We start from the raw sequence: 63,037 nt of genomic DNA, 5'->3' as shown, positions 1-63,037 counted from the left end.
CGCCGCGGCCCGGCCGGCGCGCCACGAGCGCCTCCGTTTCATTGAAAAGAAATAAATAACAACAATTAACCAATTAACCCCCCCGGGAGGCGGGCCCGGGCCGGCGGCGCTCAGCGGCGCGGCCACGCTGCACGAACCGAAAGCGAAATGCTCCGGGCGGGGGGTCCGGCTCCAGCCCCGGCCCGAGCCCCCGGGGCCCATCAAACCCCGCCGGGCGGGCTCGGGACTCTGGGCCGGGGCAGCGCCGCTGCTGCAGCTCCGCTCCGGCACCCACGGAATTACCTAACGAGACCTAATTGGTGTATTGGTTATGCCCCTAATTAACGCTTACGCCGTTAAATTCGCGTTAGTCGAGAGGCGGCCAGGTGGGAGCAGCAGAAAGAGGTGTTGGGTTTTTTTTTAATATAAGCAAATTAGATCTCGGTAGGCAAATATCAGAGGCCCCTCGTTTTACTGCCTTTAGGCATGAGTAAAATTAAGTTAGGAGCTGAGAGAGAATAGTAATCGGTAAATATCTTCTAATTTATTTGTTATAAGCATAATTACTTTTTCTCTTAAGCATAATTTGCTTTCGCATACTGAATTTCATGCAGTTCTCCAGAACTGAGGGGCAAAATTCAAATAATTTTCCTTTAAGGCATTCTGAAGGTGAGCTGGGTTCAGTGGAGACATAAATGGGTTTTTTTGGCAGTGGAGTTGTTGCTAAACTACCTGGTCCAGAAAATATGAACTTTCTTTAATTGTGCCATCTGGTCTCAAAAAGCAGAAATAAAATGAAAGGGGAAAACTACAAAGCCTTTGTGTATCTTTCATTATTTTTACTGATCACAGAGGACGGGGGCTTAGGGAGCCACTTGCCCTGGGGGACATCAGAGCTTCAGTGGCCTCAGCAGGGAGGACAAGGCTGGGCCAGCTCTGTGGCCATCCTGCTTGGGAGCAGCCTCCCAGAGGTTGATCCCAAGAGATGCCACCTCAATTCCCGAGTGGGAACTGTGCTCTGGTGGTTTTTTCCTCACTGGAACAAGGCACCAACACTCCTCAGCTCTGGGTTCTGTGAGATGTTCAAATAGCATTTGGAGCTGGAAGGTTTGGCTCCCTGGACTTTCAAAAGCCCCCACTTCTTTGTGGTTTTGCTCTCCCGTTTTAGTCTCTCCTCTTTGCAGCCAGGTTTTATCAGGAGGAAGCAAATGGGATTTTTGCTGGTGAGTGTTGTATCCTCCACTGGCTGGAGCTGGGAAATGTGCTAATCCAATTATCAGTGGGGTTAGTAGGAGTTTTAGTACGTAGTAGGAGGTTTTAGAAATACACTTCTGTCTCTTTCATAAGAAATGGATAAATATAATTGAATAAGAACTACAATTAATTCCGTAGTTTCCAGGAGAAAATGGTGCTCTGTACAATGTAGTTGGTAGTTGAATTTAACCTTAGTGGAGGCTTGCACAGGATCACTTGTGCTTGAGTGGAGATGTTTCCCTAAAATCATTGAAAATCATTCCTAAATGTGGAAGTGGAGGTTTTGCCTTCTGGTGTGGTGCAGAAGGGGAGATTCTCCAGGAGATTTGTTTGAATCCGCAGGGCAGAAGCTGTTTGGGTTGAGTTCCCTGTTGGGGATTTCTGTGTGACCTGGAAACATGGGAGTCAGTGCTGTGGGAGACATCCCAAACCTGGGATCATCCCTGCCTGGCAGACTCCGGCGGATGCTGCTCTCTCTAAGAGTGTTCCACATTCCTAAAAGCATAAGTTTTATACCTCTCTTGGATCAGGGAGATGGGGTTTGGTGCACTTTTGCTCAATCACTTCCCTCCAGTGCCAGGGATGAATCTGTAGTAAATATAGAAGCAAATGTGTGATGTGAAAGTTCTGAGGAGCAAATACACCTTAATTCTGAGGGGCTGATTGCTGTGAGGTAATGTGTCAACATGTTAATTGTATGTACGTTTCAGAACATGCTGCTCTAGCATGTTCTCATCCTCAACTGTGCCTTCCCTGGATAGATCATTTGTATTTATTTAAAGGAAAATCAGTCATGGAAATAATACTGTTCTATTTTTAAGGCTGGAATCTCAGAGAAATATTTTAAGGTTTCAGAGTGACAACTTTGATTTGCTGTGTGAAGTTCTAGTGAGTGTTCCCAAGCCGCTGTGTCCCTCAGGACAGCTGAAGGCTTCCTGTGCCGTGGATCCTGTCATTCCCAAGGGCATGAGCATTGAGTGATGCCATTCCATTGCTTCCATGTGTGGGTGGTGCCCACCTGTAGGGGTGAGATTCCCCCAGGTTCACTGGGACTGACTGGTATGCCCAGGCTGAGGCTCACAGTGTCTGGCAGGGTTGGGGCTGGTCCAGTCGTGGCTCAGGGAAATGCTGGATGTGAGCAGGCAGCTGAGGAGTGAGGAAGTAATCCAGAACAGATGGAGGGCCAGCCACAGTCACTGAAAGGGCTCTTTCTGCCCCTGGTTTTGGTTTTCTCTGTGAAATTAGATAACTGTGACCTTTTTGCTCTTTTAAAACAGCAGTGCTTTGTGAGTAAGTTTTGTTACCTGCAGATCCAAGTTGTGTATAAAATCTGTGTTTGCTTGCATCAACCCTGTGGTTTGTGTTTATCTTCAATACCTGCTAAAAGCCTTGCGTTCTTCATTTTCCCAGGAAGCTTCCCATAATTGTTATTTAGTGTTACCAGCAGCTTTCACAGTGTGGGGGGTTAGCTGCGTAGGTTGTGCTGAGGTGGTTGTAACAGAATGCATCAGGGTGGCAAGTAGTTTGGGGGGCTTTTTATACATTATGGGGAGGACTTTGTGCAGCTTGAGATGTGGATGGCTTAACAAAATAAACCTGCTGCTCTCAGATTCCTGTACCCACCAGCCACCTACAGAAGACTCCCGAGCAGGAATCCAGGTGTGTGGGAACCCTGCCCCTCACTGAGCTTCTGACCCTCATGTTTCACTGTGGCCTTGCTGCCCAAGCTGCTCTCCAAACACAGATCCCTGTGCTGGCAGGCTAAATTCAGCATTCTCTGCTCTGTGGTAGGAGTATGAAAACGTTTGGGACAGGCCATGTCTGGGAATAAAATGGGCAAGCAAGTGTTTACACTGCCATCATTTGTATCTTGAAGTTATATACATGGAAATAATCTTCCTAACACACAGCCCTCAGCATCTAGAATACCTCTCTCTGGCTCTTATAAAAGCATCTAGTGTTTAAGTACCTTGGTAAATAATAAATGAAGAATTATAATTGAATATCTTGGCAAAAATCTTTCTGTTTCTCCTGGCAGGACTTTGATGTGAGGTGGAGGTGTTCAATTCGGAGGTACCAGTCTGAGAAAGAAGCGTTTCACATAGGCCTGCCTGAGCAGCAGCAGCTCCTGCTGTAAATCACTCCAGGGGTTCCTGAACTTCCTTGGGTTACTGCTGCTGGAGATGGTTGTGCCCCCAAACTATTTAAAACTTAAAGTGCAAAATAAATCCCAATATTCTGCTGTATGTATATCTGAGTAGGGCTGTAGTGCTCTGGTTTTTTTCTTCTCTGTCATTGCAAGCCAAGCAGGCAGTTGGATTTGTGGGATTTTTTTTTCCCACATATTCTTAGAGGAATCCTTCAAAGAGTTGACTTTTGTAGTGACACAGATAGAGGCAATGATCATCTTTGCAGCTGAAACAAAGGAGGTACTGTTCTAGCTGAAATGTCACTGGTTCTTAACTGAAGCCTGGGAGTAGATGGAGTGTTAGTAAGGCAGTTGTAAACCTTTGTGTAACCTAGATGTGCTTTCTTCAGCAGGATAACGATCTGTTTGCCTTGCTGGTGTCTTTTTTTAATGTTCAGTAGATAAATGAGCAGAGTTGAGAGCTGCATGTTGGACATGCAGGGTTTCATGGGGAAGGCAGCTGCTGAGCCAGTGGCTGAAGAGGTGGTGGTGGGATGGAAGTGAGGAGGGCACAGCCTTGGGATGAGCCTTGGGGCAGGGAATGTGAGGTCTGTGCTTCTGCCAGGCTCTCAGAGCGACAGTCCTGTTTCAGAGAGTGCCTCGAAGAGGGAGGATGCAGATCTGAAGAGATTTCTGTGACTTTGGCTGCAGTGCAGAAAATGGGAAGGAAGAGCTTAAGAACGTGAATTAGAGCAAGGCAACCGCACTCAGAGCCAGCAGAGTGGTGAAAGATGTGTGGAAAGCTTTATCTTTTGGGAGGGTTTAGCTGGAGCAATGGCCTGTCTGGGGAAACGAGATGGCACAGGGAAGTAGGCTATAAAGATGCAGAAGTGTGTAAAGAAAAGTTATCTAAGGTTTGTGTTGATGGTGGCAGTAGCCATCAGATTACTCAGGTGAAGGAAAGCTGCAGATGTGCCAGTTGTGGGGGAACTTCTGAAGCTAAATTGCTTTTGGTTCTTAATAAAAGGAAGTTACCAATTCTTGGGGAGACTAAGCCCTGGTATTTCACCTGAGGCTTTTTTTCATTCCAGACTCAGAGATTTATCTCCTCACGATGCACTTAGATTTTCTAACATGACAAAATTCCCTGAGCTCTGCCTGCTGCTGAGCTAGTGGGGTGCAGCAGAGGGAGTTCCCTGCAGCCTGGAGCACGTGCAGGGCTCCTCTGTGTGAGTGTGACCGGGAGCCTTGGGCTCTATGGGCTGCCCCAGAGCTTGGCCTCGGGCCGGGAGCTCCCGAGTAAATCCCTGCCCAGGTGTGCTACCAGATCCTGTCTCTGCAGGCAGCTGCTGTGGGTGCAGCTGCCCTCTCTGAAGTGCTCTGGGGCTGCTGCTTTGAAAAGTCTGCCTTTGCTGCATGTCAGACTGTGTCCCTCAGGATACAGAGCTTTGAGTGCTGCTAAGATTTGGGTCACTGAGGAGTGTTGTGAACAGCATCGCAGCAAAACAACCTGCTTTGTTACAAGCTGTACCCTCAGCGAGACCTGGGAACGTTCTTTCAAGGATGGATGTACCTTTCCATTTCATTTCATGTTTTCTAAACCACCTCTGCTGCTTGTTAAATCAGCTTGCCGTGTGTCTGGGTGCGCTGGGTTTATTGCTGCACGGTTTCGAGGTCGCTGGTGCTTTGGCATTTCCAGTTGCCCATCCCTGGGCAGCTCGGTGTGCTCGTGCAGCAGCGTGCTCAGGGAGATTGCTGATGGCTTTCAGATGGAGTGGATGTTGCAGCAAATGTGCCAATGCGAGAGGAATGATGTGTGGGAGAGAACAAGAGACTGTGCTTATGAGAGGGCTGCTCCGTGACAAGGAATTTTTTTGTTGCAGGGCAGAAAATGAATCGAAGGAAAATGAGAATATTGACTGAGTTGTTTAAATTAATGCTGATGGGTAACAATCCTTTCCTTCCAGCTTTTTCCTTGGGTGACGTCTTCTTTATACGAATGCCACTGTTGATGTTACATAATCTGATTTCCTGGTTTGATTTTTATGGCATCATTATTCACAGAAAATCCACTTTTTCTGGAAAATCCCTTCCTTCCCCAGTTTATTGATGTATTTATGAGCTCAGTGGTGTGACATCTGACAACCTACTCTGTTTTCCTGTGCAACTTCCACACATTTCCCAATATGAACAATGCATGACTGAGAGCAGATAATGCAAAAATAAGGCAATGCCATTGGTGTTTTAACAACCAAAAGCACTGACTCTTTCTGAAAACTTAATTTGCTTTTCATGCAGGCTAAATTAACAACGGGAACGTTTGAAGGCATGTTGTTTCTTTGGTGCTTTGTTAATCCACATCCCCGCAGGACTTGCATCCTTGTACTTCCACCCCAGGAAATTAACAGTTTTGTTTGGGATCAAAGAGTAGTTGAGCTTCCTGGGCTCGTTTGTAGGATGAATACAGATGGAAATTTGTAAGATGTAGGTAGGGACCTACTTGCTAGGAATAGGGAGTGATGTGTTTTCTGGGTAAAATGGCAAAAAAAGCTTTTTGGGTCAACTTCAAGCTGTTGGCAACACTACAGAATTTTGGTTTACTCATTGACTTAGAGGAGAAGAGAAGAACCACTATATATATATATGTATGTGTGTATATATATATATATATATATATATTCAGTGTTGCAAGTTTGCTCTGAGTTTCAGCTCCTGTTGAGGAGTTCTTGAATGTGGAGTTTGGTACAAAAGTTGTGCCAATGTGCACTGTTTGCCTTTTTGAGAGGTGTGAGGTTTTATTTCAGCATGGTTTGCACAATGGGGCTGTTTTCAAGTCTTCCAACCTTTGCAGTAAAGCAAATTTTTGGTTTTCAGACAAAAATGCCTAAAGCTCTTTGAAAATCTATACTCAGAATCTGCAAAACTTAGTAAGTTCCAGCTTGGACTTGATAGTGAATCTCTGTTGGCAATTCTCTTAGGACAAGGGAGGACTAGCCAGGGAAACTTGTTATTCAGGCTGTGTGCAGCACACCAGTCCTTCTAGAGACAAAAATCAGACCTGTGCTGTTACACTTGCAAATAATGTTAAGGTTTGGCTTCCTGGAGAAGTGCCTCTCCTTCCAGCACCCTGCTGGCTCTGCAGTGACTTAGCAAATCGGTACATTTATATAATTTGATAGCTGGCTTCTTGCTGAGCTATATTGTACTCTGAAAATTCTGAGTCATATGCCTTGACATCCTAGCACTTTCCTTGGCAGCCTTAGAAATCATGCATTGGACATGGTACTGGGCCTGCAGCGCCGCTTTGTCCTTGAGACGCTGCCCTGGGAGTGACCGCCTTTGCCAGAAGCTGGCAAGGCAGGAATCACCCCAGCATGGAGATGCTCCTGTCTTTGGGGATCAGTGGACAGCCAGGGACAGTCCTGTCCTCATGAGACAGTCTTGGCACAGCTGGGGACAGTTTCTTCACCCTTCTGTGAGTTGCTGGAGCCTGAGACGTGGGGCACAGCAGTGGAGGCTGAGTTTCAGCTCTCTGGAGGGGCTGCAGAGCAGAGGTGAGATGAGGTGGTGGTGATGCTGTCCCTCTGGGAATCCTGCAGCATTTTGTTCTCACTGCTGGTAAGGGAAGCTCTGCAGGCCACAGCCCAAAGTTTTGAAGCTCTTGGTGGAGGTTGCACAGTTTGATCTCTGTAGGCTGAGCTTTCTGTTGCACGTGGAGTGTGAGTTGATTGCAGACCCCATCTTCTCTGAGGTATCACTGTTCCAGCTGCTTTAAAGTAGTCACACTCACTGTGCTGCTGGCAGGACTGGCTGAAGGCCTTCTGTCTCCCTGCTTAGCAAAAGGTGACTGTTTCTTGTCTCAGGAGTGGTGTACAGTGCCTTACTCTCTTCTGGTTCTAGATTCCAGAGACACAGCAGTACTGCACATGTACTGAATTCAGTGCTGCCGTTCAGATCAGGAGTATCCTGACAACTCCATCTTTGTGCTGCAGACATGTAAGGCAAACGAGGTCATTTTGAACCTGGAAACAGGGAAATAATCATTGCAATAAAGTGCTTTAGAGGATGTTTGTTGCAGACCAGGAGAACTGCATTGAGCTGTTGTACGAACCTGTGCTCCTGGAGCAGGCCTGCGAGGTGTGAGCTGGTGGTTGAAGCTTTAGGACTTGCTTTGTTATTTGCTTTGTAGCTTCTTCTCATCTTCCTTAATCTTAGCAAAGTGAGCTGTACCCCAAAACACTTGTTTGGGTGAGCCAGGGTAAGGGAAGGAGGAATTTCTTGTCTGTAAATGCGTTTCTCTGTCTTAGATCCACCAATCCGACGACCCCACTAACGTAGTCGGTCCCGGGCTGGGCAGGTGCCTGGGCTGCCTTGTCTCTAACAGCATTAGCAGTAATTGGGATTTCATTCAAGCAAGAATTAGATACACCAAGCTGAAGATGATTGGCTGCTCTCTTTTAACAGACAAGTCTGAGAAGGAAAACCCATTCGAATCCCCTTTCATTCTGGATTGGTGGATCTGAAGCCCAGAAACAAAGTTTCAGGTAAGAAGTCACCCTGTACTATATCTTGCTGCTTCTGCTTAGATGAGTTTGTCCGCACATTCAGTCCCTCGCTTTAACTGCTTCGTGTCCCCTGAGTGTTAGGGCACAGGGAATCAGCTGCTGAGCTTACAGCCAGACAGGGCATGGCCAGGAGGTACAGGAGCAGTACTGCAGGGAATTGCCAGTCTGCTGTGGAGCACAGGCCTGGGAGCACGAGGTGAACTTGTGTGTGTGCAGGAGCCGTTGGCTGCCGCATCCTGCTTCTGGAATGAGAGAGCAGCCTCGCCAGTGACTGCCTTGGGCTCCCCGTGGAGTTCAGGGAGTCCCAGCTCTGAGTTCTGTCCCTGTCCTCAGAGCCCTGTCTTCTGTCCATCAGAACTGGAGAGAACTCTGGTTCTTCCTTGGACAGTTTCCTTTAGCTTTTCGTGCTGAAATGCCATTTGAAATTCTGTTGTGGGCAGCACTTGGAGTCAGTGTCCTGAACCCTTCCTGAGATAGCAGTGTGAAGGGCTGGCCCCAGCTGTTTTGGGGCAGGGGTAGGGCAGGGGTGGCAGGAGGAACCTCACAGTGGGTTTATTTCAGTGAGGGAGAGCAATTGTACCTGCAGCCACATTGCTCTGAGATTTGGGATGCCTACAAAAGGCAACAACAGGTTCTCTTGGAGATGGGTTTGGAAGGTGTCTGTGTGCCTCAGGAAGGCAAGCTGGGTCCCTGGCTGGCAGGAAAATAAAGTTATGTGAGTTCAATATCATATCTGGTGTGAATGGGGGAGCTGCACCTCCCAGTGCCCAGCTTTACTTTAAATTGGTGCTTTGATGGACTTGGCAGCTTATTTGCAAAGTCATATGAAACAATGTGCCTGGATTCCTGTGGACAGTAACAGCAGTAAGGCTCGGCCTTGTGTGTTCTCCTTTGTAGGCAGTTATTGCAGTGAGTGCTGAGGCCTCGGTATTTAACCTCTTGTAGCAGAAACTCCTGTGGGTGCTCTTGATCTCATGCATGGTTTTAGTTCTGCGTTTGTTTTGCTGGTGTGGTATTTTGTGCCAAAATTATATTTGAATTTAATTGATAAGTACGTTTGTAATGAATTACTTGTGCAAACGGTGCTGTTGTTTCCTGGTTTGATTTTTCAAGTAGTTGAATTGTATTTGGTTAGGGTGGAGAAGTCTGTTTTAGTGTGACTCTTTAAACCAGAGGGAGAATCTAAGGGAAATACTTACACTAACCTTAAACTGACACACTTCTTGCATTCTCATCTAGTATCAAATTGAATTTGTTCTACACACCCATCAGACTCACTTTGGAGTTAAAACTGTAAAATAACATCTTCCTGTAGAATATTTGCTGTTCAGGGAGTGCCTTTTTCTAAAATGAGAGACCAGGGAGGCAGAAGTGAACTTGGCATCTTCAGTGATGAAACTGAAAAGAGGAAATAATTTAAAATACCCTGAGCAGGAAAAAAAAGAGGAAGCATAAATGAGTGCTCCTGCTGATCGAGATCCTTAATGTTATTTAATATTGCTTAACTCTGGAAACATCAGCCAGCCCTATGAAGGCAGCAGTAGAGCTGGGCAGGATGGAGGCTTTGCTCTTTCCTGTGTTTGAATGTTACATTCCAGAGAGTGTGGTATGGGGCAGCTCTCAGAGCTGTGTCAGTGTTCATGTGCAGCCCCTGCCTGGCAATCCTGGGCTTGTTCCTGGCAGCCCAGGCTCCACAGGTATCAGAACTTGTCGAGTGCTTCTACCCTGACTTGGCTGTTATGGGATTTATTGTTAGCTCTGTTAGGCCTCAGCCTCAAAAACCTAATGCAGAAAGGTCTGAGAGAGCTTTTAATGTGTTAGCCACACTTTTTGCTGTGTTTGACACCCTGCAAGTTTCTCCTGTGGGATTGGCAGTGCTCCTGTGTCAGTGTTCCTCAGTCAGGATTTGCCCTGAGCTGCTGGCTGTGTGCTGGAGATGTGTGTAAGCCCCTGTTCTGCTGCAGGAGAAAGTGTTTTGCTTTAGAAATGGCCTTTTTAGTGAAACATGGGGTGTTAGTGCAGAAAGGTGTATCACACAGCTGCGGGAGTTGGGTGTATGTACATGAGGGAAGCAAGGGCTAATCTAAATGCTGTGTATTTTGGAAAATTGAGATTATTTCAGTTAATGCTCAGAGCGACTTATGCAAACATTTTAGGATTTTCTTCCCAGTCCTTTGTAACTTCTTGAAATCGAGCAGCTGCATCTGAGTCTTATCCTGATGAATAAATTATAATGGAGTAAGATGGTTATTCTATTCAAAGATATAATTTAATCTTCTCTCCACTGAACCCATATTCCTTTTGTAGCATTGACTGTGTGTAGCAAACACACACTTTGATCTTCAGGAGCAGAGTGGGACAGCGTTATCCATCAGCTTCCTGTGAATTCAGTGTCCTATCTAGAGCATCACTGTGGTAATGAGGAGAATTTCTCTGACCAATTCTTTTCCCTTGTCTTGCTTTAAATTTCCCTATTCCTCACTTAGTGTTTTTCCCCAAATGCAAGAGCTTATGTGCCGATCTCGAATGGCTGTTGGAAGGTTGCCCCATTCAGCAGTTTTTATTGTGAATGGCAATGATTTGGCTAAATTGATTTTCCTAGTGGCACTGTGACTCAGCTGTCGGTTACCTATTTTTTTTAGAATGATCCGATAGCAGTAAAAGAATAATCAAAAAATTTTCACAAGTAAAAATGAGTTTTCCACTCTGTGGGTATTTATTTTTGACAAATTCACTTTTGCATTTGTAGCTCACGGAAGAGCAGAAACAAATGCAAGAGTAAATTACATCTAAACCATCTTTGTTGACCTGAGAGTCCAGCTGTGGCACGCACACGTGCACCTCCCTGCGGGAGGAGCGTGTTGTGAGGATGGTACTCCAGCAGCCCTCCGAATCCCCGCGGCCGGCGAGGCTGCGTTTGGCCGTGGGAAGGGCAGTGACGCGATGGCACCGGTTCCAGCAGGCTGGTGAGGGGCACGGGGAGCTCCCCGGGCACAGCCTGGCTGCGCAGGGCAGCGCTCCCAGCGCTCCTTTGGCCGGGCACTCGTGTCTGTGCCCCCGGAGACGTGCGGGGAGCGTCCCCTGGCAGCCGCGCCGTCCCCGCGGGAGCTCGTGGCGCTGCTCCCTGCATGTCCACACAGTGTTCACACAGACCCTTGGATGTTCTGCTTTCCCACCTGTGCGCACTCGGGACACTTTCCCAGGCCAGGGCTGCACCACTGCTCTGCTTGGCACTGTCTGAGTGAAGCCCTAACGGGAAAAGCACCAGGTAAGATCTGGAGGAAATCCCAGCCTGCAAACCGGGAGGGAGTTGGTGTTGGCTGCTGTTCCTGCCCAGTGTAAAATAATACTGAAGGCCTTGAAACAGTGGTACTGCTCATATTTTTCATGTCTTAGTGTGGTTTATGCTGATTTTTGAGGAGATCTGAGCTTGCCGTTAAGTTGGAGGTGGGAGCATAAAGCTTTCCCAGGCTGCCCTCAAATCCAAGCTGCTTTTCAGAGCGCTCCTTGGCCTGCATTAAACTGAGCCCACGGCCATGGAGAGGGGTTTCAGTAGCACCACTTACCCTTAAAATTATCAATATTGAATGTTGATGGAAAAAAAGAAATACCAATGGTGTCGGTCCACACCTAAATCAAAGAAAAACTAACCAGGAAATCACCAATGGTGAGTAGCATGTGAGTTTCTTATAGCTAAAAACCTGAAAAAAATTTACAGTGAAGGGAGGTTATTCAGTTGTACCTTTTTTGCATATTTTTGCCTTAAGACCAGGATTTCCCAAACTATAAACACACCAATAAATTTGGATTCCCTAAATTATCTTGTATAAATAAAATGAATGCAGTGCAAAAGTCCAAGGTCATAATTTGAGTATTTTATAAGACTTGCAGTATAAGTCTGGGTTATGTAAATGCTGTCATTCTTGATTATGACACTGCAATATTGCCATGCCTGGATTGCAAAGGTGTTCTGATTCCATCAGGGCACAGGCTATAGGCATTGCTTGAGCAACTTAATGGGCCAGGTTTTTTTAAGGGATACAAAAGTGTGTGGATTTCTGGGTGACAGTATCAGATGCACCGAAAGAAACGATTTCTGGGCATTTTACACTGCTTTAACCAGGCTGTGCTGTAACCTGGGAAAAGTCCAGAGTGAAGGAAAGCTTTGGATAGTTCAGGGCCCTAAAGGGTGTTTTTTATACCTCCATCCTAAAAGTTCCCAGCTACAAATTTGGTTTATTGGATGCACACTGCTGTGTGCTTTGCTGTTAATAAAAGAAGTTCTTAACACTTGAGTCCTGAAGACATTGAAGCATCTTCCCTTTTTTCTGAGGATTTTCAGGTTTCACTGGGAATGCAGCATTTTGTATAGGCTGCTTAAAATTTGAGATTTGAGATTTAAGATTGAAACGTAAAGCTTGAAATGTAATTCCTGGGGCTAGACCACCAAAGCAGTTCTTTGTGTATGGAATTAACATCAATCATCTAATAAAAAAATTACAGTACTAATCTTCACAAGCACAAAGCACTGAAGAGATCAGAATGAGGATTTCTGTGTCTGTTCCCTCCTTGCCCTGGAGCTCAGAGCCCCTCTCAGCTCTGCAAACAGAACCTGCAGGTGATCCACAGCCCTCAGAATGTGAGGCAGTTAGAGCTCTGCATTGCTAATTACCTTATTCCTTAAAATCTGAGTTTCACTTGGCCTTACCTTAACCTGTGCAGTTCTGTTCTCTGCATTCTCCTTTAATTCTGTGCCTGTCAGCCACGGGGACTTTCCCCTTCCCAGACTTTATTAATAGAGCTGCATCTCCTGGGCTCCTGGGAAGAAGGGCCAGTACAAAGTGAAGCCTTTGGAACATTGTTAAGTTTTTATTCATGATGGAGTCAAGCAGTAACATGTCAGGGAAGCACACAAATATTTGCACATTCCTGTTATGGTGTGAAGTGGGACACAACATTGAATTTGTAGCATTGTGCAATAGCAGTGCTGCAGCTGAGTGTCCAGGGAGTTTTCTAAACCCTTTCATGCAGGGTTTCATAATGCTGTGAAAGGTTTTTGTGTGGCTTGACCTTGGCATGGAAATGGCCTCGGTGTCTAATGCGTTTTGAATTAAATTTTAAAAAAATGTTCTCAAGTTACCCATTTTTCTCTTAAGCAGTTAAAATTCAATTTATTTAGCCAGAGTAGTTCGTAAACCCTGCCACATAATAACCTCTAAACCAGTGATTTTTAGCTTATAATTTGTGAACACCTACAGGTGCAAGTTCATTATGAACATTACACTCAGCTTTGTACACCTGATCTGAACATCTCAGGAGAGGACTTTGCTGTGTTTTTTATCAATGACTTTTATTAAGTCACATGACCAAAGTGACTTTTTTCTACCAGACCTGTATGTTTAAAAATGTTTTTGGGCTTTAATCAACACCTGCAGCAATACCCTGAATTTTACTGGTTCAGTGTTGCAGAACCTCCATGAAGATACTGTCTTAAATAAATAAAAAATAAATAGGAACAAAGAATGGAACAGATTGGAAAGGGAGTTCCTTGAATTATACACTCTTGTTTTGGAAAGCAGACCTTAAAAAGTGTCTCTTCAGTCAGTGTGTTTTAACAGTACATGCCATCTTTTTTGAAAATATGAAAACTTCTTTGGTTTTTTGGTTTCTTGTTGAAATTAAGGTAGTTTCCCTGTTGTCAGTGGTGGTTGACTGTCTTAGAAGTGTCCTGGGAACTAAATTTCCAGTGTTAGTGTGAGGATATGTCAGTTAAGTACCGCAAAGTAATTACAGATATACTGGAGTAATTTATATCTAAATCCCATTTCTCTAAACATTAAATGAAGTTTTAAAAACTTCCAGTAATTGAAAATTGTGGGTTTGTTTTGCTGTTAACGAAAGAATAATACAATAAAACATAAACATGAATATTTTTACCCCTGTCCGTAAGATACATGCTCCCACTCTTGCCATGCCGAGTGCGTAGCACAGCACATCCCTGTGGAATCAGCACCTTCCTGCTGGATAAGAGAGGGAATTTCAATGTGTTTTGGTGCTGCTAGGGCATTCTTGTGCTGCTTTTGCTGTAATTTCTCTCCTTAGCATGGAGATGAAAAGATGAGTCTTTTGTTTTATTCATAAGATATGAAACCAAAAAAAGAGTTTTTAACCCCTTCAGGTGCTGTGAGCTCTGTCCCCCTCCTCAATCCTAGCACAAACTGCTTCCCATGAGGCTTCACCTCCAGTTATTCCACTCTCAGCTTTGACCTGCATGGGGCTTTTCTTTTAAAGTTTTGGTGTTTGTTTTAACTAAATTGGAAGCCTGTGTGGAAAATAGTGAAAGCTCAGTCTGTGCCAAATATTGGAGCCGGGTTTGTGCACTGCTTGAAGAATTGAATCCTTTTCCCTAATTTTATCCAGTGCATGTACTACTCTGTCCTTAAAATGAACTGGGATATAATATTGGGGAGCTACAAAAGTTTTGGGGGGTCTTTCTGGATGAAATTTCTTCAGCTTCAGAAAAGAAATAAAAGGGATCTCCAGACTTTTCCTAACTTCTCGTGTTAGCACTGGGAAGTTCAGTAGCTAAGTTTGGGTGGCAAGATGAGTAGTAAATGTAACCAGGGGATAATTCAGCTTTAGGATATTTTCAACTATAATTCCAGCATTTCTCCCCAGTTCAATAGGATTCCTTGACTAAGCAGAACTTGGTCATGCAGTTTGAGCTTAATGAAGTTTGATTCCTGTCTAAAACATGCTCCCACTGTCAGGTTGTCTGTCCCAGTGCAGAATAAAGAACCACATTTTGAAAAACCTGAGACACTGTGGAGTGCCAAACCTTAATTCCCAAAGCTCCTCCAGGTGGGTTCTAAAGCCTTGCTGCCCCAGTGGCACCTCCTGTCCCCTGGGGGACTGTGCAGGGCAGGGCTGGGCAGGGATTTTGGCCAGGCTGGGTTTGTGGCTGAGGCTCTGCCCCAGCAGCTCTGCTGTGGGCAGCGGTGTGGGGGAACTGAAACTCTCCTGCTGCTTGGGAGTCAGTGAAAACCTTCAGCTGGGCACTAAAGCCATGAGGGTACAGAGGGGGAAAAGGAGCTCAGGCCAGAGGGGTGGCTTGTCCTGGACAGGCCAGCGGGGTGGCTTGTCCTTGATTGCTGCACAGGATCTTCAGTGGTTATTTTACCCTTGGCGCTAACTGTGATGAATGTAGAAATAACATCGATAAGTACCCACGTTAACATTCTAATGAGTTGCCTGCCTTGAGTGATTTGTTGTGGCATCTAACTGCTTCTTCTCTTCCTTCCTTTTTGTCACCCTGCAGTGTTCTGTGCCAAGGTCTTTGTGGCTAGGCTGCTCCAACCTGGTAGAGAGCATGTGCGCACTGAGATGCCTGCAGAGCATGCCCAGTGTCAGATGTCTCCAGGTGCCTTTCTTCTTTCTTGTTGTAAATGTTATGCTGTTGAACTTGTGTTAAACTCTCAGGACTCTGTTTAATCAAATTGTTAAGTCTGCTAAATGTTTTTTGTGCATCCTTTTCTGAAATCCTCTACTTAACTGCATTGTAGGAGTGACTCTTTAAGGGCTTTCTGTGCGGTAGGGCTGGGGGGATGAGCTGTTGTGTTTTATTGCCTGTTTACTGAAGTTGTGATATCAGTAGCATAGTTCTGCATGTTGCCTGCTACGTTTTGCTTTCTTGTTTAACTTAAAAATAACATATTGAGCTTTGCCATTTCTCTTAAATTGTAATGAACTGACCAGCCTGTGATATTTGTGTGATTTAATTTAGAAAGGATAAGCTTTTATTTGCTCCTAAGCGTGATTCTGGGTTTAGCTTTACCTTAGTCTTTGCACATGTTTGAATGCAGAATAGTGAGCATGGAGCCCTGGGGTCTTTGGGTTGCCCTGTTAACTCAGTTTTTTAACTTTAAAGAAGGGAAGAACGAGGGATGGGGGGGTGGGGGGCTGTTGGTCTGCATAGAAAACTACTAAATCCCAAGTTCTCTGTTGTTTTTCTTCTAGTAAGCTGTTGGAGCTGAGCCTGCATAATTTATAGATGGGGAATTGCTGCTTCATTGGTTTGTGAGGGATTGAAAATGATGAAAAGGGAGCTTTTGGGACCAGTTAACAATTTTGAATTCCCAGGGTATTTACCTTGGAAAGAAAATGCTGAATATGTGTAGCAACTGTGTGGCACTTCCCAAAGTGTTTCTCAATGTAACATTTTTTAGCAGAACACAAGGATTATTTAACATTGGTCTGTTTGGTAACTTTCAGTGGTTTGCTCTTTCATGTGTATAAAATGGGTACTTAAAAGAAATTGCTTTTTTTGTGAATGAAAATGAACAATTGAGTTGTGTGTGTCACTCCATTTGAGGTCAGCCACTGGAGAACATCAGTGTCTTACCTTAGAGAGTAATCAGTTATTTCAAAACCTCTCCTCTCACCTGCAAAATGTGGCCACTTGAAATTCAGCAAATCTGAATTTCAGAACCAGAAATTCCTTTGAAATTTTTGTTAAAATACAAATCTGTTTTTCCACTTGAACACTTTATATTTCCAACATTGAAACAATATTCAAAGAAAGGACAAAAACTCATGTCCAAGACAAACTCATAGATGGATAATTCAGTTTTATAGAAATGAACAGTTTTATGGCTAAATAATGCTTATAGAAGAATGCCTAAGTCATGCCAGGGCAGAATCCCAGAGGTTTGGTGTCTGTCTTGGCAATACTTGGCAGCTACTTGTGATTTCGACATGGTGGGATTGTTGGGGTATCTGCAGGGCCAGTGGTTGGACTTTGGTGATCCTTGTGGGTCCCTTCTAGCTGAGGATATTCCATGGTTTGGTGAAATATTGTGCCAAAATAAAGGCTCTTTTCTTTTTATTAAGGTTGGATTGTTTTTGTAGAGCTGCAACAGAAGAGGCTTTGAGACTTTTGGAAGTGTCTGTGAAGGATTATTTTTAAAAAAAGTTCTCTTTTTGGGTGTGTGACTCAGTGATGCCTGAAGGGGAACTTGGAAGCAAAAGTGGCACCAGCTGCTTTCCCCATTTATTATTTTTGGCACTGTGACTTGCCCTTCATTGTTTGCTGAACTCTAAGCCCACATAGAAATCAGGTGGGGCACAGATAGCAGGAGCTCTTGGTTCAGTAGCACACATTCACTTAGGGTGAAATGATTAATAGAAAGTGCTGGAAGGGAAGTCCAGAAGCTCCTGGGTGGTTGACAGATGTGATCTGGGGCTGTGTCTGTTGTGTGTGGTGTGTGTAGAGGAACCAGTGGACAGGCCAGAAAGGGGGAAGAGCAGCCTTCACTCTGGAGCCTTGGAGAACCTCTCCAGGTTCAGTGCTGGGGCTTTTTCAAACCTCTGGGCTTCAGCAGTCACCTGCCATCCACCTAAAGGAGGAAAGCAGGGATTGTTAACAATGATGTTAGCAATCATCAAACCCTAACAAGGCTGTTTAAAATCAAGCTGTAGCATTTCAGCAAATCCACTCTGCCCATGGATTGGGGGAGGTGTTCCTCTCAGTCTGGGTGTGTATTCTGTGCTTCTCCTCATCCAGTAAAATACTTCCATAGTGCCTGCAGTTTACTGGAGAAATATTTGCTTTCTGCATTCTGTGAGCTGTTAGTGAATGCAGAAGAGAAGCAGGTAATTTATTAAAAAATATTTATTCCTCTTTGTGGTACTTGAGGTTTGCTCTCATCTAATCTGGCTTTTGGTTTAATTGATATTATTAGGAAATAAAGTCTCTGACATGTAACACTTATTTCTGTTGCATGGAGAAGTACCTATTAAATGCCAGTTCATAATACTTGAAACTGCTACAAGGCCTTAGTTTTAACTGCTTAGTTACCTCTAATGATGTTTTTGTACATGAACACGCAGGTATCCAATAGCTCCTGTTTTCATTTGCTTTGATATGGATTTCTCTGCAAGATTAAAACCAAAACTCTTGTTTAGGTGTTTAGAGAAACTGGTTCTGTTGGCAGGTGTGTGATGCAACCCTGTGGAGACAGCACCTTCCATGGCTTCATCCTTGGAGCATGGCAGGGTTTGGAGTGGGTTTTGTGGTGCTGGTTTGGGAAATGGCTCCAGCAGGGCTGCCAGACAGAGACAGGCAGGGTTTTGGGCTCTGTGAGTAAACATCTCCAGTGTGAAGTGAGCACTGCTCATTAAGCAGCAGAAGATCAGAGCCCAGGCATCACTTTGAATTATTGCATAATGTAGGAGGTGATGAAATAAGTCTTGGGAAATGAATTATTAGAGAGATATAATGAAATTAATCCAGTAACCAAATACTGCCCCACCAAGTTTCTTCCCTGTCTTCAGTTACACTTTTCTTCCACTCTTCCACTTCTGTTTTTTAAAAAAATAATTTTATCTGTCTTCTGAAACTCCATTTAGGTTTTGTCATGCTTATTTACACCCTTCCAACATCTTTGGGGTTCTTAGAAAAGGTTCTTTCCTACACTTTTCTATCTGTTCTTGAAGTTTTCAGCTTAATGGCACATAGTGCCCTGCTCCTCTTTCCCTGTGTGTTCCCACATGGGCTGCGTGGCCTGGAAGCTTTAGCAGAGTTCATTCACTGCAGGAACAAGAAACATCTCCCTTCCTGAGCTGCCAGTGGGAGATGTCAGCTTGTTTCTCCACAGGCCAGATCTTAACCTTCCTGCAGTGGCTTTCTCAGACTTGAGTCCTCCCTGGCTCCTCCCAGTTCTCCGGAGTGCAGGGACAGCACCCCTGGCTTTCCTGGCCTTGGCTTCTGCCCAGAGGGATGTTCAGCTCCACAGGTGCTCCTGGGTCTGCATTTTCCCTTTCCTGGAGCCCCTGTCCCTGGAGGTGGCACTCAGTGCTCTGGGCTGGGTATCTAACAAAAATTTCCCTTCTTGCAGTTTAAACACAGAAGTTTCCAGAAGGAAGTTTATCTTTCTGTTTACTGATGTCACAATTTAGCATTAACTTGCTCAAGCTTATGTTTGTTTTTCTTTACTAATTTTGAGCTTCTGTTGATGTTTCTATTCTGATACCAGAGGGAAGCACAACAACAGAAAGTGTGGTTGGAAAAACTGGTTGAAAGCTAAGAATTGAACATGAAAACTTTTTCATCCTCTTTTCCCAGTACAAATTCAGGCACAGACATGATGCAGTTTTCATAAAACCACAGTGAGTGCCGGAGATGGGCTTTGCTCAAACTTTCTCCTCCAGAGCATGAAATCACAAATGGGAAATGATGAGTGGCCTGTCGCTCTGGAGCCTGCATCCCTTTGGAAATGTTATTCTCTGCAGCTGTTGAAATGAGTTGTCATAACCAGACAACTGCTTTGCTGCTTCTGCTAGGTCTGAAGTAATTTACAAATACCTCTGACATGTTTTCTGGTATTTTGCCTCAAAACTGTGGAACTGTTACCATTTCGTTTTGGAAACAGTCCAACAGATCCATTAAAAAGAAATACATATTTGATTCATTTTCTTTAAAGGAACAGAATGTTCTCTCCAATATCTGAAATATTTGTGCTTGTTCCCTGTGTTCAAACACAGAGACACAGAGCTTTCAAACCAAGGCCAGCAGTGTAGAAGCAATTAAAGCTACCCATGGTGGGTCTGGAGGCAGTGTGTGCAGGGGGATGGCCTGGATTCCCCAGTCCCTAAATCCGAGGTAAAAATGGCCAGTTTTCCCTCTGGTAATCAGTGGTGCTTTCCAGCATTGTTCCTTCTGGCTGGAGTCTCCTCTCAGTGAAAAGTAACACCAGCTTGGGGTTTGTTTTCAGCAGTTTCTTGTAATAACTTTTTTTTTAGTTCTCAGTGTGGGTGTTAGAGATTTTGAGGCCTGATCCGACAGCTCAGTTTGGTGGCAGTTGCACATACTGCAGGTATTTTGCAAATGTTATATTTGCAAATCCATTGCATTGTATTCCCCTGGTGCTTTGGTGCTTGGCCGTCCTGGTTGTCTCCACTGTATCCCAGCCTGTTTCCTTTGGAGTGCCTGAATTGGGATGAGCACTCCGGATGCAGTCTGGGCACCTCTTCCAGTCACAGCAGCTTCTTGTGGTGTGGCCAGCCATGGCTTGGTGCTGGATCCAGACACCAGGAGGATGGAGAAATGTGAAATGCAGGGATTACTTTTTCCAAGCATGATTTTTCATCCAAAGGGAAGGATTTTGGTGAGCACTTCTATGGTGTCCTTCGTGTATCTGAGTGCTTTGGGCTTTATGACTTCAGTTTTCAACTGAGCCTGTTCATTCCTAGGGGCAGGAAGGGACCTTCTCTGTCTTGGGACAGTTCCCAGGGTTTGTTTGGAAGTGGAAGTGATTGTGAGTAAATTCCAGGACTGAGCTCTGAGCCAGAGCTCTGCTCTTTGCTTTCCCCAGCTGAGGAGCAGAAATGTGTCCCTGATGTGTGAGAAGCAGCAAAATGGAGTAAATATCTGTGGATTTTGGTTCCTGATTTGCCTGGGACATGACGTGCATCTATCACTTGGAGCTAGCTGTGGCTCCTGCTGAGGATTCCAGCTGTATTCCCTGTGCTCAGCAGAGGCAGGGAGCAGCCTGTGAAACCATGTGGCAGGTTGGGGTCACCTGTGGTGGCCTCCCTTGGCTGGCACCATTTGGGTGTTGCCAAGCACTGACCTTTCTGCTCATGGGGAAGGAGTTTTGCTGCTACAACCAACCTGATACACACGAGTGCTTTTTTTGGACTTCGTTGTTTTCAGTGGTTTTTGGAGAGCACTAAAGGTCATACACTTCGTCCCCAGGCTGCCAAGTGGGCTTGAACAGAAGAGTGACCCCTTTCAGGAGCCTGCTCCTCTTGGTGGACAGTTCTCTCATTGTGGTCTTCTCTCCAGAAGTTATTGGTATTTAGGAGCCAGTAATTGACTTAATCACTGGTCTTTGTGAGCCAGATGAGGCAGAATGGTGATGTGAGTCCCTCTGGGATACATCACTAAGCTGCTGCTGCAGGAAGGGCTCTGAATACAGCAAAAGTCATGGGATCTTAGATATCCATTCCTTTCTCCTTTGGGCCTTAGCTGCTCGCTGGCCTGCCTTTTGTTAGTGTTCCTCTCCTGTTCTGTTCAGAGATCCCAATCTGTCCACCCTGGGCAGGAGATGTCCCTGTGGAGGCAGGTTCTCCATGCTGAATTCATGGATCACCACAGGGCACTGGACAAATCGGCAAATCCGGTGCCTGTTGCTGAGAGCTGCAGCAGTGAGTGCAGTGTCAGACATTAATCATGTCCCTCAGAAAGCACAGCACAGTCCCACGAAGCCTGAGAGGTTTCACAAGTGGTGGGCAGGAGCTGTCATTGCTGAGGGCTTTTTGGAAGCCTCCGCAGAAGGGATGCTGTTAGCCACGGCCTCGTGTTGATGCTTTCTCAGCCTCCTGTGGAAGAGAGGATTTTTTCTCTCTCTGATCCTGTTACGGTGGAAAGAAATGTGTTAGGAAACGTGTCTTGCTCCCTGCCTGCCTTCTGGCAGTGCCATGCTCGTGCTGGGAGGGATGAAGGAGGGAAATCTGCCTGAGGAGAGCAGGAGATACAAGGCAGTCTGTTCTGGGTGTGTGTCAGTCCTCTTCCTTGCAGGTGTTGTCTCTTTCTCACAGAGGAATTTTTTAGGAAACAGAAATACATAACCAAATATTTCCCACCAAGGTTGAAACTATATTTGTGCAGTGTCTTTGCACTGCAGACTCCTCCTCAGACCCCCCTGGCAGGAGGGTAGGTCCCTTGCTCAGGGGAGTTGAGCAGCTGTGTGGGTACCAGGGTTGATGATTTTGCTGATATTCATGGTGCCACTCTGAGTCACCATCAAAGGGACACTTTTCCTTGCCAGGACAGACTTCTGGGTGCTTAGCAGGCTGCCCCTTCCCAGCCTTCCCTGAGCCTCCAAGATCTGCATCTGATGAGTTGTTTTGTGGGCCTTCAAGATTGACATACAAGAGTCTGCACATTGGTGGTTGGTTTATGGTGATCCTTTGGAATGGTGGGAGAATCCAAATACATCAAGGGAGGCCTCAGTCAGGAGTACTCCAGACACAGCAGGGGATTGAGCAAATTGTACCAATCCCCCTCTGGCAGGGCTGGAGGAAGTGCTACAGCAGAGAAAGAAGGAACTATAAATTGAGCTTTTTACTCCTCTGTGAAATATTTCTGTGGCAAAATAGTCCTGTTTGCAAAGCCCCACTGTGGAAAGGCTTGGCTTTGTGGTGCAGGATGGTCTCCCACTGCTCCCAAGTGGATTTGGGATTCCTGAGAAGTTTGAGATGATGTTGTTGCCCTCAAGGACCAATGCTATAACTGATTTGTGTGGTCCTGCAGTATCTGTGAAGTTCTATTTCAGCCTTGCTGACTCCAGAGTTACTCTTCCCAAAGCCCCTTCAGATGGTGGGTCAGGTCCCAGGCAGCAGAGCTGTGACTCTCTGGGGCTGGCCCTGGGTTCAGAAGTCAGGGCCAGCAGCTTTTCTTCCTTGGTGCCACCCCCATGGGGAGGGGACACTGCTGGCACTGCCATGGGCACAGCACTGGGGCTGCAGTGCACGGGGTCTCAGCTGGTCCTGCCTTGCTTTGCCCTGTGCCACAGCTCTGCCACCTTCCTCTCACACCTTGTGTGAGCTGTGCTGTGACATCAGGATGGAAAATAATCTGAGATGTGGGGCAAGTGTTCCTGCTGTTCTCAAATCCTGTTCTGTAGAGTCTTACAGTGAGGTGCTTTTGTATTCATCAGCTGGATCTTGAAGTTGTAGAGGGAAGTGGGGCTGACCTTCCAGGTTAGGAACATTTTCCATCCATTATATAAATCATGTGAAATCTAAGTTATGCAATTGCATATGCCTTTGAATAGCCAGATAAAATCAGCACTCTGGTGCAGAGTGTCTGCCTAACCCCAGGCAAGGCTGGGTGGATATTCCAAAAAAATTATTTGAGTATTTTTTTACATCTTGTATTACTGAAGGTATTTTCCTTTAGCTGCAGTTAGGCTGCAGCTCTCTTGGAGATAAGATTTTCTCCGGGTTCTGGGCTGCTTGGATATCAGCAGTTCCAAACCCATACTGAACTTGTGCATAAACAAAAGCTTGTGTTTCAGACAATTAGTGAGTGATTAGAATTTCCTGAGGAGTTGTGAAGATTGATACACTTTCATGAGCTGCCAAGTCTGGAAAACAGTGCCATACATCTCCAGAGGAAACAAGTGAACTTCAAACGGGACAGGATTCTTCCTTGGAGTGGCTCACTGGTTCTAGGCTGCAGTTTTACTGAATTTTGATTGTGGTGGCTGCTTTTTCTGTATTTCTTTTGTGTGCAAATACCTTCTGTTTTGCAAAAGATGAATAATCGAGGGTTACTGCAGGTTTAGTATTTCAGACTGTTCAGTGGTTTTGAGTAGCCTTTGTGTAGCTTTTACTGTAAAAGTTTGTATAGAAGCCTGTTCAAAACCTGCTTAAAGTTTTGCAGTGTCTGAGGCTCTTGAGTGTCCCGTCCCTCTCTCAGCTCTTCCAGCCTCTCATGCTGAGGGTTGTGCTTTGGGCTGGCAATTTGAGATAACTCCCTTTGGTTTAATGTGGAAACAGCAGGAGAGATCTGAACCTAAATTCCCTCTGGGAAACCAGGAATAACCTTTGAAGTATTTTAACTTTGCACCAGGCAGCCAAGTTGCAAATGTGTAGTTAATCTTAACAGAGGCTAATTTATTTTTGATGAATTTGAACTGATCTAATTACTAGCTTAGCCTGAAATTTGCTTCCCAGATGTTACTTATCCTACCTTTAATCTGGAATACTGTTAACACTTATTAATTGTGGGGGCAGAATGCTGTCTTCTGCCTTGTTTACCCATGAATGTGGTGCATAGAAAAACCTTTTGGAGCTTTTGGAATTTGATTTTGCCTTGACCTGGCTGTGGGGGTGTCCCACAGCCCCTGGGATTTTGAAAAGGATGCTCCTTGGGAATGGCAGAGCTTGTAGGAGAGGATGGGGCAGGTTCTGGGCTGTGCAGCAGCAGTGCTGATGGAGCAGTTGGGTGTTGCAGGGATGCCTCAGCTGCCTCTGGAGTGGAATTCAGCTGCTGCTCTGTGCTCAACCCTCGGTCAGATGTGCTAATCTGAGCAGTCAGCACTGAAATGCAACTTTAAATAGTTTGTTTTCCTTTTACAAGTCCTGTAAATGATGAGATGAGTGGATCTGAAGAGATCTCTTTGCATCTGTTCTAAAAGGAAGAAAAGGGATGATCATCTCGACCCAGTATTTTCCCTTCAAGTTTTCCTTTTTGGATGCTTTTTTAATGCAGGAAATAAAAGCTAAAGGGGCTCTTTACTAGACATTGAGACAGCTTCTAAGGTAGTAAATATGACTTAATGTTTTCAGTATAACAAAAAATAAAACCATCCTGAAAGCCTGACATACCTAATCTTCCTGAGTGCCTAACAAAATCCAGTTATTTAGAATAGCTTTCAATACAGTTGTAGGTGCAGATGTTCTGAACAAGTGTGTAACGTGGTGTAGGCAAAGCTTTGAAAAGTTAGGCTCTGCTTTTCCTTCAGAACTTTCAGTGAGTTCACTGTGTAAATAACATAGTGTGAAGTTTGCCCTGAGTCTTAAAAGTACAGAGGAAAAACTCCTCTACTTTGGGATGAATTAAGATTAAAAGTGCAGATTCTACCTAAATGAATTTATGTGGAAAATAGATGAACCGTTAGTGCAACTGCTACTAGTAATTGTAGCTGAGAACTTGTGGTAACTTCTCATAACTTAAAAAAATCAGTTGAAAAAGCAAACCAGTACCTTGCTCCTGATATCTGTGTACCTTTCTACAGCCAGTTTGTCAGGCCCATCTTTCTGGTTTAAACATTTTGCTGTTAAAAGAGGTTATTCACAGGCAGTAAGGATTTTTCTTTTCAGGTATTTGGCCTCTAGAGTAGTGAAAGTTAATTGAGAGATGTTTTAGGCAAGTAACTGCAAGTGTTAGCAGTGATACCAGTTTGATGATCATCAAACATCAGTTTGATGATCAGCTTGATGCTTTGATACACAATTTGAGTATTGAGATTTTGCTGCTCTGGCAGGAGTGTGGATTGGGATTATTGCACACAGCAGTGTCTGCCAAGGAAGGCTGAGTGACTGGACAGTGAAAGGCACAAACTGAGACACCTGGAAAACAAACACCACTTGCAGGCAGAAGGTGGAATTAAAGCTCCTGTTGGGCTGGGCAGGGGTGGAAAAATGAATCCAGTTTTCATAGGGGTGAGCCTCAGGTGAGGCTTTGCTGGCTGCTCTTATTGCTCTTGCACAAGCTGGGAGAATATTACAATTATTATTGTTATTATTATTATTCTTGATAGAAAGTTTCCCCCTGGCAGCACAAGCTGAGCATGGGGGCACCTTAACGTAGCCCCAGCCCTGGCCTGAAGTGCCAGCTGCTTTTGCCATTTCTCCTGGTCCTGCATCAGTGGTGCTGTGTGTCTGAGGGGCAGTGCACAGAGTGGTTTTTCTGTGTGTTTGCTTTTCCATCCAGCTCAAGGGTTTGCAGGATTTGAGTTTTGCAGGCCTTGCTTTGGTGCTGGAGTGGTGCAGGGATGAGTCATCAAATTGCTACAATTACACAATTCCCTGCTCATTGTCCTTGTAAATACGAGGTGTTTTTATAGCATGGGTAAGGGCAGGTTTGGGTTACTGACTCTTTACTCCGAGCATTAAATGAGAGTTTAGGGTGTCTTTGAAGCAGTTCAGCAAGGAGGGTGTTGTTCATGTCATTCTGCAGTACCTGTTGAGGTAAGGCTGCCCTTAAGAACTGTCCAGTTACTGCACATTGAAAACCCAACAAAACCAAACCAAACCCCCACTGGATGTCTCCTGGGATTGCAGTAATTACGTTGTTTTTCTGGTGACACCAGCTTGCTGTGTGGAAATGGAGGCCTGCTGGAAAACAGCTCTGAACTTGGACACAAGTGCAATTGTTCTGTTTCTTATGACAACCTAAATTGAACTAGCAGTCAGTCAGTGAATGTTTTTGATGTAAATCTTTCTGAGAACATGTAATACGTTATTTGAGAAGCTGTAAAAGGCCCAGGATGATGTTGCTGTTGTTGGTTCTCCATCAGCTGTGGTCCTGTGTGGGGTAGGGACTGAATTCCTGCCCTGCCAGGCAGGCTCAGGCTGCTGCCTGGTAAAAGGATGTGCCATCAGCAAAGGCTCACTGCTGCAGCTGGAGTTCTTGCTTAGTGTTTCATGGAACTGGGTCAGAAAGGTAATCCTGAGCTGCTGAGCATCTTCATGTGTAATTTCAGTTTAAAAACAAGTTATGTGGTGTGACTCTGGGCACAGCTACACTGACCTGACTTCTGAGGGCCACCAGGGTGATCAGAGGGATTGGGCACTTCTCCCATGAGGAAAGGCTGAGGAAACTGGGATTGTTCAGCCTGGGGAAGAGAATGCTCCAAGGAGATGGAATTCTGGCCTTCCAGGAGCTGAAGGGAGAGCTGACAAGAAACATGGAGAGTGATTTTGTTAGTTCTGTGTGAAGGCAGACATACTGAATACTCAGAGATACACAGTTTTATGCATATATATATATATATATATATATGCACAAACACAATATCAGCAAGTTAATTTGTAATGAGTTTAAAGTGAGGACTGATACTCTTGAAACAAAGTTAAAAAAGTGGCACTAAGTGCCAATCATCAAAGTATTGGTGATTCAGCAGAGTGAACTGCTCAGTGACTGCTTGTAGTCTTTGGAACCTGCAGAAAAAAAACTGTTCGGGAACATTTAGGCGAGGAATGGTTTGAGATTTTCCTTCTCTGAGCAGAGGCAAGAGCAAGCAATTCTAGTTTTGGGGAATTTATTGCTCTGGCCAAAACCTGCCAAACAAACCCTTGTGAGGTGTCAAACTGGGGTATGGAGGAGCATTAGGTATCTTTTATAAACTTACCATCTATAACTTGTGGTCAAACTTTAGAGTTTGTAGCAGCTTGGAACACAAACTGGGGAACTGTGGTGCTGAATTCAGCATGTCTTCCTTTAAACTTTTTGGTGGTTAGTCAGAAGCCAAATAAAAATTGATGCCCTATTTTCAGTTATGAGGGTTTTTTTCTAATTTTGCCTTCAGCTGTTGGCTCTTGGTAGACTCTTTAAGTATTTTAAGTATATTTTTGTTTGAACTTCCAGCAATAGCTGCACTAAAATAAAACCTGGCAACTGGGAGAGCAGCGAGCTAGGTAAGAATTGAAGCATGTTCAGCCTGATTCGTGCAGATCCCCAGTGCTTACATAAATAGTTTAGTTTAAGCTGAAACAAGCAGTTACTAATACAGACATCAAATATAGACATGGCCATGGTCAGCAGAGAGAACCTTTATGTTTGGTGGGCAGCCAGCTGTCCCAGGGGGCCAGGGAGGCCAATGGAACCTGGGGACATCAGCATTTTTGCATTTGTTCACAGACAGATCTTGAGGAGGGTGAGAAGGAAGGGATTTGGTCCTTGCTGTGAGAGGGTCTGGTTCCCATCTTGTGCAGTCTAGGTGAGAGGTTCTCCAAATTAATTTCATATTTGTGCCAGAGGATATTTTTACTAAGAGCCTCTCCACAGTTAAAAGAGGAAAACCTCCTCTTATCTCTGATCAAGTATCAAGATGTCGTTAATAAACATTATTTAGCAGGTTCCTGGGTTAGCAAATGCTGCCCTTTTCTCCCAAGGAGAGGCTCACATCCCTGTGGAAATGTTCTGCAGCACTTGGCAGTTCCTGGCTCTGTTAAAAGCAGGAAGGCATGAGGGGCACGTGCCCATCACTTTGAGCTGGGGCAGATGGCTGCCCAGCTCCCTCCCTTCTGCTGGCTCCAGCTGTCCCAGAGGATGGCAGATTCCTCACTTTCCCTGGGAAATGTGTGCCAGAATCTCCAGCAGTCCCTGTGTGGCAGAGCTGGCTTCAGGAGGGGACTGAAGCTCCAGCTCGGTGTGCTCCACCTGCAGTTTTGACTCCGAGGTATCCATGTATGTATTAGCTATTTTGTGTTGGCTCTTCAGCTCCTTTGAAGTTAGATGTGGTTTGTTAAGGGGCATCAGAGCCTGTTTAGCTGAATTGTTTTAATTGGTGTTGCTTCCTTTGTAACTTTAACTGAAATTTCCTGGTGGTTTTTTCCAGAGAGTGGGAATCTTGGGGGACTGTTGAAGACTTAGCTGGGTCTTTAACTGAGATGAGAATTACTGGTGTAGTTTCAAGGGCAGTGGGACACAGAGGTTCTTACCTCCTTTCATTTTCCTTTCATTGAAGCTCAAACATAAGACTCTCTTCTTTTTTCCAAGGTAACACAGTTCTTGTCTTGTTTTGCCCATCCATCCTCTGTATCCTGTGAATCCTTTTTTTGTCAGGGCAAACTTGATCATGAGAGAAACTTAGCAGTGTTGTGAGCCTGGCTCAGTGCTGAAACTCGTGTGTCCTGCCCCAGTTCCCAGGATTTCCTGCTATCACTTCCATAATTGCTCTCCCGATACTGGAGCTCCAAGTGGGTTAAGAACAAAGCTGCCCTGGGCTGTTCCCCTGCCCAGGCAATTAGAGTGACTCAAGGCACTCCCAACTCCTGGAGCCTGCTGCAGACCCGGGCTGAGAGCAGCCTGCTGGAAATCGAGCAGCCAGGTTTGGTGGATTTCTGCTGGAAAAGTGCAGCTTTTCTTGCACCTGCTGAGCGAGGGGAGCATTGAAGTCTCACTCACCTGCAGGAAAATGTGGGATGCTTTTGCCCCTCACAGCCATGGAGCTGCTGTGCTTGAGACATCACTTGCTACCTGGGATCCAAGGATCTTAATTGACACTCTGATTTATGGAGTTTTAGAATACCTACGATTTCTTTGCCTTTGAGGATCATTTGTAGTTGTTTCTATTTCAGAAGCTGTTCATAATCTCCAAAGGGAATTAGTTCAGTGTAATTAGGCTTGTCAGAACCTCTTTCTCTCCAACTAACTTGTGAACCTGTTTTTGCCATGGTTTTCTGCACCCCACAGAAATCCCAGAAACTTGAGGTATTGTGGAGTAGAAAGACTAAAGAAAGCCTGAAGTTTCTTCGGGACTAAGCAAGGAATTCGGGATGCAAATCTCCAGGAAATGAGCGTTTAAACTTGCCGAGCTTGTGGAGCAATGTGTGAATTTTACTGCCATTTCTGGTTACAGTCAGTGGAAATAGGGGCTGGGGCTTTGCTCAGTGTAACTCGATTCAATTGGGTTTTAACAACTCTGAGGCAGCAACAAAACATCCCAGCTTGGACCCATTGTTATCTCTTGGCTGTCTGCTGCTCCCAGTAGGGATAGAGAGCACTTACTCCAGGCTGACTAATTAAGGAATGACAGCTGGTTGGAAATAATCATTCTACTTTTGCAAGAGCCGTGAGCAACTTCACAGGAATCTCTGGAAAAAACGAACCTATAAACAAGATGATTTGACAATATTTAGAAGCTGTGCTTGCAGTGTGAGAGGCTGCAAGGCTCCTGTGGGGTCGGAGTCACGCCTGGGGAATGTGTGCAAGGGCAGCTCAGCCTTGCTGGGGTCACTGGGATGAGATGTCAGAGCTTCCATCAGGCTTTGGAGCTGTTCAGCAGCAGAGCTGCAGGGAATTGGGCTGAATTCCGTGGTGATGCCACTTCAAAGGCACTTGGGAAACCGGCTGTGTGTGGAGGTGGGTGGGGTGAACGAGAGGGAAGAGCTGCACTCCGAGATGCCTATCGGTGTTCTTGCACAAGGGCTGGAGCCCAGGAGCCAGGACTGCTGACATGAGCTGTCAGGAATTCTGAAACCCTCCTTCTGCCAGTGCTGGGAATGGACAGGACACATCAGAGCTGTCTAATTGCTTCTTCCAGACAACAGGGCAGGATCCACCCATCATCTGGTCTCCATTATAGGCTTAAGTGCTGGAGAGAGAGATTGGAGGATCCCAAATTGAGATGTGTGTGATGGGGGAAATGACCCCAAAATGTTTTAAGCGTTTCAAGAGAGAAGAAAAGCAAGCTTCTTAAGAAAATATAATAGGGGAAAAAATTGTATTTGGGAGCAGAAATGGAAAGGATGAAGGATTTAAAAGCTCTAAAATACAGTAAGAAAGTGTGGAATGAGTCAGGATGGGAAAAGAGAACACAAGCTGTAGTAGTAGATGCCATTAAATTTATGCAGCTGCCAACTTCCTGGTGAAGTATCTGGATGGAGTGTTCATGTCAAGCCTAAAAATCAAGCTGTGTTATCTGCCCCCACAGCCATGGCTCAGATGGTGACAGGACATGGGAGTGCCTCGGGGCAGCACTGCAGTTTGGAGTGCCCATCCCTGGAGGTGGCACTGAGTGCTCTGGGCTGGGGACAAGGTGGGCATCGGACACAGCTGGGACTTGATGGTCCTTGAGGTCTTTTCCAGCCTTACTGATCCTCTGGTCCTGTGACACTCCAGGGCTCTGTCCTCTCCCCAAAGCCTGCTGCCCAATTCTTTCCCTGGGCATCAGTGGAGGCACAATGGAATTGAGAAGGGCACAGCACAGAGGGAAACTCTTCAATCTGCTGGTGTGGAATTCTGGTGATTTTGATGGCATTTGTGTCCCTGCACTCTTGTGTCACAGCGCTGCTGTGGTGTCGTTTTTTTGGCTGTTCCCAGAAATACATCATTTTCAGGAGGCAGTTCTTAGTCTCCATCCCTGGGAAAGCTGGCAAAGATCTCTGAGATATTTTCTGATAAAGGGAGAAATGCAATGGCAGAGTCCCATCATAGCCTGCTGAAGGAAGGTTGGGGGGATAAATGGATAAAATGTGGGATTTCTGCTGAATTTGCTGACCCAAGCCACCTGTTTGATGTTCTCAGTGTTCTTTGCTCACAGCTCCCAGGATCTATGGGTTTATTTAGCCTTCAGCTGCCAGAGGAGATGAGATGTTCCTTACTCGTTTAAGGACACGCTAATTGGATGCACTGTTAACAACATATAATCACTCTAATGAGTATTTTTACATATTCATATTGAAATAAAATGAAATCAAAGATACCCTGCATAGTTCCCTGGTGGCATGTGTGCTCTCCAGAATGGTGTAAGTGCTGTGGGCTGGCCAGGCCCCAGCCAGTGAGGGGTTGCTGTGTGTTCCCTTGCTCTGCTTTGCACCCCAGTGAGAGGGGCTGGCTGGGACTTGTGGATAACTGGGATGGCCCTGCAGAGGCTGTGGCTTCATAGACCATGGAAGGTGTGGCTGTTCTATGTCCAGAAACACTAAAATCCATGTTTTTGTAGAGTCACCCCAAACACCTCCTGCCTTTATCCCTTTCTGGATTCCCCTCCAACCACCTCCCTGAGCCTGTGCATGTCATTGTCATGTGTGTCATAACCAGGTAGTTGAGTCTGTCCATCTCTGTGGCCACAGTTATCCTGTCATCCAAAGTCCACGTGGCACATGTTTTCCGACACCTTCAGGGAGGACTCTGGGTAAGCTGGAGCCGAGGCAGCTGGCAGGGGAGGAAGGGTTGCTATATAGTGCTCATTCTCCAGGTTCTCTGGGTTTGTGCAGCACCTCCTTACAGAATAAAGAGGAGGGGATGAATGCTTTTGAGAGGAACTGTGTTTTGAGTGGGGGTGGATGTAGTTTTTAAGGAGTTATCCAATATCCAGGATGGCAGGAGTAAGGGAATGGTGTGACTTACTCCATTGTGTGTTTTACCTGAGCCCCTTGTTCCTGTGTCTGTTGAGACAGAAGGGAAGAAGGGTGAAATAAATACAGACAGTGCTTGAGGACACTCAGTTTGTCCTGCTAACCCTCTGCCAGTCTCCTGGGCATGGGCATGGGAAGCTGGAACTGCCTGGGAATGAGGGACTTGGGAGGACATGGAGGGTGTGCCATGGGAGCAGCTCATCAACAACAGGGACAGAAAGGAGGGAAAGATTTTGGGAGACAGAGGTGAGCTCAGAGAAGCATTTGCAACTGAAGGTTTATAGAAATCTTTCCATCTTTTGTTGGGGAAGGGAAGGGAGGGAAGCAGTAGTAAGGAGCAATTGTGTTGTGGGAAGAGCACTGCAATAAAGGCAGGGGTGCCTGCCAAGGGTTGTAGACCCAGCCTGGGCAGTGAATTGCAGAGATGTTCTGCAGAGAATGATCCCTATTCCTAGAGCTGGGAAAAAAGCATATTTTGTTGCATGTAAGTAGTGTATAGTGATATTTTTTTTTTTTTTTCCTAGCTGTATGCAATTTAACTTTGGCAGAAAGTGCTGGTTGAATACATTGACAGGTTTAATTGCTTTGGCTTGGGTAGGATGAAAGTGAATTTATTTCCCAGTGAGAAAAGCGTTGAAAGGCTGCATGAAAACCTGTCAAAGGAAATTGAAGCGGGGTTGGGGAGTTATCTTTACAGTAAATGGAATTGATAAACATGTCAGTTAAAAGGGGAATTTATTTATAATACTCAGGTTTTGTGGCCAGAAGTCTTTGAGAATTCTGTTCACTGGGAAAATGAATTTTATCTGTTCAATTGATTCGCTTTTTCGTAATGCTTGTAGAGCAAGAAATTGTCACAGAGTAAAGAGCTGAAGTAATATTTGTTCTTTTTTTCCAGAACACGTCAGTAATGGAGGATCAGAATGAAGATGAGTCTCCAAAGAAAAATACCCTGTGGCAGGTAGGACACACATGGATGTAGAAGGAGAGGTGCCAGGATTTTGTACACTCCTGCTTTTGAGAAATGTCGAGATCTTAGGGCTGCATAATCATCCTGGGATGTTGTTGGCTGTATCCTCCTAAAATTAGCTCAGCCTTTGAGTGAAGTATGCCAGTGGGTATCCTGGAGAAATTACCAGTTTTGCTCAGATTTTGTAGCTAGTGCTGACCTCAGAAGGACATTGCTGTGTCAAAGCATCCTTGGGAATAAAGTTCATTTATATTTCTGAGAGTCTAGTTTAAAAAGAGAAGTTCAGTATGGCAAGGACCTGCAACCCATTTGCTTTGAAGAAGTTTGGGAATATTTTGGAGCTGCCAGTTGCTCCCCAGCAGCCCCTTGGCTCCTGAGGGGGCTCAGAGGAGCTGGCATCACTCTGGGGCTGTGCTCACTAATTAGCAGTGACTCCTGCCAGTGTGTTCTGGGGCATCCTCATGTGGAGCTGAAGCTCCCAGGATTTTAATGAGCTGTTCATGTGGATGTCCCAAACACTGACAGGAGCTGTTTTGCAAAAACAAACCAAGCCCTTGATTCTCAGCTTTTTTTTATGGACAACCAGTGTAACACTCACATGAGGGTCTTGAATTCTTATTTTAACTGCCAGAAACTGAGCATAACATTTGTGGAGACAAGCTGCAGTGTGCCCAGACACCAATGCTTCAAGCTGGGAAAGGTAGTTCTGAAAACAATTACATCCCTTACAAAGTGTTAAAGTGGTAAGAGGTGTAAGGGAAGAATTCAGGACTTCAAGTGTAAGAAGTAATGTAGGAGCAAAACCTTTAGAATTCACCTGATGTAACTCATTTCTTAAAGAATGTGTTTTAAAATGTAGTTTTGATTATTTCTTTGCATCTTCTTACATGTTCTTCCTTGAGAGAGTTTTTAGTAAGCTGTTCCTATAGTTTATATATAAATACTAATATTTAAATACATACTAATATATAAATAATGTCCTTTTTCCACCCCCAGATAAGTAATGGAACTTCATCTGTGATTGTCTCAAGAAAAAGACCATCGGAAGGAAACTACGAAAAGGAAAAAGACTTGTGTATAAAATATTTTGACCAGTGGTCTGAATCAGATCAAGTGGAATTTGTGGAACACCTCATTTCCCGAATGTGTCACTATCAGCATGGACATATTAACTCTTACCTGAAGCCCATGTTACAACGGGACTTCATCACTGCGCTGCCAGGTAAATCCCAGGCATGGAGCAAGGGATTGCTCTGGGCTCTGCAGCCTCTTGGGAGCTCCTCCACATTTCCAGTGCCCCTTAGAGCTGCAGAGCTGCTTCCTGGTGCAGAGAAGGGCAGCAGGGTGGCTGAATCCCTTCTGTGATTAATTGAATTGGCCACTGGATGCCAGTGTTGTTCCACATTTAAGTAGTTGGACTGGTGTAGCCCAAAGAGTTTGTGCTGGAATTGGAACTGAGTTGTCACAAAAGTTGTGTATCTGCAAGTTTTGGTCTGAACTCCTTTTTCATACAGAAAATACTAATGCAGAGGTATTTTAGTTTAGGAGCAACATTTTAATGTTGTGCTGAGTTTCTGTTTAGATGGGTGCATCTAGTTTGTCTACTCTCGTTGCTGACCTGAGAGCAAAAACTCTTGTGGATTTTTATTTTGTTGTCCAGCCCTGGTTCCTCCTTTCAGTTACTCACAACCTCTTCTGACACCACAAGTGTCAGCCTGTGTGATAAGTTCAGATACTAAATCTGTCTTTACACTTGCTCTCGGAATTTTTTCTCAAAAATTCAGAGCAGCAATAGTAGATATATAGAATCTCTAGGACGTAATCTGCTGGTAAAGTTGTATTTGTTTTTCCATTAATCTTTGGAAGAAGTTGTATCTCTGGATTCCTGCTGCTGGGGACAGTGATGTGTTTGATTCTTGGAAGGGGAAATGTGTGGACATTGTTTGTAGAGTGGAATGTCAGCCTGGGTAGGTGATCAGTGTGTCCTGTGGGGTTATCCCAGGAATGCCAGGATGCCATGTAGAGCCTAAAAGTTAAATCCTAAAAATCCAAATCACCTGCTTCTTCTAGGACTGACTCCCCAGACCCTTCGTGTGCAAGTCTGATCTTCAACTGAAATTTTATTTTGTTTGCTTTTATACCTCAGCACTGATACAGAGTTATGCAGCTCTTTCATGTTAAATATTTCTGCCTAAGAAAATTTTGGAGAGCTTTTTAAGATGACATTTGTTTACACCACATTTGTATATATCAAAATACATCTTTACAACTTCTGTTGTTTTTTCCCAATGTAAATATTGGGAATTGTTCCCATATTCAGGTGCTGTGGTGTGCAAAGAACATCTGTCTAAATTTACCCAGAACTTAATCCCAGCTGACTGAAGTCAGTCCTGTGTTGGGCTGCAGTCCCATTAAAGGATAACTGGAGTACCACTCTCAGGCACATGGAGGGATTTTTGGGGTCATCCTGTGCAGGGCCAGGAGCTGGAGTTGATGATCCTTTTGGGTCCCTCCCAACTCAGGATATTCCATGATGCCTTTTTAAAAGATGGCTCCACTTGTCTTGAAGAAGTCAAATGCTTTTGTTTTAAACACGAGTGGTTTTTGCTCACTGCTGTCCTGACCAATTTTACACCTGTGAAAATGTAGGAAAAATGAAAGAAGAGCTGATGGAATCTTCCCTTGTTTTCAGGGACAGAGTGGTAACTGTGGTGTGTTGCCTGATCTAAGAGACTGTTTTGTATCTAATGTTAGAGAGTTGACATCCTACATTTGCATTTCATTGTCATACATAATGATATTTATACACAGACCTTTGAAATCCCTGTGAATTTTAATTGTTTGAATTTATTATTGAAATTCAACCAAACCTTCATCTGCTCCCTCTAATCAACAAGAGCCATTTTCTGTAAAACTGCAAAGGCTTCATAGAAGCATAAGGGATGGGTGTCATGTTTTCCTTTGAAAAGTCTACCAATAGATGTCAAATTCATTTTACTTCAGAAAATGAATAGGTTTTAGTACCTATTTCAGAAATTTCCTAAAGCAAATCCCAATCTTTTAATATAAAATAGGGATATGCAGCTATTTCAGGCCTTAATGTATCTTAAACTTAGTCCTGCATGTTGTCTGACATCAAATCTATTCCTGAGATTTTTACTGCTAGCAGAAGTGCACAGATTCAAATTGCTGCATTCAAAAGAGATGTCAACTGAAATATTTACCCTAATTAACATAATAGGAACAGGTCCAAAGCACAGACACAAAGGACAGGCCTACTAGACTTACTATGTAGAATAATTATGTAGAATAAATCAATAAATGAGTAAGACTTACATGTATTAGTTTCTGCTTTCTGCTGCTGTTCATTTTATGAAGGCCATGTGAAATTCAGTGTGCAGTGGAGAGCTGTATGAACACACTTTCTTCATGCTATAAAAACATAACAGTAGTTCCTTTGATTTGTCAGGACTATGTGAAGGCTAAAGTAGGCTGTCATGAGATAAAGTGGAAAATTAAAAAGGTTGTCATCTCCTGGTTTGAAAGGTTGTTTTCATGCTTGGCCAAGGGGTGCATGTTACTCATGAAAATGAAGTTACCATCTCGGCTTCAGGGGAGTTTTGTGGAAAGCAAAATTGCAGGTCCTCTGAAATAAGGAACAAACCTAGCAGTGACTTTTTCATGGGGCAGGATTTCTCTCCAATATCTGTCTAACAAAGCCATTCCCCCCTGTGCTGGCACTCCAGTTCCTGCTGCAGAGAACTTTCCTGCAGCGCCTTCAGGCACTGGCAGGGCTCTGAGGTCTCCACACAATTTTCCCTTCTCCGGCTGAACACTCCCAGCTCTCCCAGCCTGGCTCCCTAGGGGAGCTGCTCCTGTCCCTGCAGCAGCTCTGTGGCCTCCTCTGGACTTGCTGCAAGAGCTCCATGTCCTTGTGCTGGGGACACCAGAGCTGTGCTCCCTGCTCCAGGTGGCATTTCCAGAGACCAGGGTGCAGGGGACAGTCCCTCCCCAGGCCTGTCCATACTGCTTTTGCTGCACTGTTGTGCTGATTCTCCCTCCAGAACAAGAAGAAGGAGAGTCCAATAGACAAAAGACATAAAACCTTGGAGATATTTTGGTGTCTCTCCATGCCCTCAGCTGTAACTGCAGAGCCTCTGCCAATGGCACCGTTCTCACGTTGCTGCCAGGCCCCAAAGCTCTGGATTCTCAGTGTTTTGCAAAGCTGGTTTGGTTATTTCCATGCACTCACTGACTGCTCTTCATTTCTTTGTAGAGCAAGGCTTAGATCACATAGCAGAAAACATCCTTTCCTATCTCGATGCCAGATCCCTATGTGCAGCAGAGCTGGTGTGTAAGGAGTGGCAGAGAGTCATCTCAGAGGGGATGCTGTGGAAAAAGCTCATTGAGAGGATGGTACGCACAGACCCGCTCTGGAAGGGGCTCTCGGAGAGGAGGGGTTGGTAAGTACCCGAGCCCAGATCCCTCACACTCAGCTCTGCCCACAAGGAAGTTTAGAGGAAAAGCCTATTGCTGAGCTCCTGATCTCTGCTGGGACTGGAGGCCAAAGCTGTCAGCACCCCTTTCTGCTCTGGCTTTGTCCCTGTCCTTTTGTGCTCCCATGCCTGTCACCATTTTTTCTTGCTTGAGTCTCTGCAAATTTGGAATTTCCGTATTGCAGGGAGAACCATCAATTCCATCAGCTCACAAAAAACAATGGCAGCACATTTGCAGGCCTTTTTCTTGACTGAAGTATTTGCAATTCACCTTTCTTTGGTTTGTTTGGTTTGTTTGGTTTTTGGTTTGGTTTTTTTGGGTTTTTTTCTTAAAGCGTAAAATAGCGGCTTGGGCTGCAAAAGCCTCTCAAAGAGGAGCCCTTGCTGTTTGTGGCAGTGGAGTTTTCCTGTCCTTCCCAAGATTCTGGAGAGCAGTTCTGCCTCAGAAACCTGTTTCCCTATGCTCTCTAGTGGTGTGCCTGAGCAAAGGCATGGACAGAGCGAGGGGATGGCTCCCTGCTGCCTGGAAGCCTTGTGGAGCAGGGAATCAGAACTGGAAAACACTTGTTATCTTTTTAACCTTGGACATTTTAAATATTTATCACATCACAAAGTCACAAGGGTTGTAATAGTGATACTAAAAATTCTTCCAAGTATTTCTGAGCATGTGTGCTGAGGGTTTGTTCTGGGCAGGCTTTGCATTCCCGTGAAGTTTGGATCCTTTGTGGTACATTGAGAACTGTGTTTCTTCTTCTTTCTAGGGATCAGTACCTGTTTAAAAACAGACCAACAGATGGGCCCCCCAATTCGTTTTACAGGTCCTTATACCCAAAGATAATCCAGGATATAGAGGTGGGTGTTCTGATCTATCCTGTCTGCAGGCAGGTCACGGTGCTGATTTTGGGGTTCCAAAGCTGGTGAATGTTGCAGCAATGAGTCTGTGCCACTGCTGCTCTTGGGATGATGTGAAAAACACCCTCAGCAACTCCCTGCCTTGACAGGTGCTTTGGGTTAGGTGTTTACACCATCCTTTTTGCATTTAAAGAGTTTTGGAACTCTTCTGAGAGCAAGGATTTTAATAAAATAGCAAGTTTAGGACACACTACTCCAAGATAATTCCCTGTATTGCTAAATGTTCAGTATATTGGCCACACTCACTCAGAAGGTGATCTGAGGTTGATGCCTTGAACACCAAATATTTAAAATGTAACTTATCACTTCTAAAGCAGTGACTGACTTGCAAATATAGGTTTGATCCCCATGGAGGATTTTTCCTCTCTGCAGTGGTTTGATGGGGACAATCATCAGTCCTGTGATGATGAACCCACAGGGGCATCGGTGGTAAAGAAGCTTCAGATATAAAATTTTGCTTATCTTGTTTTGAGATTTACAGAGCTGGGCTTGCTTGGTATATTATAGAAATGTTTCTGATAAATCATATTTAAATATAAATATATATAAATTTAAATATGTATATATATTTATATTTAAATTGATTTGAATATATAAATATTTCTGATAAATCAGGATCATTCCAGTGTTCTGCCAGCAGGAGAAAATGTGTCTTGTTTTGTTTGCTGTCCTCACCACAAAGCTCTGAAGTTTCACCACAGACTGTCATGGATTTATTTCAGGATGGGAAATTATTGGTCTGAAATTCATTAGTGGGGAAATGTGTTTTGATGTTGAAGACAGATGTGAGCTAATGGAACCACTCTGCAGAATGGCAAATGGCAATTTGTGCTGCTTAGCACTCAGAAAACAAAATTATCCTCAACTCTGAATCCAGCTGTAAAATGGTTTTGCTGGAAGCTATAATGTATTTTCCAAATACCTTTTTATAAACCTTGCTACATCATTTATAGACATTTAAAGATAAAGAACTGAGCATGAAATACACCCTAGGCAAAATATAACCAAACTTGATATTTACCTGTGAGCTGAATGATCCTCTCTGTTATTGGAGGGGAGATGTATTTTCCCTGTAGGCTTGAGGGTGATACTGCAATGATAAGAAGCCTGTGGGATTAAGAGCTTTTAGTGTGATATTTTCTTGCTTTCTGCACAATTCTGGCTGAGTTCTGTAAAGGAAGTGGGCAAAAAGCAGCATGAAAACGTTTGCATAGAACACTAAAACAGTTTGGCATTACTGTAACTCACACTTTTAATGTTACTCTTCTGAAACTCATTTGTATAAGTGGAACATTTGTGTAGGACTCCTTGAAGGTGTTCTGAGGGCTTTGGATTATCCCAATCTGCTCTTTAATGCTTTGCTTCTTTAGTTGCTGTAGATTTGCTTTTCAGTGCACAGAAACAAAGCTCCTGAATTGAATTCTTCTTGCTAGGATGAACAAGTAGGAAAAACCCAAGCCCCTCATGCTTCTCTCATCCCTAATATCAATAATAATTATAAAAGAATTGCCAGTCTTTGAATAGCTGAGAGTGGGAAAAGAGTAGGATTTAAAAATCTATTGTACCAATGAGTGTATTTCTGCCACAGCAGATTTTTCCCTGCTTACCTATTCCCTCAAGCCCTCCAAAATATTCCGTTTTTTTTTTTTTTGCCAGGTCTCTGACCTGGACTGGGGTTGATATTTGTGCTGATAGTCAAGGACCCAATAATTCTTCAACTTCCAAATGTCTATTAGAATTTTTCAAATAAATCACACTTTAAAGTACTTTCCACAAATGATTTCCCTAAAAGGCTGTCAAAAGAAGCTTTTAATAGTGTTTAAAATGTAGAGACTGAGTACCAATAAAAACTAAACTTAGCTTTAAGGTTAACTTTCTCCTCCTCTTCCTGTTTTTGTTGTTCTTCCACAGTTTTGTACTTTCCCCATTCTTCCATGTTTCACAGCAATGTGGAGAAGCTCTTAAATTTAAGACTTCCATCTTGGATGTAATGAAGTATTTTTGTCTCTGAATACCAAAATGTTTTTTCTTCAAATATTTGCCTGGATCTTTAATAAGATCATCTTGTTTCTGTCAGAGGGTCAGAGTTTAGGGAGTCATATTAGCATTTCTAGAGTTATATATTTATAATTGTTATTGTTTTTAAAAACAAATCCAAAGGTTGTGATTTTTTAAAACAGTAAAATATACTTGATGTAGCGCAAAAATCCTGACATTTGCTATTTTACCACAAAGATTGACCAAATCCTCCTAGGTTGTTTCCAAGTTGGGACTTCACTGCAGCTGATGCTAAATTGGGCAGAGATAAGCTCAAAGCAGAATGTGCTCTCTGACTGTCAGAATTTGAAGAATAATCCCAAACCTGAATTAACAATTGGAAGGAAAAATGAGGGATGATAAACAGCAAATTTGAATTCTTTCCCTTGGGCTCTAGTTGCCTTGTGGGTCAGAAGTTCATGCAGCCACGAAGGGCTGGGAGCTGGAGGTAACACAGGCAGGGCTTTGGCAGAGCCAGCTTCCCTTGCCTCTCCAGAAGTGTGGTGCTGCCAGTGTCTGTTTACTTCATGCCAAACACATTTTAGGAACATAATGTCACTTCTGAAAGTCATTTGATTTGAAAATAAGAGGACATTTAGAGATCAGAAACGAAATTCTTGGAAAGAGATGGTTACTCCCCACCTCCACTGTGAAGCCAAATATTTAATTAGGTTTCATTTCACAAGAGGTGGTCCAGTCCCTCCAAACGTCTCCAAGTCACATGTTGAACTGCCAGGGTTCTTTAGGAGATTTTTTTAAAGGGAAAGCCGATTTGGATTTGGGGGTTTATCCTAGAAAACTGGACTTTGTGTGAGCCCTTGTTCGGGAGAGCCCCTGGCTGGAGCGGGGTGTCCTGTCAGTTCTGATGGGCCCTGGCTTTGGGCACAGTGCCAGCAGGGAGCTTTAATCCTGCTGGTTCCAGAACCCCAAGTCCCTGGAATTTTTCCATATTATTTGTGAAGCTTGGCCAACTATTGTGTTGTCCCCTCAGGATTAGCACAAGTATCTATTTCTGGTGATGAGTTGAGAAGACTTTATTTCATAAATGTTCTCCTTATCTTGAGGCACACGGTGAGTGCCCTCAGTTCATCTCCATGGAGACTTGGGTCCACCTAATTAAGATGAGAATAAAAATGTGTTTTTTTCCAAAGACTTTAGGAAAATGTGGTGCCAGGCCATCAGATAAACTCTGTGTTCTTCTGACTTCTGAAAAAGTTCAGGTTTTAGGACTGGAACTGCAATTTTAAAGCCTTGGGACAGTTTGAAAAGGGGAAAAAGTCAGTTCTTGCCCTAAGTCCCTGCCAGCATTGGTTGTTTATGAAGGTTTCAGGGTATAATTACTGAGGGAAATGGATTTGTTTAGTACTGCTCTAATTATAATGCTGGAGAAATTTTATGTGCATGTGTGGGGAGAATCTGGTCAGCATTATATGAAATTTTTCAGAATTTTTTTCAGACAGCCTTTGAAATCTCTGTTCCACAGGCACTTTCCAAAAAGCATTTCTTATAAATGAAGCTGGCCAAGGAAAGGGCAGGCTTTGGAGAAGGAGGGACCACAAGTTCTTGTGGTGCATGGCACAGATTGCAGCTCTCCCCTCTGAGCAGGGCAGAGCTCCCCCTTCAGCTGCTGGTTCCTTTTGCCCCTCCTCACTCCTGCTTTTTAACTCGAGGGTGCTGGGGGGCAGCCCTGGCAGGGCACCTGGCAGTCTTTGCTTGTCAGACCCTCTGAACTTCACCATGAATGAATTACTAAGCCCTCTCTACCCTGATGACACAAGTTCATTTACTTGTGCCTTCCCTCTGCCATGGTCAGGAGGGATTTTCCTTTTTCCCTTTGAAGAAAGCATGGGAAGAACAAAGGGTTGGATTTTCATGGCCTAATGCGTCAGGAGAAATCCCTACATACGTAACAAATGTGAATGTTCCTTTTGCTTTTTCCTGTCCTGCTTGTCCTGCAGGAGAATTGTGTATTCAGAGGGAACAGAACCTCCTTGGTTTATGGGATTAAGATAAACCCACTTACTCTGCAATAACATTCACAAGGATAAAATGCAGTTGTTAGCCAGGAGCTGAACACAGTGTACATTATCCAATGATAAAAAAACCCCTCTGTTCCTGGTAGATTATCCTTAGCATTTCCAATGTATAGTTAATGTTCCAGCTGTAAATGCAGATGAATTTATTTTTTTCATTTTTTTCACTGTGCATCTTTGCACCAGTGGATATATTCTGGCATGGTCAAGGCTTGGCTATACCCCTACATCTTGCACTATTTTCTGTTTGTACTTTTCTCACTAAATGCCTTTTTTTCTTTCAATCCATTTGTGCACCACTTCAGCTGCCAAATGGCTCTCCTGCTGTGGCAAATGCTTTGGCAAATGCTTGGTCTTTATCCCTTGTATGTCCAGATTTTGTTGGTTGTGCAGCATTTGTGAGCTCCTCGCTGCTGTTGCTCTGGTGAGCCTTTAGGAGAGGGTGAGAAGCGCAGGGTGTGAGCTCAGGAAACCATTCTGCCTTTTACTGGGAAAGGTAGAGGAGACTTCAGAGGGCATCTGTGAAAAATACAGTAGTGGGTTTCGGATATCTTGGTGTTGGTTTGGAACCATAAATACACAAATGAACTGTGGGATTCTTCAGCCCTAACTCCTGTGAGTCCACAGACAGTGTTCTCCTCACCCCTCATAGCTGCTCTCCTCCTGCTCAGTGTATCCAGTTAGGATGTCTCCTGGTAGGGGGGTGCAGATGAAACTTTCCCTCCCAGCACCATGGAGCAATGACCAGAAATTCCCTGCAGCAGAAGCTTTCATGTGGTTGCCAGTTCTTCATGAACCAGATTCCTCTCGGAGGGTCCTCCACTTGCCCACCCACTCAGTCTATTCAGTCATCCCAAATGTTATTTCTCTGTATGTGCACATCTGGTTTCACTCTGCTGCCCAGGGAAGTGCTGCTGTACATTCTGTGTGTCATGGCTGCTTTCCCAGCATCCCAAGAATTAAGGCAGCTTGAGGGGATTTTACAAGTTCTCCAAAAACAGGCTCTTTTCCCACAGTAGCCACAGCACATAGGGGCTACGTGGAATGACATCTCCTGACAGAACTGAAATGTGCACCTGTAGTGCCTTACTGCCCTCTGAGATACACAGGATTTTAGTTTCCTTTATCTGAAGCCAGCATTTTCTTATGTGGAGCAGCTGAAGTGGCTTCCAGTAGTGAACCTGTGAGAATTGAGCCAGCTCGTGTCCCCAGTGCCTGCTGAGCAAACTTGCACTGCTGCTCTGTTTGGGGAGCAGTGACCAGCAGCATTTCTGGTTTGGGGGTTCCCAGTGTGTTCTGGAGCTCTTGGGAGTGGCAGCCCCATGAAGCTGAAGCATGGGAGTGCTCACAGAGCATCCACAGCTCCTCTGGCACATGCTTGGTGCAAGTTTAGTGCAGACCTTTCCAAGAACAGGGCTTTGGGGAAGTTCTCCCTTAAGTCTTCAGAACTGAGTATCTGAACATAAATAGTTTCTAAAACTATTTGAATTGGCTGACTGGGATTTCTGATGCCTTATCTCCTGTGTCTCCAGTGTCACTGTTGCATGTTTAAATCTGCTGCCTTCAGATCTATAATTATATTGGTTCCTGCTGTTAATGCCTGCAATCCTCTCCTGGTTCTGGGGGTCAGAGGAGCTGATGAGCAGCAGTCGTGCCCTCCTGGCCCAGATGAGATGAAACTTGGGAACTGCCTGTCCTTCCCCCTCATTCCATGCTGAGCAAGGAGATGAGCTGGGCTGATCTCCCAGGGCAGTGCCAGCTCTGGGCCCAGTTCCCAGTGTGGCAGTCAGCAGGGCACTGCTGGCCAGGAGTGCTGCTCCCACACTGACACCCTCACTATCCTCCTCTCATTGGCTTCCCCACCAAATTTTAAGGGAATGAGGGGGGATGAGCTGCTCCTCTAGAAGCATTTCTTCATATTTGTGATTTAGACAAATTCCTGGGGCACATCAGGTTTGTATTAGGGCTAGGTATAATTCTCTCCAAATTGCATAATGGGAGACAATTGAAGGAGCAAATACGTGGAAAACAAAGTGGAAAGTCAGTTTTCCCTTGAAGCAGACATGTTTTCCTAGAATTGGGATGTCACAGTCACACTCCACTTCTGTCTGTACTGAGGGTTCAGTCAGTTTTAATCTTGGAGGAGCTGCAGAGGTGCCTTCTACTGCTTTGGAAATTAGGATTACATAATCCTAGTATGGAATAGGCTTTTCCAAGCAAACTGCCAGACTGTCAGCTTCTTCCCATGCTTTCCATGCTTTCTCCATTTGAGGAGAATCCCAGGGAAATAGCTAAACAGATGGCCAGTTCTGGTGAGAGCATCCCAGCCTGCCCAGGTGCTGCAGGTGTTGGCCCGGAGCTCTGGGCACACGTTCTCTCACGGTTGTTAGGATCTTCCTGTCCAAAACCCCACATTTATTTGAATCCAGCAATGGTTTTCCAACAAGGAATAAAACTGATTAAGACCTGAAAATCATGCTGGTTCTGATGTGAAATAGTTTTCAGCTTTTTAAGGCATGTCAGGTCTCTCTCTTTAAAAATACCTCTCAGAATGAAAATGTTGAGAATTACTCTTCCACAGATTTCAAGTGGGGGAGGAAAGCAAGTTTGGGTTATTTGAAACCTTACAGTTCCTGTTGAGCTTTATTTTTATCAGGGTTTAGGTACTTTCAGGAGGGTTTCATATCTGAAAACTTCTTTCCAAGGTATATAGGTACAATTTAATGGGTGATATTCAGGGTAGGGAAAGGGAAGGCCCAGGAAATCCCTTCACCCAGGTGTTGAACTCAGCAGTTCTGTGATGTTGGTCACCCAGGTGAGGCTGGACAAGGCACCACATGAGCTCCTGGTCTCATCTTTGCAGCTTTTGTTGTTGTTGGTCACATAAATATGAGGAGAAAGGATTCTGGAATGTATCTCTGTCATGGCTCCTTGGGAAATTGTCATTAGGGCTGGTTGACCATGATTTCCTCCATAAACACAGCCTTTGTCATGACAAATTACAGAAGTGCTAATGGTAATTTCATTGTGGTTTGTGTGTTATTGGAAGCAGGAGAAGAGGTTTGTTTTTTGTCCTTCAAATTCAAGGCTGGTGTGTGTAAAAGTGGGAAGCTGGGGGGTGTGGGACAGTCCTGCTGCAGCCTGAGGCCCAACTCCTGTTTTTGCCCTCTGCTCAGACTATAGAATCCAACTGGAGGTGTGGGAGGCACAACTTGCAAAGGATCCAGTGCCGCTCTGAGAACAGCAAGGGGGTCTACTGTTTACAGTATGATGATGAGAAGATCATCAGTGGCCTACGAGATAACTCCATTAAGGTGAGCACTTCCCTTTGTCCTTTCCTGGCCGTGGCTGGGGCTCTGCCCTGCAAGCTGCCTGTGCTTCCTTGGTGGCTCTTGGTGGGCCAGTGTCTGTGTGTGGTTGGCCAGGGCAAAGCCCCCAGCTGCACTCTGGAAGCTTGGGGCACTGCCAGGGATCATTTCATTGACTCCAAAGATGTGAAATTTGTTCCCCCAGGAGAGGAGGTCTCTGTGTGCCACTGGCCTTGTGGCTGTTTCGCTGCCAGGACTTTGCTTCCATGCTCATCTTCCCTGACACTTTTTTTGGCCAGACAGGATTTGATCTCCTCATGCTGCTTGGTTATTTCACTGTTCTCTCAGAAACTTAAACCAAGACTTCCTTAAGCTGAAGGGAAGGACAAGGCCCACTGATGGGACAGACTCACCCCTCATGGAGTCTCTGCTTTTCCTCCTTTCTTTGCTGCTGTTACAATGTCCAAGTCTTGGATCCATGTTCTTGATGTTGATAAACCATTTACCCTTCTTGTTTCTAACAGATTTGGGACAAAACAAGCTTGGAATGTTTGAAAGTATTAACGGGACATACTGGCTCAGTTCTTTGTCTGCAATATGATGAAAGAGTTATTGTAACTGGATCTTCAGATTCTACAGTGAGGTGAGTGTTAAGTTCTTGCACAAAAATAATTTGAGTATCAGGGCTGGGAATATTTTCAATAATCTCTAAATATCAGAAAACATCCCTAAAATGAATGTAATATTTGTATTCCAGAAGCAAGATACTCATGCTTGGCAAAAGATTATATTAAATAAATTTTTTTTCCAAATCTATTTTGTTCTTTTAGCATTAGGAATTTTGAAGGAATATGACCTGAGGGATTCAAGGCATATCCTGAAGTTTTGGAGTGGCTGATGGCTGGCTATACAATAATTTCTTCAGTTAGGGTTTCTTGTAGTGCCCTCTGATGCTTTGTAGTTGTGCCTGTTACTGAGAGGGTGTTCACTGCCTGACTGCAGTTCTGCTGGCAGTGAGGACACCTCCAGCACCCGTCTCCTGCCTTGCCCAAGCCCTGCCAGGGGTCAGCCAGCCAGAGCTGTCCCGTGGGGCCTGGGCCAGGCTGGTGCCTGCTCACCCCCATCATTCCCCCAGGATAACCCCGTTGTGTCCCACAGAGTCTGGGATGTAAATACCGGCGAGGTTCTGAACACGCTCATCCACCACAACGAGGCCGTGCTCCATCTGAGGTTCAGCAATGGGCTGATGGTGACGTGCTCCAAGGACAGGTCCATCGCCGTGTGGGACATGGCCTCCCCCACGGACATCACCCTGCGCCGTGTCCTGGTGGGGCACCGCGCCGCCGTCAACGTGGTGGACTTCGACGACAAGTACATCGTGTCTGCCTCGGGGGACAGGACCATCAAGGTGGGTGGCACAGCTCTGCCCCAGGGCCTTCCTGGTGTCTCTCGGGGAGCAGCGTCCTCTTGCTGGCTCTCGGTGACTTTGGGCACACCACTGCACTGGAATATTTTCATGGCTTCTGCTGTACAAGTGCAGGAAAGCAAAGCTCATTCGCTGTTTGAACTCTTTGTCTCGAGATCGGTTGCTTTGTTAAATGTGGCACGCCCTGTGCCTTTTTCCAGTGGTATTTTTAATTTCACTTGGCAATTCTGTCCAGACATGAAATTCCTCAGCAGTGCCTTTCCTCACCACGCCTTCCCAGCAGCTCAGCCAGGCTGTGCCATGTCTGGAAGATTCAGAGGCTGGATTTGAAGGCTGTTGCATACCAGAAGATTTGAGTTACCCAGAGTGCACTAATATAACAAAGGCATTTCCACCCTGCCCTCTCTGAACCAGAGCTGCCTTAGCCTGGGCCAAGAAGTTCTTGGCAGTTCCATGTCCAAATCCCTGCCAAGAGATCCTGCTGCACTCTGTGTTGGAAAATGAGCCACTTGATACTCTGCATTACAATTTCAATTACAGTTTATTAAAAATGGACAAAGTTGATTGAATCCTTTAATGTTAAGACCAAGCTTAAAGGCCATTTGGATCTTCTAAGAGCTTCCTAGTAATTTCTTTGGTTAAAAAAATGTGAGGGTTTTGTGTTTGATAACTCCAGTTTTAAAAAGTGTTCTTAACTTCAGGAATGTAATTGAGGTTTTGAAATCATTTGGGGCAATCTCTGCCACCTGAAAATATTTTATATACAACCCCCAGTTCTGGCAGTGCCATGGCAGTGCCCGTGGCTCTGTCCCTGCTGCGTCCCCGCTGGTGCCTGGGCCCTGCTCTTTGCCCCTGAGGATGCTCTGCAGGTTTTCACTCCTCTGTCAGCCTCAAGCCTGTCAGTGTGTGAGAATTCCTAGTGGCCTGTCATGCAGTGCAGAAGCCCTGTTGGGTGCAGCTCTCAGGAGTTTGTCTGTCTCCAGGTGTGGAGCACCAGCACGTGTGAATTTGTGCGGACCCTGAACGGGCACAAGCGCGGCATCGCCTGCCTGCAGTACCGGGACCGCCTGGTGGTCAGTGGCTCCTCGGACAACACCATCAGGTGGGTGCCAGCAGCTGCTGGCCCTGTGTGACAGGGGCTGCTGTCCTGGAAACAGGATTTCCCTCAACTCATGCTGCAAAACTTCCTTGGCATGGCTTGCCATTGGAGCAGATGGTTTATGAATGGGGCTTACCTCAGTGTAGGAGTAAACATTTCACAGCCCCGTGAAAGAGTTTGACACTGAGGTTTCAGAGTGAACAAAACCTCTTGTCTACTGCCCTGTCACCTTGTCATCTGCTGGGAGAGATGGGGAACACGTTGCTCCCTGGTTTTCTTATTTTCTGAACTTCTCATCAATGATTTACAGAAAATAGAAAAAACTCTGTTAGGATTTCTCAAAAGAACACACATCTGAGCTTTACTTGCATGTGATTTTGAGTGATTACATGAATTTTGATATGTGTACTGCAGCTGCTCTGAGTGACACCTTTTTAAACAAATTACATACCTCCCACAGCAAACCAGGCAGTAGCTGCTTAACCCTGGGTGTGGGAATCAGCCTTTCTCCTGTGTTTTCCCCAGGCTCTGGGACATTGAATGTGGTGCCTGTTTAAGAGTATTAGAAGGCCATGAAGAGCTGGTTCGGTGCATCAGGTTCGACAACAAGAGGATTGTTAGTGGAGCCTACGATGGGTAGGTCTGAAAGCAGTTCCCAGAATTTTGCCTTGCTCTTGTGGGGCTCTCAGGAGTCTGCAGACCATTCCTGTGGGGCTGAGGACAGGACTCCTCTCCAGAGCACCCCTGGCTTGCTCAGTGTCTGCAGTGCATTGTGGATTCATGGCACTTGCATCCATACCCAAGTTCTCCATTTCTTTCTATGCCTGGAGAGTTACTGAAAACAATTCTGGAGCAGAGTTTGGCTGCAGCCTTTTGTTTGGGCTCAGTGTCTGCCTAGGGTTGGTGGGCCCAGCTTCATTCCCACGTGGCAGAAGGGGCTGTCATTGTCAGCATGGTCAGCTTGTCTGTCACAGCCATCACAGAGCCATCACTGCTGCTGCAAAGAAACACAAAACCACCTGGCTTTACAAGCTGTAGTATTGCTCACAATGTGCTTCATCCTGGGGAAGTAGCTGTAGGGAAAACCTGGCGAGCTTTCTGGGGCTTTGGACGTTATTTTCTGTGTTTTCCTAATGATTTTCTTCTCTTACTTTTAGGAAAATTAAAGTTTGGGACTTGCAAGCTGCTCTTGACCCTCGTGCCCCAGCAAGTACGTTATGCTTGCGTACATTAGTGGTAAGTAAAAATTTAATTAATTTGGGGTTGTCTGGGTGTTTTAGTGCATTATTGTGGGATAGGTGGGAATACCAGGATGGTTTATGAAGTCTAAAGGGCTTAAGAATGAAGAAAAATTTATTATCATATCTTGAATGATTTGCATCTGGGCTTAAATGAAAGATCAAGTTTTTTTGATTTGAGATTCTCAGATACTCTTAAAAGAAAAAGAAATCATCATGATACTGTGTCACATCACTCTGGTTATTGGTGTATTTCCCTATTATCACTGTAGGACTGGTTTTAAATTTCCTCTTATTAAAAAAGGGACAAGAATCTCGTGAGCCTTTCCCAAACTTTTCTCCTAACCCTTCACTTTGGAAGGAAGAGCTGGGAAGGGAGAAGGGAGGCTGAGTCCAACAGATTGCCACAGGAACTCTCAGCCCTTCAGAGGACTCTTATATTTAAGCTTAAGTTGCCCAAGTTACATTTTTCTTTGTAATGAGGGGTTTGGCTTGTGACAGCAGACTTAATTAAAAATAGATGGGGGAATGAATTCCTTGTTCTTTTCACCCAAATGTGTGTGGAGCTTTACTTCAGGAGTCAGTTTGACAAGCCCATAGCAACTCAGTCTGTAGGTGATGCATGTGCTTGGCCCTTCCAGAGAAGTGCTTATGTGGCTGGAAATGCTTCTGCTTTGTCTTTTTCTTCAGTACTCTTGGTATAGAGATAAGATTTAACAATTCTTTTATTCGGTTTTAGTGAAAGAGTTGTTTGTTTCTGTGTTCTGTGGGTATCCTGTAGCTCAGGTTGGAGTTTGGGATCACTCTGCCAGCTTGGATTAGTTCTCCAATAAAGGCAGAGTCCTCACTTTAAATTTAATGGAAGTGGATAAACAGGACTAAGGGAAGAGCCTTTTCTGGACTTCTTGTGCCACTTGGGGATTTGTTGGACAAGCTGCTGGAGCATGTGCTCCTCTTCCTATGGCAGTGTTTGAATTCCTGGCTGCTGGTATGTGAGCCCTGAGGATCCTCTCAGCAGGGTGCAGCTGTGATGTGCTGGTTTGGAGTTGCACAAAAATGGAATTAGCAGAGAATTCTGCAGGAGAAGGAGCCCTGGCAGAGCATCAGTGCCAGCCAGGGGCCAAAATTGCTGCTCCTTGGTGGACAGACAGCTTCTGTCTGGAATAATCTCAGCCTGTGGCTGGGCTGGCCCCACTGAGGGAGGCTCAGGGTAGAGCACTGGATTTGGGAGCCATGTGTTTTCTGTAATTAATTTACATACAAAAGCAGCTTTTCTTCAATCTGTGTGTAATTATGAAGGTTTTTCAGCACAGCAGGGTTTGAGCACACCTTGTGTGTCCAGACCCCTGTGTGATACCAGTGCACTGCAGTGTTTCCCTCTTGCCTTGCTGACTGCTTGCCTCTTGCCCACAGGAACATTCAGGACGTGTCTTTAGGCTCCAGTTTGATGAATTTCAGATCATTAGTAGTTCCCATGACGATACAATTCTGATTTGGGATTTCTTAAATGTGCCACCGAGTGCCCAGAACGAGACCCGCTCTCCATCTAGAACATACACCTACATCTCCAGATAACAGTCTGCACTTTACTGCCCTCAGAAGGTAAGGTTCCCTCTGGCAGGGGCTTCTGCTGCTCACATCCTGCACTCTTGGCTCTTGTGCACAGCTTGGCCTGGCCCAGAGACACAGCTGGGACCACGCAGCCCCCAGGTCCTGCTGTTGGTAACAGTCCCTTAACAGTGATTTCCTCTGCTGCAGAGATGCTGTGATGTCACTCTTTGACAGGTTTGTCTGACTTCAGAATCCAAAACCCCTAAATCTACATAAAATTATGGTCAAACAGCTAATATTTCATTATGACATTTAATGAAACAGTTTTATAAGCTTTCAAACATCACAGTCTTGTGAGTTTTGAAGCAGCCCTGCACACGTTTTTACAGGCTTTGCAATGTGAGGCTCTTCAAAGTGGATCAGTTTTGACAGTCCTGGCAGTTGGCTGTGAGAGTTTTATTGCTTTCTCTTGAATTCCTATTGTTTATTGTAACATGATAAAAATTGTTACCATATGATAGTCTAATATTCTGATATTAAGCATTAGGCCTTGGGCTGAGGGAAGGGAAGTCAAGGGGAAGTGCCTAATGATGTTTTAACCTTTCAATGGAATGTCATATCAGAAGAAGGATGTCCACTGAGGATACTTTTGGGAAGTGGCAGGTAAAATCAAAGCTCAGATTTAATTACACTCAGACCTTACACTGCCTCCAAGCTGATAGCAGAGCCATCAAGCTGGAAAAGGGAATATCAAAGTACTTGAGGTTTTTATCTGTTTCCCTAGAAGCTGCTCATGTATTAAAGCAGCTGCCCTTGCCTTCTGTGCAGAACTCTTCCTGTGCAGTGTGAGGGAGAAATGACCTGGCCATTTTGGGCTGGGTTTGGGGGGCTGAGCTGGAGGGTCCCTGGCTGTGCCCACCAGGGCTGGGCCTGTGGCTCTGTGTGAGGAAACTGCCTGTGGCTCTCTGCCAAGGAGCAGAGCCTGGCTCCTGCTGCAGTGGGGCTCAGAGCTCACCCCAGAGCCCCTGGGGCAGCTCCCCTGCAGGAGGGGAGTCCTGCAGTGTCCCCTCCTGCTCCTGCCCTGCCCTTCCCCTCCCAGCCTGGCTGAAAGGATGCTGCTGAGCACCTGGGGATGCTGCTTGCTGTGAGCCTCCTCTCAGTTCATTTGTCTTTTGTCTTTTGCAGGGTTCCACAGTCTTGAACTACTGGATTTTTGGCTACTACATGCCTGAAGATGATTGACAGCTAAAGTCAGAATTGGTTCTAGATGCTGTGTAGATGCAAAGCAGCACAATTCTATATCTAAATTTCTTAATCTTTCCTGCTCTCAATGGTCGTCTTTGAATTTGCTACAAATTCACTGACTTGGAGTAGATGAATTTCAGAAGCCTATCCTTCCCTGCTGTGAGAAATCCAAAGCTTCACATGTAAATTGTCGGTAGAAACTGAACTCTGATGGCTTGTTTTTCAGATATAAATCAGAAGTCAAGAAAGGACTTGGCCTAATTTATATTGCTTTGCACTTTTGTCTGACTTTAAAGAAAAAAAAACAACAAACATTCTCCAGTGAAATTTGGGTGCCAAACACATGCCCAGAATGTACAGAGCTTTGCTTTCCAGTCACCACTGTCCTTTAGGCGTTCCCCATGGCAGGTTCAGAGCCCGTTCTGTTCCGTAGGTGTACGTTGGACTCTTAGAAATATTTCTGAGTTTCTCAGTAATATTTTTGGATTACAGTTTACTTGTTTCTGCACCAATAATTTCTTTTAAATTAAAGATTCCCTGTAATTCAGGCTAGGTTATCTGAACTAGTTGTATAGCACTGTCTTTTCCTTTGCCCTGTGCTCTGTACTTGCCGTCCTGCGCTTCCTGATGTTTGCTGTAGTCCCCGTCCTTCCCCGTGTGCTCCCCTCATCTCGGATACTGTGTAAGCATGTAGATACCTTGTACATACAGCAGAGCCTCTGGTGCCAGCCTCGGGCTGTCCTGACACTACACACTAACACTCAGCGTGGTGGCACTTGGCAGCAGGATGTCCTGACCCCTGGCACTGGCGGTGACATGATTTCCTAGACATTGTCTCTGCAAAAGGAGGTTTTCAGTATTCATTAGTTGGGTTTTTGTTTTTGTTTTGTTTTTGGTTGTTTGGGGTTTTTTTTTTGTTTGTTTTTTGTGGTTTTTTTTTTTTAATGGGAACTACATATTTTAAAATGTAATTTCTAAACTTTTTAAAAATTAAAAACCGTTTAATTTATGTTCTGTATCTTATATTTTTGTGCCGCGGGATTTGCAGCTGTGTCTGTAACACCAGTGGGGCCTCACAGCCCCCGCTGATGTCCTCGGTAGCGTTAGTTTGGCTGCTCAGTGGGGAAGATACCATGGGCCAAAGTTCCATTATTTGTGTTTGGTTTGTGACACTCGCTGACGGGGAGAGGAGCCCGTTCCAGCCCCAGCTCTGCTTCCCGTGCTGTCCCTGTGTGATCCCGGAGGATGGGCTGCCGTGTCCTGGTTCCTCCAGGCCTGTGTCGGGAGCCTCCACAGCTGCAGTTCCCGTGTCCCTGGCTCTGTGCTCACCCAGCCCTGTCCTGGGCGGGAGCACACCTGGAGTGCTGCAAAGTGAATTGTCCCTGGGCGTGGGCTCCGTGCGTGGGGCGGCCCGGGGAGGGCAGGGCTGGCCCGGCTGTGCTGTCACTGCTGTGTGTCTGTCTGTCTGTCTGTCTGTCTGTGCTGCCAGCAGCTCGTGGCTCTGCTGGCTCGCTGCCTTTCCCTGTGCGGTGCCGAGGGGCAGCGCGAGGTGTCACCAGCCCGGCCCCTCCCGGGGGCCCTGCAGGGCTCCCCTCCCCTCCCCATCTTGCCCCAGCTATTTATTCCTCCAGATGAGCGAATGTGGTGAAGTCCAGAAGAGCAAACTCGCTCCTGAGCGTCCATGAGGTCACTTTTTGGTAAGCTTGACAGTAGTTCGTGCAAGTGTCTTACTTTACCCTTCTCATCTAATAGCTTTAATATGAAACTGTTTAAAAGAGATCTGTCGCAGCCCTGAAGAAAAAAGGTTCTTTGTTTCTGAGGAGCGGAGTCCTTTTTTTAAAATGCATGTGTAAGATTTAAATTCCTGTTTTTCCTTGGGAGATAATGGTATTTGAACATGCAGTCGAAACTTCTTTGTGCTTCGTGTAACATAGCAGTGGACTTTTGTGATTGGCACCCAAGGAACTCAACTCCTGGGATTCATGGTAGTGATCCTGGCTGCACTCTGGACTTTGTTTTGCTAACCATAATTGAGCAACTGTACATTACTGCGATATTAATGTTTCAAAGCACTGGGATAGTCTAATTCTAACTTGTAATTATGTTTGCCAATTATCTGTTTGGAAAGTTGGTGTATGAACAGCTTCTTGAAACTGTTAAATTGTACAGATATCGTTCATGATCTAAAGCTTTGTACTGTGGAATGTGCTTAATAAAAAAACGTTTGAACTTAATTTGTCACATGAATGGATGAGTGAGGTCACCTCAGCAGTGTGGGTGTGAGTTAAGGATGGGTTGGAGCAGCCTGGCTGGGGAGTCCCTGCCCAAGGAATGCCCTTCCAGCCCAGCCCCAGTGGGAGGCACGGGGCACGTGGAGCCCAAACCCATCTGCTGCAGCCCAGCTCCTGCTCTGGCACGGGGAGTGGTGGCTCCTGGGCCACCCTTTCCTTTCTTGGGGGCAAACTGGGAGGAGCAGTGGGAACTGGAGGCCATTCACCCATCACAGAGGTCTGAACCCCACTGCCTCTGCAGGATCATCCCCAGAATTCTTACTTTACCAAGAGTGCAGATAGAATTTTTAAATTGCTACCCATCTCTTGGCTTGTTGAAGCAACCTCCATGCCTTGAGCTGAGCAGAGTCTTCCAGGGCTTGCTCTGAGCCAGGAAAAGCTTTGCCTTGGGCTTTCCTCAGCTGCTCTGTAGTGACTTGTGAATGTTGGCTTTGGTGGGTGTCCATGGGAAGCACTGACCTGAAATTGTTTTGGAGGTGCCATAAACTGCTAAAATTACAGCTTTGTCTCAGCTTTGGCAAGTCCAGGCTTTGGGACCAACCTCAGGGCAGGGCCTTCTCCTCACCCTGCTCAGCTCTGGGCAGGGGAGCTGGCAGCAGCAGTGCTGCTCTCGGGCTGAGGCTGCCAGGAGCTGAGTGAGTCCTGTGCCCTGCCTGCTGCCACGAGTGCAGGGTGAGCACAGCAGGGTGAGCACAGCATGAGTGCAGGGTGGGCAGTGTGAGTGAATGCAGTGTGAGTGCAGTGTTGGTGCAGTGTGAGTGAATGCAGTGTGAGTGCAGTGTGAGTGAATGCAATGTGAGGGCAGTGTGTGCAGTGTGAGTGAATGCAGTGTGTGCAGTGTGAGTGAATGCAGTGTGAGTGCAGTGTGTGTGCAGTGTGACTGCAGTGTGAGTGAATGTAGTGTTGGTGCAGTGTGAGTGCACTGTGAGTGCACTGTGAGTGAATGCAGTGTTAGTGCAGTGTGAGTGCAGTGTGAGTGAGTGCAGTGTGAGTGCAGTGTTGGTGCACTGTGAGTGCAGTGTGAGTGAATGCAGTGTGAGTGCAGTGTGAGTGCAGTGTTGGTGCACTGTGAGTGCAGTGTGAGTGCAGTGTTGGTGCACTGTGAGTGAATGCAGCCTGGCTGAGCTGGGATGGTGTCTGAAGGCCTTGCTGGGTATCATTATCCAAATAAGTCACGAGAGCTCTGGGATGGATCTGCAGTGTAAACCTTGAGGTCAGGCTCGAATGTTCCAGCTCACCTGGGTGGCCTCTGGGTTTGGTTTTCTGTGGGTTTTCCCGTGCAGTTGCAGCCTTGGCAGCTGGCTGTTCATTTCCTCCAGAGAAGTCGTGGAGGCCCTACTCCCCTGGGTGCTCCCACCCATCCTGGAGGGATTTGGGGCCCCTTTGGACTCTCCCCTGGCAGCAGAGGCTGGGAGCCACAGCTGTCCTGAGCACCCATGGGGCTGGGCAGTGAACAGGTAGGGATGGGCTCCAGGGCCCCCCACAAGCACTGGGGTCTCACTCAGACCCAGCATCTCCTGCCAAGCCCTTCCCAAACTTCTGGGGCTGCCTGTGGGTGGGGTTAGTGCAGCAGCTCCAGAAAACTCCTTCCAGCCTGGTCTTGGGCACTGCCAGGGATCCAGGGGCAGCCCCAGCTGCTCTGGGCACCCTGTGCCAGGGCCTGCCCACCCTGCCAGGGAACAATCCCTGCCCAATATCCCATCCAACTCTGCCATTCCCCGGGTCCTGTCCCTCCAGCCCTTGGGAATTCTCTCTCTCCATGTTTCCTGCAGCTCCTGCAGGTCCTGCAAGGCCACACTGAGCTCACCCCAAAGCTTCTCCTGTGCAGGTGAACATTGCCAGCTGTGGCAGCCTTTCCTCCCAGCAGAGCTGCTCCATCCCTCTGCTCATCCTGGAGCCTCCTCTGGCCTGGCTCCAGCAGCTCCAGGTGCTCCCTGTGCTGGGCCTGGGGCAGCTCTGCAGGTGGGGTCTCACCTGAGCACAGGGGCAGAATCCCCCTCCCTGCTGCCCACGCTGGGGGGGAAGAAGGGGAAAAAAGACCTTTGGAAAAGACCCTTTTTTGCTCCCCATCCCAGCAATTTTGGGAGTCCCAGGCGCAGTCTCCAGGAGCACTGTGCCCTCCCTGGGCTGTCTGACGGGCTGTCCCTGTGCCACCGTGCCCTGCTCTGGGACAGGGACAGGATTTGGGGCTGCTCTGCCCCACAGCCCCGGCTCCTGCTGCTCACCAGGGAGGGCCGTGGAGCCAGCACTGGCTTCTCCAAGCTCCAGCTTTTCCCCAGGTACTTGAAACGCCTCTGTGCAATGCTTTGTGCTGAAACGGGACTCGAGTCAGGTGTTAATCACCCACACACCAGAACCAAAAGGGCAGCAGGGGCTCCCTGCAGAGCAGAAAGGCTTTTTGTTCTGCCCTAGGGCAGAATTCAGGGCAGGAGATGACAAAAATCAGCTGGGATTATCCAAGGCTGCAGGTAACATCCTCTGGGGATGCCTCCAGCAGGATGAGGGACTGCAGCGAGCCGAGACCTCTGTGGTTTCAGCTGCCTCAGTGTCCCCGGGTGTTTCTGTCACCACTGAACACGAGGCACGTGCCCACCAAAATCTGTGGGCACTGACTGCAACAGGTCACCTTTATCCTCAGTACATTTCTGCTTTGTTCTAGCACTGAGGTAATTTTTTAAAAAAATATTTTAAAGAGTAATTTAACAAATCAAAATCACGACTGAACCAAAGAGATCCCGCAGAATTTTCCTTGTGCTTTGTACACCTGTGCACAGGGGCTGGGTGTATCCAGCACCAGAGATGTTTCTTCACCTTTCGTGTTCCCCTCGGAACGGCCCCGCTGCTTTCCCCGAGCACCAGCAGCGCTGCGGGAACGCTAATTGGGAGCGCTAATTGGGAGATGTAATTGGCCTGTGGAAGGTCTGCAGCGACCAGCCTCCCTCCCGTCTCGCCTTCCCAGGGGCTGCGGCCCCCGGGCGGGCCAGAGGAGCTCAGGGATGCTCTGCGGGATCTCGGTACCGCCAGGGGCTGGCTCCGGGACCCCCCCGCTCTCGCAGGTCTCTCTCGCCCTCATGAGCTCTGCAGGTCCTGCACTCCCCGCCCTGCAGCTCCTCGGGGGCGGATGGAGGGGGGAACAGCACTGGGAGTGCTCTGCAGACACCTCGGGGACTCCCAGAGCCGGGGCTGCTTTGGCAGCACACAGGGACATCCCGCAGTGACATCCCGCAGTGACATCCCGCAGTGACATCCCCCAGGGACATCCCGCAGTGACATCCCCCAGGAACATCCCGCAGTGACATCCCTCAGGGACATCCCATAGTGACATCCCGCAGTGACATCCCGCAGTGACATCCGTCAGGGACATCCCTCAGGCTCTATCCCAGCGCCCCGGGGCACCCCTGGACCCGGCTGGCTCCCAGCCTGTCCCAGTCCCAGCAGCTGCCGCGGGACTGGAGCCGCGCAGGGGAAGGTCCGAACCACCGGGATGTGCCTTGGGCACTCCGGGGCTGTTCGGAGTGAGGAAGAGGAGGGAGGCGCAGGGAGTGGCCAGGGATGTCCCAGACTTTTCCTTTCCCTTGCGTGGGAGAGGAAATCTCTTCGGGCACCGCGTGTGGAGCCTTGGTTTTAGACAGAGGGGGAGGCAGAGATGGGCAAGCGCCTGCTCTGTCCGGCCCTTCGCACTCCCCAGTCCCCATCCCCTGCTCCTCGCCAGGGCACCTCTTCATCCCTGTGTGCCCTCTCCCTCCGATCCGGGCTCCGGGGCTCCGGGCAGGGCTGGAGGGATGGGAGGAGCAGTCCCTGGGCTGGAGGGAAGGTCTCTCCTCTGTCCTGATCGCACCAATTTCGTGGCTTTCGCTCAGCACCTCGCGGGCAGGGGACAGTGACGGGACAGCCCGGCCCGGGGTGCTGAGCCAGCCCCACACTCACGGCACAAAACCTGCCCTGGGATCTGCTGAACTTAAACCCTGCCCTGGGATCTGCTGAGCCCAAACCCTGCCCCAGGATCTGCTGAGCCCAAACCCTGCCCTGGGATCTGCTGAACTTAAACCCTGCCCTGGGATCTGCTGAACTCAAACCCTGCCCTGGGATCTGCTGAACTTAAACCCTGTCCTGGGATCTGCTGAGCCCAAACCCTGCCCTGGGATCTGCTGAGCCCAAACCCTGCCCTGGGATCTGCTGAACTTAAACCCTGTCCTGGGATTTGCCGAGCCCAAACCCTGCCCTGGGATCTGCTGAACTCAAACCCTGCCCTGGGATCTGCTGAACTCAAACCCCGCCCTGGGATCTGCCGAGCCCAAACCCTGCCCCAGGATCTGCTGAACTTAAACCCTGTCCTGGGATCTGCTGAACTCAAACCCTGCCCTGGGATCTGCTGAGCCCAAACCCTGCCCTGGGATCTGCTGAGCCCAAACCCTGCCCTGGGATCTGCTGAGCCCAAACCCTGTCCTGGGATCTCTGCTGGGCTCCAGCCCTGCCCGGCCCAGCTGCTCCCCAAGGCTCTGCAGCCCCTCGGGAGCTCTTGGCTGGTTCCTGCCAGGGTGGCTCCAGGTGACCGCAGGGACCAGGAGCGAGGGCAGTCCCTTCCCTGCCCCGGCTCCTCCTGGATGTCCCTCGGAAGGGAAGCTCAGCCCAAAGCCCCGGAGCCACCTGAGCTCCCAGCCCCGGGTGCTGCTCCCAGAGCCCCTCGGGCGATGCTCTGCCCCTAAATCACATCTCGGGACACATAATCCTGACTTCACACTTTTTCCCAGACAATATCTTTCCATATAATCTTAATGATTCCTGCTGCAATAACAAATAGGCAGCCCTGAGAATAACTTCACACTTAATTGCTCGTGCCAAGAATCTCACCACTTGGCCCTTCTCTGAGTGTTTTCCCTCCAATCCATCTGCACAAACAGAAGTGGGCCAGTTCTGTGCCTCAGGAATGAGGAGATAAAAAGGCAATAATTTATTTTTCCACCAAAGCTAGAAGTATTTTATAGAATTTGCTAAAGTTTTTGTTTCAGGAAATTTCATCATGTCTCCAGGAAAAAAAAAAAAAAAGGGGGGGCCTAATTGGCCTCAGATTTTCTAACTCCCTTTTCATTTTTGTAATATGAGGAGGTCTAGGTCATCTCAAGGTCACTGCAGTTAGTGTTGCTTTAGTGCACCTCTGTGGATACCTCGTTTCTGCAGCAGCTTTTCCTTGAAAAAGAGCCCCAGCCTGCTGCTGTAACAACCACTTTCCTTGGCAACCAGTTGCATTCCTTTAGCATATGGAAATATTTTTTAAAACACATAACATATAGGGCTGCTTGTAGGTGAAATTCTCCAACAGAAATGGAGCAAATGCTTCTAAGCCCTTTGAATGGTGCTCTAAAACAAAACAAAACAAAAAAAGGATTTTAAGAGAAAGCTGCCATTTCCCATTATCTATGCTGGGATCTTGATGTCAACATAAAATGCTGGTGGTTATCAAATAAAAATGTTTTTCTTGGGGAAAAATTTAATTTTACCACCCTCCCAAGGCTTCCTGGTGTGTTGCCATGTTGGTTTACGTGGCTTCAGGTGCTGAGGTCATTCCAGCCTGGGGTTAGCTTGATTTTTTTTTTTTGGTTTATCTCAGTCAAGCTGTGGATTCCATACCTTTTGTTTCAGAAAAACTTGATATGTGGTATCTTGAAAGTGTAACAAGTGCTGAGTCTGCATCTGCTGGAGAAACAGAGCTTAAAAGAAAGAAGTGTTTGTACCTGAATGAGCAGATTTTCCTGAACAGGTAGGGCCAAAGCAGAGAGGAGGCACCATCACAGAATCCAGAATGGTTTGGGTTGGAAGGGACATTAAAGCTCATCCATGCCCTGAATTACTGCTCAAGGTTTTCCTTCCTAGGAACCAGCCCAGGCTGGAATTATTGGGGCTTTCAGCTGAAGATTTAAAGCAAATCTGATGCTTCCTACAAGTACCCCCACATTGCCTCCATATGGGTTGGTCCCTTTGTGCTGCTGCTGTCAAAACCTGGCAACATTCTGCAAATTCAAGGAAATGCAAATGAAAACTGGAGGGGAAGCCTGGGCAGGTGTGTGGAGGGAAAAGCTCCTGGTCCCTGACCTTTTACCAACAGAATATTTTAAATCAGCTGAGGAAGGGAGAGATGCCTGGATCTGGGGGGAGATAAATGGAGAGGATGGAGCAGGAGATCTGGGATCAGGGTTCAGATCCTTAGGGATCTGCCACAGCCCTGGTGCATCTTCCCAAGCCTTGGGAGGGCTCAGGGAGCCAGGGAGCAGCTCCCAGAGCCAGGCACAGCCCCAGAGCTCTCCCAGCTGGGGCAGCTGCAGCCTCTGCCAAGCTCCTGGTGGCAGCTCCCAGCCTGCCAGGCTGGGAAGGGACCCCAGAACTCACTGATGTCACATCCAGGAAATTAATTACAAGCAGGATTTGGAAAAAGTACTTGTGGAAGTGGTTGTGTTCCCTTGGGAGAATTTTTTTCCAGGCAAACCTGTGGTTAATCAGGATGCTGGACCCTGGGGCTGAGGGGTCTCTGTGATTGTTGGTGAGCAAAAGGGAGAGCAGCTACAGTGTTCTGCTGGGGGTTCCTGCTTCCCTGCCCTGCCCCTGCCCCCCTGGCACAGTCTGGGTGTGCCTGTGCCCCTCACCCTGCACAAAGCACTGTGTTTTCTCCAGCAGCACCCTCACTGCCAGGGCAGGAGTGCCTGTGCCAGCACAGCTCCCAGCTCCAGTGTCCAGCCTGGACAACTCCCAGGGATCCAGGGGCAGCCACAGCTGCTCTGGGCACCTGTGCCAGGGCTTCCTCCCTCATGGTGGAATTTCTTCCTCAGCAATCTCAACCTACTCCCTTCCAGTCTGAACCCATTCCCCCTTGTCCTGTCACTGCAGTTCCTGATGAATTGTCTCTCTCCAGGTTCCCTGCAGCCCCTTCAGGTCCTGGCAGGGCTGTGAGGTCTCCACACAACCTTCCCCTTTCCAGTCCTCACACCCAGCTGGGTTTTTGGTGAGCACTGTATGCTTTGTTTGCACCTTCTGCTTCATCCTGAGCACCTTTTGTTGTGTTAGGCAAATAACAGAACTGGAAAAGGTGGCAGCAGCAAATCCCTAGTTTTTCTGTGGATGATTTCCTGCAAACACTCATTTCTAGGAGCCTGCTGGTCAGAGCTGGCTGCACACCCCAGCCCAGCCAGCCTCCCTCTCAGAGTGCTGCTGAATTATTTGCCACGACTTGCCCTTGGCTATTTTCTGGGGGTGATTAATGATGTACCTTGGGTGCTCTTCTCTTGTTTTGCTTTTTCTCTCCATGACCGGAGCACTGAAACAAGAGCAGTGAAATGAGGAAATCCAAGTTGCCACTTGGACTTCCAGCAGGAATTCCAGAGCCAGCACACATCGATGTGAGAGCTGGCAAGGCTCTGTGACCTGCTGGCAGCTCCTCAGGCCATTGCTGAGTGTTTAACCTGTCCCCTGTGGCACAACCCAAACACACTGCTCCTTCCCAGCCCCTGCAGGCACACCAGGCATCCACAGCATCTTCCTGTTTAAGGAAAATCAACATCTTCGGGAACCTGATGGACTGGACGTGCGTCCTTTTCCCCAGCCAGGGCTGAGGTGTGAGGGGAGGGCCGAATTCCTGGGAGCCACAGGCCCAGAGGCCGAGGGCAAACTTTAATTCAGTTTATTCTGGGGCAGTTCATGGTCACCTGTGCCACACCAGGGCTTTGCTTCTCCACCCTGAGAGGAGCTGGGCACGAATCCAGCCCTGTTCCTTGCCAGCTGAGCCCCTCGGGCACAGGGGGCTGCTGCTGCTGCTGCTTGGCCCAGCCGTGTCCAGGGAAGGGCTGGGCACCTCTGGGGTGGCTTTGAGCTGGGATGGAGGAACGTGGCCCCAAGCCCCAGTCAGAGGTGAGGCAGTGGCCAGCACAGGCACTTAAAGCCCTCAGCAGGGAAAGGGAAATGTTTTCCTTTTCCAGGCCTGGCAGTGAGTTCTGTGCCATCCTGTGGTGCTGTTGGGGCTGGTGCAGGTGTGGAGTGGCACCAGCTCCTGTCCCAGCCCCAGCAGGAGCTGGGCTGTGTCTGCTGCTCACACACAGCAGAGGGGCTGTGGGTCACACAGCCACAAAAATGGCATTTTGCTGCCACAAAAACAGCATTTTGGTGCCACAAAGGGCTACCACAGCTCCTGTGAACAGCCTGGGCTGCACCTGGAAGGGCAGAGCCAGGTTGCACATGGGAATGGGGCTGTGGAGGCCAGACCCAAAGGAATGGATGTGGGGGATGCTGCAGTCCAGGCTGCATCTCTGGTCCCAGCTGCAGACTTGGATCTGCAACATCTCAGTCGAGTGAGCCGATTCTGCACCTGTTTGGTTAAAAACCATCAGCAGTGCCCCTCCTGAGCCTTCTCTGCTGCTTCCCTTCCTGCAAAACAAACAGGAACTGGGCTGGGACTGTTCTCGTGGCAGCTCTACACAGGACAAAAATGCACACACGTTCTGGCATCTGCTCCTTTTCCCCAGTAAACTGCAAAACCAACACACACAAATATGTTTATGAGAATGGGCCAGAAAAGCAGCTGGTTCATCAAAGCCTGGGGGCACGCTGGGCTCTGCCGGGCCGGCGTTCAGCGGGCTCCTGTGTATTTATAAAGTGAGAAAGTGGAGCACATTTGAACATGCAGGTGTGTAAATATTCCTGCCAGACCTGCTGCAGTGTTTGAAGTCTCCCTGAAGCCGCTGCTCTGACTCACCCCCTGCCCAGGGAATGCTGCCCTGGGCAGAGCTGCTCTGCCAGCCTGGAGCTGGCACCTCTGGCAGTCCAGGACAGCCCTGGACAGGGGGACAGTGCCCAGGACAGAGGGAC

General features: G+C 46.6%; 1 protein-coding gene across 3 annotated transcripts; it reads left to right on the top strand.

Moving 5' to 3' along the window:
* The first annotated feature begins 7,810 nt into the window (after positions 1-7,810).
* On the top strand, positions 7,811-54,130 carry FBXW11 (F-box and WD repeat domain containing 11). 3 transcript variants are annotated; one of them, XM_015615622.2, is made up of 15 exons: positions 7,826-7,905; positions 10,234-10,341; positions 15,245-15,346; positions 32,480-32,542; positions 33,548-33,773; positions 36,828-37,014; positions 37,809-37,899; positions 45,206-45,343; positions 45,862-45,980; positions 46,496-46,745; positions 47,747-47,865; positions 48,388-48,498; positions 49,020-49,098; positions 50,514-50,702; positions 51,837-54,130. In XM_015615622.2, the coding sequence occupies exons 3-14, from the start codon at positions 15,296-15,298 to the stop codon at positions 50,673-50,675; spliced, it is 1,596 nt and encodes a 531-aa protein (XP_015471108.1). In that variant the 5' UTR covers positions 7,826-7,905; positions 10,234-10,341; positions 15,245-15,295; the 3' UTR covers positions 50,676-50,702; positions 51,837-54,130. The 3 variants fall into 3 exon arrangements, with proteins under 3 accessions (XP_015471110.1, XP_015471109.1, XP_015471108.1); XM_015615623.3 differs by lacking the exon at positions 10,234-10,341 and having other exon boundaries at positions 7,825-7,905; XM_015615624.3 differs by lacking the exons at positions 10,234-10,341; positions 15,245-15,346 and having other exon boundaries at positions 7,811-7,905.
* Positions 54,131-63,037: the final 8,907 nt, after the last annotated feature.

This window comes from Parus major, unplaced genomic scaffold (genome assembly GCF_001522545.3).
Source record: "Parus major isolate Abel unplaced genomic scaffold, Parus_major1.1 Scaffold189, whole genome shotgun sequence".
NCBI classification, from domain to species: domain Eukaryota; kingdom Metazoa; phylum Chordata; class Aves; order Passeriformes; family Paridae; genus Parus; species Parus major.
The sequence above is the reverse complement of the archived record's forward strand: the minus strand, read 5'-3'. Positions and strand labels throughout refer to the sequence as shown.

Coding starts and splice junctions, on each gene's coding strand:
- FBXW11 (XM_015615623.3), top strand. CDS start 15,296: ATGTGCGCACTGAGATGCCTGCAGAGCATGCCCAGTGTCAGATGTCTC. Junction 15,347..32,479: donor CCAGTGTCAGATGTCTCCAG/GTGCCTTTCTTC, acceptor CTTTTTTTCCAG/AACACGTCAGTAATGGAGGA. Junction 45,981..46,495: donor TCTTCAGATTCTACAGTGAG/GTGAGTGTTAAG, acceptor TGTGTCCCACAG/AGTCTGGGATGTAAATACCG.